The sequence below is a fragment of the Acomys russatus genome, chromosome 6 (assembly GCF_903995435.1).
Source record: "Acomys russatus chromosome 6, mAcoRus1.1, whole genome shotgun sequence".
Lineage (NCBI taxonomy): Eukaryota > Metazoa > Chordata > Mammalia > Rodentia > Muridae > Acomys > Acomys russatus.
This window is the reverse complement of record NC_067142.1, coordinates 32,294,957-32,358,223: the sequence shown is the minus strand read 5'-3', so window position 1 is coordinate 32,358,223 and position 63,267 is coordinate 32,294,957. Positions and strand designations below refer to the sequence as shown.

At 42.4% G+C, this 63,267-nt stretch overlaps 1 protein-coding gene and 1 non-coding gene across 2 annotated transcripts; one reads left to right on the top strand and one right to left on the bottom strand.

Moving 5' to 3' along the window:
• Positions 1 to 7,225: 7,225 nt before the first annotated feature.
• Mdm4 (MDM4 regulator of p53) lies at positions 7,226 to 52,318 on the top strand. The gene is made up of 11 exons (XM_051147408.1): positions 7,226 to 7,362; positions 19,657 to 19,768; positions 26,244 to 26,321; positions 28,063 to 28,196; positions 29,741 to 29,796; positions 34,588 to 34,655; positions 35,389 to 35,488; positions 37,881 to 38,041; positions 43,410 to 43,556; positions 46,413 to 46,484; positions 51,522 to 52,318. The coding sequence occupies exons 2-11, from the start codon at positions 19,691 to 19,693 to the stop codon at positions 52,089 to 52,091; spliced, it is 1,464 nt and encodes a 487-aa protein (XP_051003365.1). The 5' UTR covers positions 7,226 to 7,362; positions 19,657 to 19,690; the 3' UTR covers positions 52,092 to 52,318.
• LOC127191265 (U6 spliceosomal RNA) lies at positions 20,394 to 20,501 on the bottom strand. Its single transcript, XR_007830879.1, has one exon. It is a non-coding gene; the product is annotated as a U6 spliceosomal RNA (small nuclear RNA).
• Positions 52,319 to 63,267: the final 10,949 nt, after the last annotated feature.

The window sequence follows — 63,267 nt, the reverse complement described above, 5'->3', positions numbered from 1 at the left end:
CAGGCACTGCAGAGATGGCTTGGTGGTTAAGAGCACTGTCTGCTCTTCCAGAGGTCCTGAGCTCAGTTCCCAGAGACCACATGGTGGCTCACAACCATCTGTGCCAGGATCTGATGCCCTCTTCTGGCATGCAGGTGTACATGCAGATAGAATACTCATATACATAAAATAAATTAATGTCTTTTAAAAAAATAATAACCCAACTAAACAAAAAATTGTGAGACATTTGAAAAAATCTATTGATTTATTTTACATATGTATGAGTGCTTTACCTGTATGTACACCTTAATGTCAGAAGAGGGCGTCAGATCTAAGTATAGATAGATGGCTGAGAGCCACCATGTGCTTGCTGAGAATTGAACTCAGGACCTCTGGAAGGATGGACAGTACTGTTAACCGCTGAGCCATCTTCCCAGACCCCATTTTATTTATTTATTTATTTATTTATTTATTTTTTTGGTTTTCGAGACAGGGTTTCTCTGTGTACCCTTGGCTGTCCTGGACTCACTTTGTAGACCAGGCTGGCTTCGAACTCACAGCGATCCGCCTGCCTCTGCCTCCCGAGTGCCCAGACCCCATTTTAAAGGAATGTATATATACATAAGCCCTTAAGAGTGGTACAGTAAGCCGGGCATGGTGGCGCACACCTTTAATCCCAGCACTCGGGAGGCAGAGGCAGGCAGATCGCTGTGAGTTCGAGGCCAGCCTGGTCTACAAAGTGAGTCCAGGATGGCCAAGGCTACACAGAGAAACCCTGTCTCGAAAAACCAAAAAAAAAAAAAAAAAAAAAAAAGTGGTGCAGTAGCTTACAAAATGAAAAAAAAAAAAAAGAGTGGTGCAATAAGGCTGGACGTGGTGGCATGCATCTTTCATCTCAGCACTCGGGAGGCACCAAAATCCCCCTCTTCTCCCTATACCCTCATATCTGCCCTTTGCCCTTGCAACCTCCCACCAGTAAAATAAAACAAACAAACAAAAATTTTGTCACAGGAGCTGTAGTGTATCATGCAGTATAGCCTTTGTCCACTCTTACTAGCCAGGGGTCTGGTTTGAGGCCTACACTATCGTTACCAGATCCTCACTGGGACTGCTGTTGGATATCCTGTTGTTGCCGTGTGTCAAGGAGATTCTTATTCTGTGAATCTGCAGGTCCGGGCCCTTCATGTGTTCCAGCAGGTCATACATGGGGTAGATGTTGGGGTGAGGTCGACTCAGAGCCCTGGTTCAGAGCCCTCTCCCTTGTCCTCAGGGCAGGGCCCGCTCTCCTGCTCCCGAGTCATCAGGGCAGGTCTCCTGTCATCATGGCAGGGCTGGCTGGCTCTCCCACTCCTGTGTCCTCAGGGCAGGGCAGGTATCAACTTTTATTTTTTTTTTCCAAGACAGGGTTTCTCTGTGTAGCCTTGGCTGTCCTGGACTTGCTTTGTAGACCAGGCTGGCCTCGAACTCACAACGATCTGCCTGCCTCTGCCTCCCAAGTGCTGGGATTAAAGGCGTGTGCCACCACGCCCGGCTCCAGGTATCAACTTTTAAGCCAACTTATTTGTTGTTAAGTTTATTTGATTGGTAGATATGGGAAATAGTACAGTTATGGTACTTTTTTGTTTTGTTTTGCTTTGCTTTGAGCTGGGGTCTCTCTTGCTGTGTAGACTAGGCTAGCCTGGAAGTCACAGAGAGCCTCCTGATTCTACCTCTGGAATGCTGGGATTAAAGGCATGTACCACCTTGCCTGGCACAGTTTACTTTTTATTGTGGTAAATCAGTGAAGCCTTATGAAAAGAGACGATGGAGATTTGCTGTTAGGCGTTAAGCATTGTTAGGCACGTTCTTAGGGAACCAAGGGCAATGCATGCAGTCAAGCTAGACTTCTATCCAGATCTAGCCAACGGATAGCACATTCTCCACAGTTGTGTGGAGAGCAGGGACTGACTCTCACATCAACTCTGCTGCCCCCATTAGACCACTTCCCCTTGGTGGGGAGACCTGGTGACACTCAGAGGAAGAATAAGCAGGCTACCAGGATGAGACCTGACAGGCTGTGATCTTATAGTGGGGGACAATGTCCCCTTCTGTCACAGACCTAGGGGAGGGGAATAGGATGAAAGAGGGAGGGAGGGGAAATGGGAAGATACAAGTGAGGGGATAACAAATAAGATGTAATCTGAATAAATTACTTAAAAAAAAAAAAAAAAAGAAAAGAACAGAACCATTCCAGGGGCCCATTAAGGTGGCTCAACGGGTAAAGGCACTTGCAAATCAGTCTAAGGGCTTGAGTTCATCCCCCTGGGACCCACACAGTAGGTGAGAGCAGATTCCCTCACTTCGTCTTCTGACCTCAACATGTCAATCATTATGGGTAAGGCTCTGTTTTGTTTTTTGACAGGGCCTTGAGTGATCATCCTGCTGGTAAGGCTCTATTTTTCTTTTTCTTTCTTTCCTTTTTTTTTCCAAGACAGGGTTTCTCTGTGTAGCCTTGGCTGTCCTAGACTCGCTTTGTAGACCAGGCTGGCCTCGAACTCACAGCGATCCACCTACCTTTGCCTCCCGAGCGTCGGGATTAAAGGCGTGTGCCACCATGCTCGGCAAGGCTCTATTTTTCTAAGTCATGTTCTGTTTGATGTATTTTAAGGCTTTATTTTAAAATTTTGTTTATGGTTGGGCATAGTGACACACACATTTAATCTACTTAGGAGGCAGAGGCAGGTGGGTCTTTGTGAGTTCCATGCCAGCCTGGTCTACATAGTGTGTTCCAGGACAACCAGAGGTATATAGTTGACCTGGCCCGCGGGGTCTTCAATGGGTACCTGTGGAGGGGGCAGACAAGTGGGGAGACAGGAGACACAAAGAAATAAGGGCAGTCTGGATTCTGATCAAGCCCCACTTATTGACAAAATTTCAGAGTTTTTATTGGCATGGGGGCATGGGTATTTGTGTAAGCGAGGGTTGCTATGGATACCTAACTCTGGAATGCTCCAGGAGGTGTCTACTTTTACAGCTGATATAATCACAGAAGAGGGAGAAATTCCAGAGAGTAAGAGAAGTTGTAAAAGATGTGGTTAGTCAGGAAAAAGTTCCTGGAACTGCTGCTCGCAGGCAGCTGGCCTTTAATCTGATTTTACCAGTAGTCTTACTGGAAAAGCTAGTTTAGAGCCAGAAACGAGTAGCTCTTTCTATGGGCTCGGGGGTCTTAGAATGACCATCCCTCACAATAAACCACAACAGGTGTCTAACCACCAAACCATGACAGGGTCAGCTGGTTTCTGATAAATGACAGACTGCTGGAGAAAAAGGAGCCTCAAAGTGTAGGCTCTGACAAGATGGCTGAACATTGGCCATATGGCCTACAATCCCCAACATATAGTAAGACCCTATCTTGAAAAACAAACAAACAGCCAGGCATGGTGGCGAATGCCTATAATCCCAGTACTCTGGGAGGCAGAGGCAGGCGGATCTCTGTGAGTTTGAGGCCAGCCTGGTCTACAAAGTGAGTCCAGGACAGCCAGGGCTATTACACAGAGAAACCCTGTCTCAAGAAAACAAAAACAAAAACAAAACCCAAAACAAGGATTGGAGAGCTGGCTCAGAGGTTAAGCGTGTTGGCTGCCCTCCTGAAGGTCCTGAGTTCAATTTCCAGCAACCACATGGTGGTTCACAACCATCTATAATGAGATCTGGTGCCCTTTTCTGGCCTGCAGGTATACATGTAGGCAGAATACTGTATACATTAAAAACAAAACAAAACAAAACCACCACCACCAACAAAACCCAAACATGGCGCAGGCTTGTAATTTCAACTTTCAAGGAGGCAGAGGCAGGTGGATTTTTGTCAGTTTCAGGCCAGCCTGGTCTACAAATCGAGTCCAGGACAGCCTGAAAAGATAGAAAAGTTGTTTTTCAACCCTGGCCACTCAGTACCTTCTGAGATGGCCTCAGGGCTGTTCTATATTTTCCGAGAAAAACCACACCCTCGTACCTGTCCCGAACACCTGACAGCACGTGATGTCCCAAGCTGAGCTCTTGCCCCCTCAAGGATAAAATAACTAGTAACCAATCATGTTAAAGGCCAACTAACCAATCACGTTTGTGCTAAGTTCTGCTTCTGTAAGAGTATAAAAGACCCAAGCTTTGCTTACTCAGGGTCTCTAGCTCAACAGAGCCTGGTAGACCCCATCGTGATGGATCAATAAAGCATCCCTTGCTGTTTGCATCGGACTGGATTCTCCTGTTTTACTGGGCTGTGGGAAGTAGGACCTAACCCCCGCCCCTCAGGTCTTACAAGCCAATGCTACACAGAGAAGCACTGTATCAAAAAATAAAAACAACCAGCCTTCGAGGCCAGCCGGACTACATAATGAGTCCAGGACAGCCAGGGCTGTTACACAGGGAAACCTTATCTCAAAAAATTGAAAACCAAACCAAACCAAAAGTTAAAACAAAACAACAACAACAAACCAAAACAAACCCAACAACCAGCCAACCAACCAAACAAGCAAAATTATTTATGTTTTTTTTTCCCCCCAAGACAGGGTTTCTCTATGCTATCTTGGCAGTACGGGATTCATATTGTAGACCAGGTTGGCCTCGAACTCACAGTGATTCGCCTGCCTCTGCCTCCCAAGTGCTGGGATTAAAGGCATGTGCCATCACGCCCAGCTGCAAAATAATTTATGTGTATGAGTGTAATGTTTTGCCTGTATGTATTGTCTGTGTATCACTGTGTACAGTGCCCTTAGAGGTTGGAAGAGAGTGTTGGATTACCTGGATTTGGAGTTACAGATAGGTGTGTACCACCATGTAAGTGCCAGGAATCAAAACTGGTTCCTCTGAAAGGGCAGCCAATGCTTTTAACCATGGAAAGGTCTCTCCAGCCCTCTCGTTAGGTCTTTAGAGGAAGACAACCTGTGCTGATAAATATTTTGAAAAATTAAAAAGGAAAAGGAGTGACCTTCTGGTTTGCATCAAGGGGGACAGTAGCTTATCCGTTGTTGGGGGATGGTCTTGCCCACTGTGTATTCAGATGCTGACTTAAGGTAGGCAATGTCATTTTTGGAAGGATCTCCCGTCTAAATGTCGTGGGAAAAAATTGTTCTCTATCACCTCTGATTGGTTTATAAAGAGCTGATCAGCCTATAGTTGAGCAAGAGAGGGGAGAAGGTAGGACTTCCTACCCAGGTGAGGGGATCCCAGGTGGAGCAGGAGAGAGAAGGTAGTGAAAAGGAAAGTCACCAGGAGTCTGGAGGACAAAGATGGATTAGGGGCAGCCAGGAATGTGCAATGCATAAATCAAGGGAGACCAATGCCCTGTTTTATTTGCATAAGTATGCGTCTATTTCTGGAATCCACATCTCAACACCAACATGTTCTTTTGCGTGTGTGTGTGTGTGTGTGTGTGTGTGTGTGTGTGTGTGTGTGTGTGTGTTCTGAGACAGAGTTTCTCTGTGTAGCCTTGGCTGTCCTGGATTCACTTTGTAGACCAGGCTGGTCTCGAATTTACAGCGATTCACCTGCCTCTGCCTCCCGAGTGTTGGAATTACAGGTGTGTGCCACCACACCTGGCTATGAACATGTTCTTGTCCAGAAAATAATGACCAGGTTCACAAGGTGGCTTATTGACATGTCAAAAAAGAAATAGCAAAGCCGGGTGTGGTGGCGCACATCTGTAATCCCAGCACTCGGGAGGCAGAGGCAGGTGGATCGCTGTGAGTTCAAGGCCAGCCTGGTCTACAAAGCTAGTTCAGGACAGCCAAGGCTACACAGAGAAACCCTGTCTTGAAACAAGAAACAGCCAAAGGATTAGGAAGGCTTAGTTTATAGAGAGAAATGAGAAGATTGGGGATGGGACATGCAAACTGCCTTCAATGAGCCAGGTGGTAGAGAGGCATGCTTTTAATCCTAGCACTCATTATGAAGGCAAAGGCTGGCGAGTCTCTGTGAGTTCGATGCCAACCCGGTCTAAACAGAGTCCCAGGACAGCCAGAAATATTCAGAGAGACCGTTTCAAACAAACAAAAAAAAGCCAGAATAACGTTTACATTGGAAATAATGAATTCATACTGTTCTCCAAAATACTCAGTTATCAACGGCAATAAAAATAATACATTATTATTATTATTGTTATTATTATTGTTTTTCTGAGACAGGGTTTCTCTGTGTAGCCTTGGCTGTCCTGGACTCACTTGTAGACCAGGCTGGCCTTGGACTCATAAAGATCCACCTGCTTCTGCCTCCTGAGTGCTGGGATTAAAGGCGCGCGCGCGCCACTACGCTCGCCTCTCAACAGAAATATGCAACAAGATATATATATATATTTTTTTTTTTTTTGGTTTTTTTTTGAGACAGGGTTTCTCTGTGTAGCCTTGGCCATCCCGGACTCACTTTGTAGACCAGGCTGGCCTCGAACTCACAGCGATCCGCCTGCCTCTGCCTCCCGAGTGCTGGGATTAAAGGCGTGCGCCACCACGCCCGGCTGCAACAAGATATTTCAACTTAGAAATTCCTCTCAGGAAAATACCGAAATAAATGAGGATATTGGGGAGATGGGGAGGAGGTATAGTGTTTGGCACAAGTTGAAGGCAGTTTACTTGAGACAGTGTGCCAGCCCCTGGCGATCGTGGGGAGGCACGACCTGATTCTGTGATCCAAGTAAAGCTCAGTCTCACTATTCTTTGTCCCTCTCTTTTAGCACTTAACACTTATTTTGTGGTCATTCGTAAATAAACCAGTCGTTATGTTTCTCAGCAACAACTCACATGTTGTTTCGCTTGGCGGCCACCCCTGGGGAGGAAGAATAGATAAATTGTATTAAGAATTTTCTGAGGATTTGGAGGCTGCCTTTGATTATGCCCTTAAGCTTTCTTCCTTTTTGATCTCCGGGGACATCGCAGTACATTTTGGAAGAACCCGCGAATTATTATTCTTTCAAAACCTCTTCATTCAAGGCATGATGTAGCACGCCTTAAATCCCAGCACTCCGGAGGCCGATTTGGTGGGTCTCTGTGAGTTCGAGGCCAGCCTGGATTACATAGTGAGTTCCAGGACAGCCAGAGCTACACAAACTCCTTGTGGCAAAAGTAAAATTAAATCAAACTATCTCTCGCTGTCGTCGTCAACATCTGGAGACTCTCTTCCCGGACTAGTATATACTCGATGGTAGATTCTTCAGCCTTTCTAGCTCTCTAGTCCTCCAAGGGCCCCCTCTATGGTTTCGCCGGCCTCCCCGGAAGCTCTTGCGGACGCTGGGCTTGAGAGGCCGGAAGTCGTGTTGCGGTTGCTCGCAGTTTCAAAATGCTGCGGAGGCCTTAGGACCAACGCCTGCCACCCCTCCCCCCAGCTAGGAGGGGGTGCGACTCATGGAGCGGCTGTAAGGTGAGGCGGTGGGGTCTGTCGGGTCGGTGCGGGGGCAGTGGGCGGAGAGCCTCGTAGCGGGGGACCCCGCGGGAGGAGGCTGTTGAACGGAGGGCGGCGGGGGCCGCGGAGCCGCTGGGCCTCGGAAGACGGCGTGGGGGGAAGGGTGGAGCCACGGCCCCGCGGAGGAGAAAAATGGAGTGGGGTGAAACTGGGTTTACAGTGAACAGACGGAAACCGAAGTGAAGGTGTTGATGTTTTAATCGCGTCTCAAATTTGAGAAGTATTGAGGAACTTTGATGTGACTTAAGATTTGAATAATTCTTAGGGTTGCGGACTGTCTGCTTTAGTGTTTGAAAGGTACTCGTTTGGGGTTTACATACGGGATCTCGTTGTTGTTGTTTTTGTTTTAATATCCTTCACAAATGTATTCATGTGATTATTTTCCTTCCTCCTCTTCGTCGTCGTTTTATTAGACGTGATCTCCGCAGCCCACCAGTATTTTAATTACCACACCTTCCAATGAATTGTTGGATATCCCCAAATCTTGACAGCACTCTATTAAGCCACACGTGAATAAAACAATGCCTGACCCCCTTTGTGGGGGTCAGGAAGCTCCAACAGGCACGGGATGTGTCTGTCAAAGAGACTTGAAACCTTTACTAAGTGCCAGTTGCTGCATGTCTGTTCACGTTTAGTTTCCCCCTTCATACATTGCTGCTAGAAAAACGTATTTTAGCTTCAAAGTAATATTTATAATACTCTTCACTGTACTGTGCTGGTCAAGATCGCAACACAACTCCTGTGTGAAAAAAAAAAAATGTGGGGGCTGGAGAGATGGCTCAGCGGTTAAGAGCACTGTCTGTTCTTCTAGAGGTCCTGAGTTCAATCCCCAGCAACCACATGGTGGCTCACAACCATCTATAATGAGATCTAGTATCCTCTTCTGATGTACAGGTGTATATGGAGGCAGAACACTGTGTATGTAATAAATAAATAAATAAATAGATAAATATTTTTAAAAAAATGTGAAAGTGAAAAGTTGATGGGGCTAGTATTCCTAAGCCCCCAGGCTTCCTAATGTTATAACGACTGGGTTCTTAGCTTTCCTGACTTGCTTTCCACATACTTTCAGTTTTAAACTACAGACGGATCATTTTGCAGTCATCACTAGGCACCTTAAGCTTTTCAGATAACAGCAGCTTTCTTTCTTTTCTTTGTTCTCTTTTGGTTTTTGGAGACAGGGTTTCCCTACGTAGCTCTGGCTGTCCTGGACTTGCTTTGTAGACCAGGCTGGCTTCGAACTCACAGAGATTGCCTGCCTCTCCCTCCCCAGTACTGGGAATAAAGGCGTGCACCACCACTGCCTGGCCAACTGCAGCTTTCTATAAGATAAACTCTCTGTTAAAGTGTTTTACATTGTAGTCCATTAAAGAATTTCGTGGAAGCCAGGCATGGTGGCACATGCCTGTAATCCCAGCACTTGGGAGGCAGAGGGAGGTGAATTGCTGTGAGTTGGAGGCCAGCTTTTTCTACAAAGCAAGTTGAGGACAGCCAAGGTTACACAGAGAAACCCGTCTCTCCTCGTTGTTGTACTTTTAGGTTATTTCCTGGCTTGACAAATTGTTGCAGTCTATTTTTGCCACACACTCATCTTTAATGTGTAGCCGACTCGCTAAGAAGTACAACAAAATCTGATTTTTTTTTTTTTTTTTTTAAGATAGGGTCTTATTGTGTAGACCAGGCTAGCCTCTGCCTCCCCAGTGCTAGGATTAAAGGAATGTGTAATTGTACTGGGCTTTGATTTCTTTTTCTTTTCCTTCCATCCTTCCTTTCTTTCTTTTTTTTTTTTTTTTTTTTTTTAAGATTTATTTATTATATACACAGTTTTCTGCCTGCATGCACACTTGCATGCCAGAAAAAGGCATTAGATAACATTATAGATGGTTGTGAGCCACCATGTGGTTACTGAGAATTGAATGCAGGACCTCTGGAAGAGTGGTCAATGCTCTTCACCTCAGAGTCATCTCTCCAGCCTCTCTTTTTCTTTTTTGGTGTTCTTGAGACAGGGTTCTCTGTGTAGCCTTGACTGTCAGTGAACTTGATTTGTAGACCAGGCTGGCCTGGAACTCACAGATCTGCCTGCCTCTGCCTCCCTGAGTGCTGGGATCACAGGCTTCTTTCTCCACTGTGCCTGGCTGCTTTGTTTTCTTATTCAATTGAGTTGAACAAGGGGCAGTAGGTAAGAGTCCTTGGTGCTCTTAACCAGGAGCCAGGCAACTACAGTAGTCTATAACTGCAGCTCTGGGAGGCACCTGATGCCTCTGGCCTTTGTGGACACGCATTGTACATACACCCGGAGACATGCACAGGACACGACTTTAAATAAAGAGTTGAGGGCTGGAGAGATGGCTCAGAGGTTAAGAGCACTGACTGCTCTTCTAAAGGTCAGGAGTTCAATTCCCAGCAACCACATGATGGCTCACAGCCATCTATAATGTGACCTGATGCCCTCTTCTGGCTTGCAGGCAGAATACTGTATACATAATAAATAAATAAATCTTTAAATAAATAAATAAATAAATAAATAAAGAGTTGAATTGTTACATCAAGAACTGTTAGGAGATAAGCTGATGTATTTTGATGCTAATTACAGCTTGCTGTCTGACCCACCCTTTGCTTAATGAAAAGCCATCCCACCTGGGCAGGGCAGGAGATAGGTAGGCCTTAGAGAGGAAGGAATTCTGGGAAGAAGAGAGAGACCTGAAGTGAAGAGAGGAAGGCTGGTAGAGAAGCACATGGCCCGCAGCGTGGATGGAGAATCCAGCCCAGATGAAGAACATTAGCAAGTATTTGGGATTATGGATGGGAGGTAGCTTGATAGAAGCTATTAGAAGCAGATGGCATGGGATTGAGACAGGGATCCCATACCTGCCCCACTATGGGAGGCAATTTAGAGGATTGATATCTGCCTGCCCCAGGTTAACTAAGGCTATCTTAAAATATAACAAGTGTCTGTGTCTTGATTGATGGCTATCCGGGCCTACAGGTAATACAGGTAATTTTAAAAACAATAAAGAACCGGAGCCGGGTGTGGTGGCGCACGCCTTTAATCCCAGCACTCGGGAGGCAGAGGCAGGCGGATCGCTGTGAGTTCGAGGCCAGCCTGGTCTACAAAGTGAGTTCAGGATGGCCAAGGCTACACAGAGAAACCCTGTCTTGAAAAACCAAAAAAAAAAAAAAAAAGAACCTTACAGCTTAAAAGAGTTGATAATTATAACTCTTTAGTTTGTTTATGTTTTTTAGGAGTTTTTAATTCTAGTGTTAAAATGGGTGTTTGAAGCCGGGCGGTGGTGGCACATGCCTTTCATCCCAGCACTTGGGAGGCAGAGGCAGGCGGATTGCTGTGAGTTCGAGGCCAGCCTGGTCTACAAAGTAAGTCTAGGACAGCTGAGGCTACACAGAGAAACCCTGTCTTAAAAAACCAAAACAAACAAACAAACAAACAAATAAATAAATAAATGGATGTTTGGTATATACATTTAATCCCAGTGACATAGGCAGATAGATCTCTGAATACAAGGCCACATAGTGAGACTGTCATTTATAAAAAACAAACAGGCAGGCATTTCAAGATGACGTATAGGAGTCTCTTGGACTAAATGTAGGGTAGAAACCACTTACCATCATTGACAAAAATCAGACTTTCTACTCTATGGTTTTAGGCTAGTAGGAGCACTTTAAAAAGCAAATGTAAAGCCAGGTGTGGTAGTGCTTGCCTTTAATACCAGCACTGGGGAGGCAGAGGAAAGTGGATCACTGTGAGGCCCGCCTGGTCTAGGAAGTGAGGCTAGGACAGCCAAGACTACACAGAAAGACCCTGTCTTGATTTTGTTTTGTTTTGTTTTTTATGGTTTTTTGAGACAGGGTTTCTCTGTGTAGCCTTGACTGTCCCGGACTCACATTGTAGACCAGGCTGGCCTCGAACTCACAGCGATCCACCAGCCTCTGCCTCTCAAGCTCTGGGATTAAAGGCCTGAGCCACCACTCCTGTCTTGAAACAAAACAAAAGAAAACAAAACAAAAAAAGAACAAATGTAAGTTGTTTTTGTTTTTCGAGACAGGGCTTTTCTGTGTTAACCTTGGCTGTCCTAGCCTCACGTTGTAGACCAGGCTGGCCTTGAACTCACAGAGATCCACCTGCCTCTGCCTCCGGAGTGCTAGGATTAAAGGCGTGAGCCACCACCTCCTGGTTGCAAATGTAAGTTTTTCATATGTTGGTGATGATTGGATCTTGTGTGTGCTAAACACTTGTTCTCACAACTCTTCAAGTAAATGTTTTAATTCTGGTATCATTACTTTCCTTTTTTTGATTCAGCAAAGCCTTCTCCAAAGAAGCAACTTGACCTAATTTGAAGAATGAGTTAAGATCCCTCCCATGTATACTACATTTATTTATTTTAATCATTGTGTGTAGGGTGTGTGTGGTGGGGGGAGTCAGAGGGCAGTGTGTGGAATCTTTACCCCCTGAGCCACCTCTCCAGGCAGTGTAAGAACTTTTTTTTTTTTTAATTTTATTTTATATGCATTAGTGTGAAGGTATATCCTTTGGAACTGGAGTTAAGAGACAGTTGTAAACTGCCATGTGAGTGCTGGGAATTGAATTCAGAAGAGTAGACTGTGGGAAAGATTAAGCTTTGTCACAGGTGGAAGCAGTCTTGGTGGGCTTTACCCTTGGGGCACCCCACGAATACCTCCTGACAAACTGAGTGGAGCCATCGTTGGCCTGGAATTCAGGAAGCAGACCTAGGAACCCCACCTGGGCTATTGTCTTTCTAATTGACCCTCAACGGGAGAAGGAGACCGCCCTTCCCACGTGACTTGGGCAGATAGGGAGGCTGAAACCTGTGGCTGACATTCCCATAAATCTATGGGGAAGAGACCTCTTACAACATTGGGGTACTCAGATTACTATTCCTGCAAATACCGAGATAAACAAGGATGAAACTATGGGTGAATTGGAACGCGCTTCTGGGGAGGAGATTAATGTAAGTGATCAGGGGCGACCACAAGCTATGCCCATTGTCCAACCTCAGAACTCTTCAGGTTTATAGAGTGTCAAAATTTCTAAGAGGGGTCACTGCTGAGATACCAACCGCCATGCCCCTAAAATGGATTTCAAACAGACCTGTATTGCAGGAGCAGTGGCCCTTAACAAAAGAAAAGTTACAGGCGCTTCACGGTTTAGTGAAAGAGCAGCTGGAGGCTCAACACATCGAAGAATCTTCCAGTCCCTGGAATTCCCCTGTGTTTGTGGTAAGAAAGAAATCAGGTGGATGGAGAATGATAACAGATTTGAGGGCTATAAACAAGGTGATTCAACCCATGGGTTCGCTTCAACCTGGAATTCCTTTGCCTTCCGTGCTACCTAGGTCTTGGCATATAATTACAATTGATTTAAAAGATTGTTTTTTCACCATACCTCTAATTGAGAAGGACAGGGAAAGGTTTGCTTTCTCAGTACCTACTCTGAACAGTAATTCTCCAATGAAGAGATATCATTGGAAGGTACTTCCACAGGGAATGTTGAATAGCTCAACTTTATGCCAGTATTTTGTGCAACAACCTTTAGAAATAATTCGTAGGCAGTTTCCTCAATCTATCATATACCATTACATGGATGATATTCTGCTAGCTGATTCTGATCCTAGTGTTGTAGAAAAAATGTTTCAGGAAGCACAAAGAATTCTGCCATGCTGGGGATTTCTTTCTTCTATCTTTCTTTCTATCCCTTTTAATATTAAGGAAAAGAGGGGAAGGAAGGGAGGATACAGGTTTGTAGAATAAAAGGTAGATTATTGAATCTACTAACTTCAAAAATCCTACATTGGTATTGTCGAGTGATGAAAATTTAAGACTTTTGATTGATGGAAATTTAAGACTTCAAATTTTGCTTCATATTGATAAGAACTTAAATTGTATATTGTCATTCATTTTTGCCTTATGTATTGTATGTTATATGTTTACAAAATATATATTGTATGTTAGAAACTTAAGTTCATTTTGTTCAATTGTTTATTTAATGTATTATTCATGTACCACTAATGTCTTATGAAAAACTATTAATAATCTCTTCAGGAAGATTGGGGATAAAAGTTGGTATTTAGTTACGTAGAAATCCTACTAGATACTAACTTACTTTATAATAGAGCAGGTTTAATTTCTTGTATATGTCTTCAAAGGAATAGATTGATAACTGTAAGAATAGATAGAGTTGGTCTTCAAACTCTTCAGAGATCCACAGAATATGGCTTTCCTGACAGAGAGAGACATCCACTCCTGGCCGCATCTCCATTTGCATCATTGAAGATGGGGGCTTCAAGAGATGCGGGTGACAGAATGGTCACTGGACAGAGACACTGCTCTTATCTCTACTGCTGATGACAGGCTGACTGGCTGCAATGATCAACAGTGATGCTGGAAAGTTGACTGTCCAGCTTTGAAGAGACTAGATGGATCAGACTGTTGGATTTCCTGCTTCAAAAAGCAGTTTGTTGGATGTTTTGGGCCGATAAGGCTGAAGACTGATTGCCCCAATGAAGGAGAGACTCCAGTGACTATCCAGGCGGTCTGCTCTCTCTGTCCTATGCAACTTGGATGTTGCCCGCCAACACTTCCTTTATTAGATAGATTTTCCATCTTGAGTCTCTGATGGGATTGAAGACTAGATAGCCACAGTGTTACTAGAAGCTTTAGCTTAAGAATTAAAAACACATTTATACATTGATAATTGCAATTTCTCATGAAAGAAAAGGACTCTCTTTGGTAGGATAGTGGAATACTTTCTCTCACGTTAACAAGTATAAAAGGACTTGGTTATGTACTTGATACCTGATTATGTATATCTGTATATGTGTGTATATAGTTCTTAATCTTTTTTAAAAGAGAAGGGGGATGTGTGCGAAAGATTAAGTTTTGTCACAGGTGGAAGCAGTCTTGGCGGGCTTTACCCTTAGGGCACCCCGTGAATACCTTGTGACAAACTGAGTGGAGCCATCCTGGGCCTGGAATTCAGGAAGCAGACCTGGGAACTCCACCTGGGCTATTGTTTTTCTAATTGACTCTCAACGGGAGAAGGAGACTGCCCTTCCCACGTGACTCAGGCAGGTGGGGGAGGAGAGAACAACAAGGAGGAGAGGGCAACGTGGAGTAGAGGGCAACGTGGAGGTGAGGGCAACAAGTTCAGCCCTGGCTTGAGCGCGTGGGGAGCAGCGAACAGGCCGAACCAGCTCGTGGGCCAGAGAGACACCTAAGGACCCGTCCTGTGGAACGGATACCGGAAGGTTCACTCTTTTGTCCCTTTAACCTTTTTTCCTTCTTGTGTAAGCTAGTTGGGTTGTATAATAAAGTTTAATTATTAAGAAACAGAGCCAACAGTGGACAGTGCTTTTAACCACTGAGCCATCTCCAGCCCCCCGCAGAGTAAGAGCTTTTGAGGTGTGGGGAAAGAAGACAGTGTTGGTGTTGAGGAAGTGGCTTTCAGATTTAGAGTTCTGGCTTTAGTGGCCATGGTGACAGAATACCATGATTTGGGTCAGGCTGTCCTATCTGCTCCAGTTCTTTTTTTTGGAAATGAGGATGTATCATGACACTTTAAGGATCAAATGAGGTATGGTAATTTGTCTTGAGTGCTGACCCAAAGGTGTTGCTTATTGTATAACAAAACAGGCTCTACAGCACAAAACTTAACTTCGTTATGCACTTTTTTTTTTAATTTCCAGGCATGTTTACATGGATTGGGGGGGGTACACTTTTCATTTTGAAAACTCAGTACTGAAAACACTGAGAGGAGGAAGTGGTAAAAGTTCTAAGCAAATTTAGTAACCGAATACATTATTTGTCATTATGGGTATTAAATGAGCTTGGAGAATACCACAGTGAAATGGAAACTTGGAAGATCAGCCAGGTGTGGTGAAGTTTGGAAGATCAAAAAAAGCCGGGTGTGGTACCGCATGCCTTTAATCCCAGTACTCAGGAGGCAGAGGCAAGAGTTCGAGGCCAGCCTGGTCTACAGAGTGAGTCCAGGACAGCCAAGGCTATACAGAGAAACCTTATCTCGAAAAACCAATCAACCAAACAAAAAGCCTATATTCTCAATATCCAGGGTGGGGAATGTTTGTGGAAATGGAAGTGCCTAGTATAGGGCTGATTCCTTCTAAACTCACCCCCCACCCCACCACAACCCACTTTTTAGCCTTGGTTGGTAATGAGTCTGGTTGTATCACTGTCACTTAATAAAAGGAGAAGGGGTTTTTAAAAAAGTCATAGGTAAGAATTTAAAAAATGACCACAGGGCTCTCTATGCAGTTAACAGTTATTTTTAAGGTTTTTGCTTGTTTTTTTGAGATAGGGTTTTTCTGTGTAGCCTTGACTGTCCTGGACTCAATTTATAGACCAGCCTGGCCTTGAACTCAGAGATCTGCCTGACTGCTTTCTGATTGCTGGTATTACAGGCATGAGACACTACTGCCTGGCTATTTTTGTTTTTTGAGATAGTCTTTATATCTTCCCTGACTATTCAGGAACTCATTATGTAGACCAGACTGGCCTTGAATTTACAGGGATCCACCTCTTTCTCTTTTCCTTGTGCTGGGATTAAAAGCACATGCCACCACGCCCTGCCATTTCCTTTATTATTTAAAATCATACTTTGCAAATTGTTTGCTTGAACTAGGACTCACTTAAGGTGGTTGTATTTCCGTTAGATTTGTGAGATATTAGGTCTCAACCCCAGGACAAAGGGCCAAGGGGCCTATTTAACACATCAAAGTGGATGCTGGCCACCAGGTTTTGGCCTGCATCCCTCAGTTGCTGCTACCTGTTAGAGGGCACTGCCCCTACTCAGCTCAGGAGCTGGGCTGCTTTTCCCTGAGTTGCCTCTCTCTATATAATCCAGCCATTGTGGCTACCTGTTTTTTCCAGGCTACTCTCTTAGCCAGTCTTCTGGCCCAGGTAGCTCTTCCCCATCTTATTATATGGCTCAGGGTCCTGTTCACTCTGTAGTCTCCCAGATTTTTCTGCCTCTGGCTATGCTCTCCCATCTATATAAGCTTCCTCTTCCACTGTACCTAGGAGCAGTCGTATATTTCCTGTTTAAAAAATTTTTTTATTCATCTGGTGCTGAAACCAGGGGGCCAGTCATGGCTTTCTTTTTTTAAACTTTTTTAAATTTTTATATTTTTTTCATTGACTCCCACTCAGTTTCTCTTTTATCCCAAGATCTTACAGGTTCTTTTGGTATGCCAAAGCTATTTGTCTCCTTTTGTTTATTATTACCCTGCCCTCCATTTGTCATCCACATTATATTTGATGCTAAATACAGATTTTTGCTCTTTATTTTTGGTCAGTATTTGGTCAAAGGCTGCACTTCCTAGGTGTTGAGATTACAGGTGTGTACTACTCTCCCTGGCTGTATTTACGTTTTGGTGCTGTGAATTAAACCCAGGGCTTTACATGTGCACGATAAGGGCTTCAGCCAGTAGCTACAGCCTCAGTCTTACCAGTGACCAGACTGTGTGCGGGTAGGGAAAGAGGAGATCTGCCTCCTTCAGAGTCGCTGCTTTACCCACTTCGTAATTAATCTTTTACCTAGGTGGTTTTAATGTCTCTTAGGAAAAGGCATTATGACCAAGGCAACTTAAAAAAGAAAACATTTAACTAGGGGCTTGCTTACAGTTTTACAAGGTGAGTGAGTACACAACCATCATGGTGTGGAGCGCCAGAGCAGTGGATGAGAGCTTAATCTGACCCATAAGCTGGAGAGAAAAGCTCACCCACCTGCTCACCCCCCCTCCCCCGTGGCACACTAGAGATAAGACATTTGAGTACATGAGCCATTATCATGAAAAAACCACCACAGCATATACTAATGATTGCTACGTGGGTGGTATTTACCCTGATACTTGAAGGCTTAAGGTGAGCCAGATTTGTGCAGAAACTCACAGTGCTTCAAATGAAGGAACAGCCTGTGTAGAGGCCTGCAGCAAGAAGCAACTGTGCTGAGAAACTAAAAGGTCACTTTGCCTATAGTTGGATGAGTGAGCAAGGGGAAGAACAGTGCAGGCAAGGTAAGACTAAAAACCTTCTGAGAAAAAAAGAAAAGAAAAACGTTTCTGGTGGTGGCGCACACCTTTAATCCCAGCCCTTGGGAGGCAGAGGCAGGCGGATCACTGAGTTCGAGGCCAGCCTGGTCTACAAAGTGAGTCCAGGACAGTCAAGGCTACACAGAGAGACCCTGTCTTGAAAAACAAAAACAAAAACAAAAAAAAGGCGGGGGTGGGGGAGAAAAAAAAAGAAAGGGCATTATAAAAACCCATACTTGATAAAAAAACCTGAAAGTTAATCAGGTGCTGAATGGTTTATAATTTCCTCATTATCTCTTACTATTTAGATCTTGACAAATCCTTATAATTTATTTTCCCTGGGAATAAAGAGTAACACCCTCCCTGATCTGAGTAGTTGCACTGGTGGCACACCCCTTTAATCCTAGAATTTGGGAGGCAGAGGCAGGAGGACCTCTGAGTTCCAGGCTAGCTTGGTCTACAGAGAGAGTTCCAGGACAGCCAGGGCTGCACAGAGAAACCCTGAATGGGGGAAAAATTAGAGCAAAAATTGGGCTCAGTGAGTAAAGGTGCCTGCTACGAACCTGATCTAAAGTCAGTCCCTAGGACCAGGATGGTGGAAGGAGAGAACCAACTCCACTGAGTTGTATGCACTGTCGCACAAACATTTCTCCTCAGCCCTGTACCCATACAGAAAATACATAATAAGAATAAGAAAATGGAAGCTGGGTGAGGTGGCGTATGCCATTAATCCCAGTACTCAGGCAGAGGCAGGTGGATCATTGTCAGTTCAAGGCCAGCATGGTCTAAAAAGTGAGTCCAGGACAGCCAGGGTGATAGAGAAACCCTGTCTCGAAAAGCCAACCAACAAACAAAAATTAAAAATAAGTTAACTAAAGTAATATGAGAAAAATTCAGTAATATCATTGAAAGTTTATCTCCCAATTAGATACAGTGTTCTTTCTATCTGTTTAAAGCAACAAAGCCAATTATATACTTCTTAGGAGTCCACTTTGAAGAAAGCAAGGGAATGAAACTGTATTTGGAGTGATTGTTGCACACACAAAAGATCCCCTGGAGCTGGAGTTACAGGCCATTGTGGCCACCCCAACCTTCATGGGTGCTGGGGATCAAAACTCTCCTCCTGTGGAGGAGCAGCAGTCATTCTTAGCAGATGAGCCATCTCTAGCCCTGAATGTGGTACATTAAAAAGCTCCTGTTTTATTTTTAAAGACTGGTTTTTTTTGAGAGGGTCTTACCTTGAACCTCAGGTTAGTCTTGAATTCATGACAAGCCTCCTCAAGCGCTGAGATTTGAGATTACCAGTGTGCCCTACCATGATTACCAGGCAGGCAAATGCTGACAGTCCTTTTCCTGTGGTTCTAACCCCTACCCCCACAGGGTATTTCCCCCATACCCCCACAGGGTTCCTACCCCCACCCCCACAGGGTTTCTCCCTGTAGTTTTTCTTGGCTGTCCTGGACTCACTTTGTAGACCAGCCTGGCCTTGAACTTACAGAGATCCACCTGCCTCTGCCTCCCAGAGTGCTGGGAGTTACAGGGGTGTTCCACAGCACCCAGCTTCCTGTGGTTTTTTGGTCCGGGCATGTTGGAATACCATGGTCTTTGAAAGTTGATATTCCACCTGTGTGTGTCTCCCAGCTCTTAAGCATTCTGTCCACCACCAGACAGCCAATGGGGAGGCAATGATTCTGATTTGCCTTTGAGCTAGAACAGTTTACTCAGCATCAGCACTGGAGGTGGAACATGTCCAAACCTGTCTTTTAGGATTCACCTGAGAGAGGTATGTGTGGTTTAGTCTCTAGCCTTTGTTCTTGGTCTGACTATTGAGAATCGCAGTGTGAGGATTTTGCATTTGTTGTGCATCTCTGCATTTGCAGAGATATTTTCGTGCATATATCAAATTTTTTATCTAACCATTGCCGGTAGTTTTGCCTTTCCCCCCGCTGTTTTGGAGACAGAGTCTCTGTATAGACCTTTGGTGCCCTTGAGGTTGCTGTGTAGAGCAGGCTGGTCTTGAACTCAAAAGATCCACTTGCCTCTGCCTTTTGGGTGCTAGTATTAAAGGTGTGCCACCATGCCCAACTTTTTTTATTTGTTTGTTTCTCTTTACCTCTGAACCATTTCTCCAGCCCTACTTTACATTTTTATGCCTTTTTTTTTCTCCTTTTAGTTTGCTAACTGACTGCGAAATCTTCACTGCCAAAATGACATCGCACTCCACCTCTGCCCAGTGCTCAACAGCTGACAGTGCTTGCAGAATTGCTTCGGAACGAACCAGTCAGGTAATCAGTACTAGGCACCTCATCTTTCCTTACATATATTAAGGAATTGAATTGAAACGTACAGCTGAATTCACTGGGGAGGGTTGGCCTAAAGCAGAAATGGTTGTTTTAAAAACTTATATTACCATTTGAAAGTCATAGACAGCTTGAAATGCTCAAGAGCGAGCTGGCTTTACATTCCTTAGGCCTCTTGATTGTTGAATTCCTTTTCTGTTTTGTTTTTATTTTATTTTATTTTTTTTGAGACGGGATTTCTGTGTGTAGCCTTGACTATCCTGGAATTGCACTGTAGACCAGGCTGGCCTTGAACTCACAGAGATTGGCCTGCCTCTGCCTCCTCTAAGTGCTGGGATTAAAAGTGTGCACCACCATGCCAGGCTTGCTTAATTCTGATATTTGGTTACACTAGGCTTCCGCCGCCTCCCACCCCAAGACAGGGTTTCTCTGTGTAGCCTTGGTTGTCTTGGACTCACTTTGTAGACAGGCTGGCCTCGAACTCACAGCAATCCACCTGCCTCTGCCTCCCGAGTGCTAGGATTAAAGCTGTGCGCTACCACACCCGGCGACTTTTGTTTTTTCAAGATACATAGAAAGGCGTTTTTTGGCAGGGGAGCTGGAATTTAATAAAAATATGGAACGCTTCACAAATTTTCGCATCATCCTTTTGTAGGGGCCATGCTAATCTTCTGTGTATAGTTCCAGTTTTTAGTATATGCGCTGCCAAAGCAAACGCACAGACAGATCTTTTTGACAGTTTCTCTGTGTATCCCTGCCTGTCTTAGAATTCAGTATGTAAACAAGGCTGGCCTTGAACTCAGAAGATCTACCTGCCTCTGCCTCTGCCTCCGCCTCTGGCTCTGCCTTCCAAGTACTGGGATCAAAGGTTTGTACCTGTTAGCTCTAAAATTATTTATTTATTTATTTACTGTTTTTCAAGACAGGGTTTCTGTGTGTAGCCTTGGCTGTCCTAGACTCACTTTGTAGACCAGGCTGGCCTTGAACTCACAGTGATCCTCCTGCCTCTGCCTCCTAAGTGCTGGGATTAAAGGTATGCACTGCCAGACCCGGCAGTGTCTGTGTTAGCCTTGGCTGTCCGTATTTGCTTTGTTGACCAGGCTGGCCTTGAACTCACAGCAATCCACCCGCCTCTGCCTCCCAAGTGCTGAGATTAAAGGCGTGCGCCACCACGCCTGGCCTTATTTTTTATTTATTTATTTATTTATTTTTTTTGGTTTTTCGAGACAGGGTTTCTCTGTGTAGCCTTGGCCATCCTGGACTCACTTTGTAGACCAGGCTGGCCTCGAACTCACAGCGATCCGCCTGCCTCTGCCTCCCGAGTGCTGGGATTAAAGGCGTGCACCACCATGCCCGGCTTTATTTTTTATTTTTTCAAGATTTATTTATTATTATATGTATTGAAAGGACTAGACAAACTCCATTTTGGAACAAAACAAAAACAAAAACCATTTGTTTTTGGAATCTGGAATCTGGCTGAACCCAGATTCCAGAAAACCCACAAACTAGTCTAAACAGAAAAATATTCCCTAGCAACACAATCAGCTCACCTCGGGAAAGTCCAAACATACTCTCTATGTTATGTGCCAGCAGGTGGTCTGGCATATAGCAACACCAATTAGGAGAAGCTAGGCCAAAGTTCCTAATGTCCTGTGACTGCTTCAACCAATCTTTTCTATAGGCCAACTTGCCCCCACATCTGTTACCCAACCATGAAACTCCAAGGCTTATAACTCCCTGCTTGCAGCTTTTCTGCCCAAGTGCCATCCAGTCATATACTGTAAAACCCATTTCTTTGTCTAAAACCTATAAAAACGCCTCTCAATTAAGACTCAAGGCCGCTTCCCTACATTTGCTGTGTCAGTACATTGGAAGGTGGCCCAGGTTCAAAGCCGCATTAAAGATTTCCTTGCCATTGCATTTGGACTTGGCTCTTGGGTGGTCCGTTCTGGGAGTCTGTTGAAATTTTGGGCATCACATTATATGTATGTCTGCCTGCATGTTGTCTGTGACTACATGCATGTGGTGCCCTTGGGAGCTAGAAGGGGGCATTAGACACTCTGGAACTGGGAGTTAGAGCCGATTGTGAGCCATTGTGTGGGTGCTGAAAATCAAACCCAGATCTTTCAGAAGAGCAACAAGTGCTCTTACTTTTTTAAAAAAAATAGTTTTTTAAGACAGGGTTTTACTGTGTAACCCTGGCTGTCTTGGAACTCACTCTGTGCTCTGTAGCCCAGGCTGGCCTCAAACTAGACATCCATCTGCATCTGCCTCCCAAGTGCTGGGATTAAAGGCGTGCACTACTGTTACCTGGCTTTCTTTTGATTGTTTGGGTTTTTGTTGTTGTTTTCTTTCTTATCTTTTAAAAAAAAAAGATTTATTTATTTATTTATTTTTAAAGGTTTATTTATTGGTTATACAGCATGTGTGCCTGCAGGCCAGAAGAGGGCACCAGATCTTATAGATGGCTGTGAGCCACCATGTGGTTGCTGGGAATTGAACTCAGGACCTTTGGAAGAACAGACAGTGCTCTTAACCTGTGAGACATCTCCCCAGCCCTGTTTGTTTTTTTCAAGACAGGGTCTCTTTGTGTAGCCTGGCTGTCGTGGACTTATTTGTAGACCAGGCTGGCCTCGAACTCACAGTGATCCACCTATCTCCCTCCCAAGTGCTGGGATTAAAGGTGTGTGCCACCATGCCCAGCTAGAGACCCTGTCTTAAATCAAACAACAAACAAACAAATAACAAAATTGTATGACGTGGACCAGCTTGGAGGAATGTTTGGAAATGATGGTGTTGGATACAGTGGATTGGTATAGAAGTTAATGTAGCATGCAATAAATAGGCATTAGGAAAGCTCTAGCTCATCTGTCTTGTTGATAGAGGGGAAGGAAGGGAGACCAACTCCAGTGCCTGCACCTGTTGGCTTCCTGCAGAACAGAACTTGAGGACAGTTTTGAAGCTCTCTGAAAGTAGGCTTTCCAGTTTTTTTTTGGTTTTTCGAGACAGGGTTTCTCTGTGTAGCTTTGGCCATCATGGACTCGCTTTGTAGACCAGGCTGGCCTCGAACTCACAGCGATCCGCCTGCCTCTGCCTCCCGAGTGCTGGGATTAAAGGCATGTGCCACCACGCCCGGCTTAGGCTTTCCAGTTTTTTAATACAATAGTGTGTTATAAACTTAGGGACACTGCCATGATCTCAGACTGTGTCCCTAGAAGATGACATCTTATTTTCCTACTGCTCATTTTATCCACACAGATTTATATTTGAGACTCGTCAGCCTGCTTTGTCCTTCATCTCAGAGATAGGGCTAATTTAAGCTGGTCCCATTTCTTAAATTTTCTGTCTTTTCACCTGTTCTTCCTACAGTCAGGATTGAACTTGGGTCTCATGCATGCTAGGCAAATGCTCTACCACCCAGAAGTCTTGGTGGTAGCCACAGCTGCCTTAATTTATTGTTGCTGTAAGAATAAAACCATGTAGAAGAATCTTTACTAGTCAGAATTGTTGGTAGTTGCTGTAGAACTTTCTCACCTGGAGGTGGCTTCATTGCTGTTGTATTCAGGCTTGTGGCCAGGATATGTTCTGAGCAGTAGAATCCATGGATTGTTCTGTAGTCACAGCTGCCACCCACTGCCAGCTCAGGGTTGAAACTGCTACTTTCCTTACTTGGCTCTCTGGTCTTCTGACCAGTACAGCTGGATCAGAATAGATTCTTATACACAGGAAGAGTCCAATTAGATATCTAAATCAATAGGAAGTAGAGAATTGTTATAGAGCCCTGGGTCTTTTTCATTCTTACTACCACCCCTATAACTAAAGCATTAAGGAAGATGGGAGGTAGTATTAGCCATCAAATGTCTTTATTAAGGGGTCTGATGCTATATATAATCCCAACGCAGGAGGATCAATGTGCAAAGCCTGCTTGGGCTTCAGAGTGAATATAAGGTTAGCCTTGGCAGCTGAGTGTGTGTGTGTGTGTGTGTGTGTGTGTGTGTGTGTTCGTGTGTGTGTGTGTGTGTGTGTGGTCGTTCCCCATTTCTTAAAAAGAAAAAGAACCTGAAAAAGGTCCAGACTATTTTTACATATTATATTTATACATTATATAGTAGTATATATTAATAACATAATATATTATATATTAGTGGCATATGTGTATGCATGTGTGTGTATGTATTACTTTATTTATTCATTTATTTATTGGTTCTTTGAGACAAGGTTTCTCTGTGTAGCCTTGGCTATCCTAGACTCACATTGTAGACAAGGCTGGCCTGGAACTCACAGGGATCCACCTGCCTCTGCCTTCCGAGTGCTAGTATTAAAGGCTTGCACCACCACCGCCAAGCCAAAGTAGCATTACTCTTACTAACACAAATTATGAACCATTTGAAGTTTACGGTAGGATTCCGCAGACTTTCTATATAGGGCCAGAAAAAAAATGTTAAGCTTTTCAGGCTATAAAATTTTTGTCTTAACCTTTCAATACTATAGCTCTAAAAATAATGTAAACTCATGGACATGGCCATATTCTAGTATAACCATTTCCAGCAGGAATAGAAGATAGCCGAGTTCCAAAGCACTTGGCTTTGGATGTGTAGAGCTTCAGGGCAAGATCCACAGAGCTGCCAAATTAAAGAGAAGCAAAGAGGGGGAACCCCATCCTTTTTATAAATGCAGAACAGTGTTTGCCATTCCTTGGTTTAATAAATAATTAATAATAAGCTGACATGTAAAAATGGTACATTATGTGGTTATTAATAATTAGTAAGGGAGCTGAGAACATAGCTGAGTGGTACAATACTTTCCTCGTATGTGTGAGGTTCTAACATCAATTTTAAGCAGCATACATAAATGAGTAATGAATAGTATGAAAAAAGAACATTTTAAATAAATATACAAGATGTGAAGGTATATGAGTGGAGAGAAATAGTACAAAAACATAATATATGATAAAACAAGTCACTGTGGCTGGAATAGGATGACAGCAGTAAATAGATAACTTTGTTTTTCCTTAGTGTTTGAGTTTTCATTTGAATTTTATTTATTTTTTTATTTATTTGGTTTTTTTCGAGACAGGGTTTCTCTGTGTAGCCTTATCTGTCCTAGACTCGCTTTGTAGACCAGTCTGGCCTCGAACTCACAGAGATCCACCTGCCTCTGCCTCCCAAGTGCTGATTAAAGGCGTGTGCCACCACTGCCTGGCTCATTTGAATTTTATAATAAAAATATCTAAGCTGGACCTGCAGGCAGATCTCACGTGAGTTCAAGGCCAGCCTGGTCTACAATTTGAGAGTCATGTTTAGTTTGGGCCTATTTTTCAGATTCTTTTTTCTTTTTTAGAGAGATAGGGTTTCTATGAAGTTCTGGCTATATTGGAACTTGTTATGTAGACCAGGCTGGTAGACCAGGCTGGCCTCTGTGAGATTAAAAGTCTGTAGCCAATGCCCAGCCCCTAGCTTTCACATACTTAGGAATGGAATTGGTGTCTTATTTGGTAATTCTGCCTTTTTTTTTTAAATTAACAAACTTATGGGCTGGAGAGATGGCTCAGAGATTAAGAGTGCTGGCTGCTCTTCCAGAGGTCCTGAGTTCAGTTCCCAGTAACCACATGATGGCTCACAACCACCTATAATGAGATCTGGTGCCCTCTTCTGGCATGCAGGCAGAACACGGTATACATAATAAATAAATACATCTTTTTAAAAAATGACAAACTTATGTGTAGGAATGTTTTGCCTGCATGTATATGTGTCCCTCACAGGTGTGTCTGATGCCATCCAAGACCAGAAGAGAGTGTCAGATATTCTGGAACTGGAGTTACAGTTGTGAAGTGCCTGGAAGTGTTGGGAATTGAACTCATATTCCCTGAAAGAACAGCTAGTGCTCTTAACTACTGAGCATCTTTCCAAGAACTGCCAAGGTTTTTTTTTTCCCACAGCAGTTATAGAATTTTAAATTTCTACCAGAAATGCACAAAGATACCAATTTTCCTGTTTGCATGTCCATAGCTATTTTCCATAACAACGTATCATTATTGTCATCCTTGTAGGTATGAATATATTTCCTGTTGTAAATGTCTTATTAGAAAGGCTGCAAGTGTAGGTCTTAAGTCTTATTTATTTATTTATTTTGGTTTTTTGAGACAAGGTTTCTGTGTGTAGACTTGGCTGTCCTAGACTCTGTAGACCACCAGGCTGGCCTTGAACTCACAGCAATCTGCCTGCCTCTGCCTTGCAAGTGCTGGGATTAAAGGCATGTGCCACCACCACCCGGCAGGTTTTAAGTCTTTTAAGGAAGATTTCTTCTTCCTTGATGTTTCAGAAACCAATCTGATATGTAAGTAGCAGCTTTATGCTGGGTTTGTGCAAGAGGATTCAGAGCTCGAGGCCATGCTTTACTACGTAGTAAGTTCCAGGCCTGTCAGGTACAAGAAAATTCTCTTTATGTTTTATGTTTACAGCAGGTACGACCAAAACTGCCACTTCTGAAGATTTTGCAGGCAGCAGGTGCTCAAGGTGAAGTATTCACCATGAAAGATGTAAGTTATCAAAGACAATTCTCAATCTTAAGAGGGGTGAATAGACACTACCATATGCATAGTGCTGAAATCAGAGCCAAGAAAGGAAGTTGTACTGCTGAAGGGGCAGCTGTTGCTGTTGTAAAGACTGCCTTGTTAATTTCCTGTTTCCCCTAGAGTTCCTTTGGAGTACATATATATGTGGTTACTTGCAAGTTCATTGACCTGGGAGTTACAAAGCAAAATGTGTAGCTTAAAGTGTACAGTTCAAGATTTCCTGCCAGGCAGGAATTAGATGTAGTAACTTTGTTATTGCACATTTGTCAGACACTCTGACACTCATTTTGAATGTTTAGGAATTTAAATAACTTAGCATCTGGAAGCTTCTTCCTTTTTTAACCACCAAAGCACACTGAACTTTTTAAGTGGAAAACAGTATTAAAATGTAAATGTACTCAAACACTTTGAATTTACTATGGTAGATCCCTCACTTTCCTGAGCAGAAAACAAAATATGGAGCTCTTTTTTTTTCTTTAGAAGAGTCAAATCTATCAGTACTACTGTTGAGATAGATTACAGATGTTTTTGATTTGCTTGTGATATTTAACAAGAACTTAATTATTGAGTAAAAGGTTAGGTTTTTTTAAAAAAAGATTTATTTATTCATTTTATGTATATAAATGTTTTATCTTTATGTACACTTGCAAGCTAGAAGAGGACATCAGATCACATTATAGATGGTTTTGAGCCACCATGTGGTTGCTGGGGATTGAACTCAGGACCTCTGGAAGAGCAGACAGTGCTCCTAACTTCTGAGCCATCTCTCTAGTCCCAATTAGGTTTTTTTTTTTTTTTTTTTAACCAACTTTTTTGTTTTTTTTTTGAGACAGGGCTTCTCTGTGTAGTCTTGGCTGTCTTGGACTCACTTTGTAGACCAGGCTGGCTTGGAACTCACAGAAATCCTCCTGCCTATTCCTCCCGAGTACTGGGATTAAAGGTGTGCACCACCACGCTTTTTTAAACTTACTTTTAAAAAGCATTTCAGGATCAGGGTGGGAGGATAGAAGGAAAATAAAGATTTCAGTAGATGTACCTTCCCAATTCCTTCCCTTTCCTTCCCCTTCACTTCCTCCTGTTTTGTTTGTTACAAAATTTACCCAAGTAATTGCAAACAGTGTATCAAGGTAGACATAATAAAGATTCTATGAGCTTCTAAAAGTGCACTTTTCAAGTTTAGAATCATGAGTTTTTGAAACCTGAAAAGAAAAAGCCAGATAGACTATGCTTTTATTTGTTAAAGACCCAAATTCTGGTTTTTGTATTAGGACTACTGGTCTATTAATACCAAATTGCTACCTTTTTTCGCTGTTTGTTTTGTTTTTCAAGACAGGGCTTCTCTGTGTAATCTTGGCTGTCCTGGACTCACTTTTGTAGACCAGGCTGGCCTCGAACTCACAGCGATCCGCCTGCCTTTGCCTCCTGAGTGCTGGGATTAAAGGTGTGCGCCACCACGCCCGGCTTTTGTTTTGCGCTGTTCAATTACTTTATTTTGATATAAAAATCTCTGGTTCTGTTGATGGTTGAGTAGATGACCCTGGCAGAGAAGTTATCTGTCCTGTTTGGGGATTGTTTATATACTCTCAGGATTCAAACCCTGGCAGGCTGACACTCTTTCTCTAGCACAGTGTCTTAGGCACTCATCGATAGCTGTGGTGTGGGAGCTGTCAGGCCTGTCATCTCATGGTGTTTTATTCCCATGTAGGTAATGCATTACCTAGGCCAGTATATAATGGTGAAGCAGCTCTATGACCAGCAGCAACAACACATGGTGTATTGTGGTGGAGATCTTCTGGGAGACCTACTTGGATGTCAGAGCTTTTCTGTGAAAGATCCAAGGTAAAAGGGTGAGGCTTATGTATCTCTGAGTGCTTGTACCCGCTCACTCAGTCTGTATAGTTTAGTTTTTCTTTAATCGTTAAGTATTTTAGGGGCTGCATATATTGATTAGCCAGTGAGAACCATGCACAGTACAATAGTTTGAAGTTTGGAGAGTCTGATTGATGGCACATACTGTATAGTAATCACCTTCATACGTCATGCTAAAATAACATTACAGTAAGGAGCACAAAATGGGGAATGCCTGGCACTTAGTGTCAGAGGTTCCTCGAGGAAGCAAAATGTGAGCTGAGCTTTAACAGTTTTTAGAGGGACTAAATGGAAGGAGAACTCCTGAGTGAACATCTCCTATAAAGGTTGATTAGGAGGGAGTCATGGCACTAGGTTACAAGTTTGTGAGGTGTTAGAAAGGAGAAAGTGTGAGGTTCCTTGTAAGCCCAGTAAGAATCAAGTAAAGTTGGCCTCTGTGGTGTTCTCTGCTGATGTGGGGGTGTAGAGGGTCATTGGCTTATCCTTTCAAGCTAGTTGAGAGCTAGTGTTCTTAAATTTGTTTTTGTTTTTGTTTTTCGAGACAGGGTTTTTCTGTGTAATCCTGGCTGTTCTGGACTCACTTTGTAGACCAGGCTGACCTGGAACTCACAGCGATCTGCCTACCTCTGCCTCCTGAGTGCTGGGATTAAAGGTGTGCGCCACCACGCCTGGCCTTAAATTTTTTTTCATGTGTATTTGCCTGCATGTATATGTTTTGCTCATGAACATGTTTGGTGTCCAAAGAGGCCAGAAGATGGTGTGAGATCCCCTGGAGCTAAAGTTATAAATGGTTGTAATCCACTATGTGGGTGCTGGTAGTTGAACTCTGTTTCTCTGTAAGAACTCCTCAGCTGAGCCATCTCTCCGTCCTACCTTCACCCTGCTAGTGGTGTCTGCCCCACCTCCCCCACCATCGCTTTCTTCTGAGCTTATTTTCTCTTAACATTGAGAAAACTTCCTTTCACACTCCCATTTCTCAATCAAAAACACATCCAGAAAGAAAGTAAATTTCAAGGGAAATTTCCCCAATTGGGTTACTAATAGTTAATATAATAAAATTTGATCAAATTTTTATTGAGGACACGTTAGCAGTAGCTGGATATTTGCTTCTTTTTGCTTTTTAAAATAGGGCCTCACATTAGCTCAAAGTCAGTATGTTGCTAAGAATAACCTTGAACTTGATTTTCCAGCCTCAACTTCCCAAGTGCTGGGGTTTTAGGCATGCACTTCTGTGCCTGGCTCCTTCTTAATATTTAAATTATTTTTTAAAGATTACGAGTGCAGTGGCGCATGTCTGTAATCCCAGCACTCTGGGAGGCAGAGGCAGGAAGATCTCTGAGTTTGAGGCCAGTCTGGTCTATAAAGTGAGTCCATGACAGCTAGGGCTACATAGAGAAACCCTGTCTTGGGGGGAGAAATGGGAAAAGATTTTTGTCTGTAAATCTTAAGAGAAAGTAGGAATGTAACATGCCACAGGAATAATTAATTAATTAATAATAATATTATTTTTACAGCCCTCTCTATGATATGCTAAGAAAGAATCTTGTCACGTCAGGCTCTATTAACACAGGTATGTTACATGTTTCTTCAGTCTCTATTGAAGTTTTGCGTTTAAGGGAGCAAATGATGGGATCAAGGGTCAAATGAAAATGGGAGTGCTGTCTGACACGACTGAAGGGATATATGTATGACTGACATCCAGGAGGGTATTACTTTAAGTAAGTTGGAACTGATAAGTCTGATTTGACTGAAGCTAGAGAAGGGAGAAATGCTTATATCCTAGGTGTAGTTTGTTTTCCTTTATGCAGCATGGGAGATTGAGCCTAGGGCCTTGTATTTTTGTGCTCCACCACTGACCTGTGTTTCTAGCTTTCTATTTACTATCTTGAGACAATATCTCCCTAAGTTACCCTTGCTGGCCTTGAACTCACTCTGTAGTCCAGGCAGGCCTTGAATTTGTGATTCCTCTGCCACTGTCTTCCTAGTAGCTGGTTTCCTGGTCTGTGAAAGCAGGCCCAGCTTAAACATAGTAATTATAAGCATTACATTGTTTCATCTTTATATACTTAAAAAATTTCTAAGATATGGCTTTCCCCTTCAAACATAACCACATCATTGCTGTACTGATAAGTAATAGTAAAATAAATGTTCCCTGGGGGCTGGAGAGATGGCTCAGAGGGTAAGGGCATTGACTGCTCTTTCAGATGTCCCGAGTTCAATTCACAGCAACCACATGGTGGCTCACAGCCATCTATAATAAAATCTGGTGCCCTCTTCTGGCCTGCAGATGTACATGCAGGCAGAGCACTGTATACATAATAATAAAGAAAAAAAAAATGTTCCCGAATCCTATTGAAGAAGCTAGTTTTAGTTTGTTTTTCCTCTCAGTCATCTTAAAAATACTTTTTACTTTTGGTTTGTTCAGATGAGGATCCAAACAAAGCCCACACATTGCATTGGGTATATTTTAATAACCAAAAACCTTAACTGCCCTCTTTGTGTGTATGTGAATATGTATGTGTATATGAGAGATTTGGTTTGACATTAAATTGACACCTTTTTATTTGAATGTCACATAATGATTGTACATATTTGTGGTGTACCATGTATTTTGTTACATATAGAATCTTGTGATCATCAGGATAACTAGCATACGAACCATCTCACATTTAGCTTTCTTGTGTTTGAAACATTCAAAATCTTCACCCCCAGGTATTGACAGTCAGTAAATTATTATGGCCACTGTACTGTGGTGTAGGATACTCCTTTTGGTTTTCATTATATTTGTTGAAGATTTGGATCATTTGTTTTGTAGGATTGTCTGTGTTATAGAATTGACTGGTTATATCCTTGTGCTTGTGTTATTTTACCCTTGTTGTTTTAGGTATTGCTTGAATAAATTCAAGTTTAAATTACTTTGCTGATAGGTCTTCATTGATGGTGCTTTGGGCTTTCCCCCCTTTATGGATCTCACTTTAGTTATGTAAGCCTGCCCCTCTTTTACATATGACTCTGTGGGCTCTTGGTAGTATTGATTGCTCTCACCCATCTATTATAAAGTTTCTTTCAAGAAATTTTTACTTCAATGGTTTTAGTAATTTGTTTACACAACACATTTCTTTGCTTATTTATGAGACACAGTCACACATTATAGTTCAGGATGGCCTGGAACTTTCTGTGTATGCCAGGCTAGGCTCAAGCTTGGAAATAACTATCCTAGCCTCCTGAATGTTGGGATCCCAGGCTTGAGCCACTACAGTTGTCTCAGTAAACTCTTATCTACAAACCGATTTGACCCTTCCCAGACCCTTTAGATACCACTTTTGAGTTTATTAGTTATGAGGAGGGAATGGGCTGTTTTAGAGTCTGGTTTCCAAAAAGGTGGGGTAGAGATGCTACGGCAGTATGCATGGCATTCTCACTGTCTCCTCTTTTGATTGCCTAAGTTAGATTTGAGAAATACCATCCAAGTTATATTGTCTTGCTACTTCTTGCTCATGATCACGGAAGTAAAGAATCTTCCTGAATCTCTTTCCATGTTAGTAAAAGACATTGAGAGAGGAGGAGCTTTGCAAATAAATGAGAGGCAACTTTATTGCAATTCAACCATTTGTGAACTAAAACTTTCTTTGGAAAGTCACTGAGGGCTTGAAGTACATGAAGAATTTTATAATTTTGATGTGTATATTCAGATAAACTTTTCTGTTCCATCCTCTCTGTAGTGTATAAAGAACATTTCTTTAACAACTTAGTTCATTTTTACAGCCACCCTGTGAGGAGGTCTTAGAAGTAAAGAAGCAGAGGTTTTATTGTTATTTTATAATCCAATTGATGATTTGCCCGGTATCAGATTCATGGTCATTAGCCAGTCCTTGCACTACCACACACTGATATGTCCATAACCTTTTTTTTTGTTTTTTGTTTGTTTTTTGAGACAGGGGTCTCTCTGTGTAGCCTTGGCTGTCCTGGACTTGCTTTGTAGACCAGGCTGGCCTCGAACTCACAGCGATCCGCACCCTTAACCCTTTTTAACTCTAATAGAATTTGCTCACCCTCCTAATTTTTTGGACACATATTTTCCCTCTGAATGCAAAGTTCTTAAAACATTTATTTATTTAACTTAAGTTATTTTTTATTTCATGTGCATTGGTGTTTTGCTTGCATATATGTCTGTGAGAGTGTTGGATCTCCTGGAGCTGGAGTTACAGACAGTTGTGAGCTGCCATTTGGGTCCTGGGAATTGAACCCAGGTCCTCTGAAAGAGCATCCAGTGCTCTTAACCACTGAGCCATCTCTCCAGCCCACATTTTTATTTATTTATTTACTTAGTTTTGATTTTTTTTTTTCCCCCCTCGAGACAGGGTTTCTCTGTGTAGCCTTGGCTATCCTGGACTCACTTTTCATACCAGGCTGGCCTTGAACTCACAGAGATCCACCTGCCTCTGTCTCCCAAGTGCTGGGATTAAAGGTGTGCACCACTACCACCCAGCCCCATTTTTATTTTTATTGTCATTCTGAAGAAACTTTGTACTTAAAAGCCACAGAATCCTGATAAGATGATGAACACCTGCAATCCCATTACTTGGGAGGCAGAGATGGGAGACTAAAGTTTCAGTCTGGTGTGGCTACATAGCTACCCAGTTTCAGGGGAAAAGAATGAAGTGTTTAGTGTGTTCCTTACCTAGATGCCCTCACTAGCAGTATGTAACATAACCATAGCATAATGATGCCTTGGGAAATTGCTGCAGAAAACTTTTAAATAATTTTTAAAAAGCACATTATTATATAGGGAATTTTGCAAGGAGTTTGGATTGTCTGCTCTGACTTGCTCTTATGGTTAGGGCTTATGGTTGAATGTCTCTGTTGACCTGAAAACAATTGGATTGCATATATTTTATTTGAAAGGACAAATGAAAAATTGCTTTTCTTATAACTTTATACCATTGCAAGGGGGTTAGATCTTTATCTGTTTTGATTGTTAAATAAAATGGTCATTATTTAAATTAAAGGTGGTTCTAAATATCTACAACTTCCTCAGGTGTACTAATAAAACAGATGTAACAAGCTTTGAGATTAGTTTTAAATTTCTTTGTATATATTTATAGATAATTCTTTATAGGTAATTTATTTTTGCTTGTGCATAAGAAAAAAAAGAAAAAGAAGAGCTTCACCTGCATTTTGTTAGTTTGATCTTGCTTTGAAGATGACTTTAGTAAGAAAATGCTCTCTCTGGACTTCTCATTTAGCTATGAAAATGCTCCTAGAAATGGTATTACAATTTTGAAAAACTTGTGTTTTGTCCAAAATGACTGAATTGTCAGAGTAGTTGCAGAGTCTGGATCTGGGTTCTTATCAGTCTCATGGCTGCTGCTGTTTTTCACGAACTGCTTCTCTCTGGCTCTGCTAGTGGCTGGTGAACCCAGTCCTCAGCAGGCACACCAGGCTTGTAGTCATGGTGTAGGTCAGGCTGGTGTTTCAGTAGCTTGTTCTTTTCTGTAGTCTTGGTTGTACCTTTTTTTCACCGGAGGGGGACTTTTGTAAGCTTTGGGATGCAGTTCCCTCTTCAGCTAATGCAAACTAGGGATGTCTGCCAGGCCTGGGATATGGCTCAGTGGGTTAAAGGACTTGCTGTGCAAGCCTGACCTGAGTGTGATCCACAGAAGCCACTGGGGAAGGAGAGTACTGACTCCCACTCCACACTTCCCAATGCAAGGGGACCCGAGTGCCCATTATATACAGCAGTAGTAGGCAAGAACAAAGAATTTCTCTCTACTCCACAGCCTTTCTTTTCTCCTTCTGTTGATTGTTGGGAGAGAAACATTCTTTTTTTTTTTTTAAGTTTGTAGTCACTGAGAAGACGACTTAATGACCGTTTGTGTTCAGGAGATTGGCATTTAAGAATGCAGGTTCGTTTGAAGATGGAATTGTTTTGTGAAACAAGTCTGGCACATTCCTGGTTTTCAGGTCTAGTAATACAATACTTAAAAACACAAACAAAAATAAGCAAATAATTTTTATTGTTTTATAAGACAGGCAGTTTGCTAAAATAGGGAGGGATGAACACACCCTGTTTTCTGATCACTTTTTGCATAACAATCTGAACACGAGCCATGGAAGAGCATATTCAGCCACTCTCGCTTTCCTCCAGATTGATCTGGGGTTGTCTTTTAACGTGGCCTTGTCTCAGTTTTGTCATTTTTAGCAGTTTTGGCTTTTCCCCCGTCTTGAGCATGAGAGTCTTCCAGGTAGAAGTCCCTCTATAGAGAAAACAAGGCTGCCTCAGGTCTGTCAGCTAAGGGTTCTGTGTGGACAGAGTGGTTACTACCAGGGAAGGTTTTCCTTTTGTTTACTTGCTATCCAGATGCTGCTCAGACTCTCGCTCTCGCACAGGATCAAAGTGTGGATATTCCAAGTCAAGACCGACTGAAGGTAAAATCACCACACGGTGACTTCTTTTCTTGTACAGAGTGGCCCCTTCTCTGTACCTGTGGATCTTGGGCTCCCAAGGCCTTTTCATGAATGTGGTAAGGATTTAATAAGAAAAGTCCTTGGGAGTTCACAGACCAGGGACAGAGTGAACCTTCTCTGTTCTGCCCTAACAGAGTTCCAGTCTCTGAATGTGTCTTTGGGATGTAGCACTTCTTATTTCACTTCTTCCAGTTGCTCTCTTTCTTCCTCTCTGTCTGTGTGTGTGTGTTCACGCATGCGCGTGTTCAAGATGGTATGTATTTGGGTATTTGAGGAATTGTTGTATTACACTGTAGCAGGCTCATTGTAGTTACGTTCATGTCATACCATTTCCTAAAGTTTCTTCAAACCTGGGGAAACTTTAAGATCATCTTGGAATATGGTGAGGGTGTTACATGCTTTCTGAATTATGCTTTATAATGAAGTAGGCAATGCAGACAGTCCGATTTTCAGTAGTGTATTTTATCCTCTGTATAGAGGTTATCCCCCTTCCCAAGTCTGGGATTTTGCTAGCCCTGCTGGTGGTGTTGAGAGGTGTTGTGTTGCTTTACTTGACGACTCTTGTCAGCTGCAGAGCTCTCTTTCTTGTGCATAACCCATTGTGTTGCACACTAACTGGTGAACCAGAATGGAACTGCTACATCCCCTGGTCGCAGTCACTTCAGCTGTACTGATGGACACCCTTCCCTTTCAGCATAGTGCAACAGAGTGCTCCAATTCCAGAAAAAGAACAGAAGATGATGATAGAAATACACCGCCTACCTCACAACGTAAACGCAGAGATTCTGGAGGAGGTAAGCGTTAGATCAGACATCTCCCTTCCTCCTTCATTCGTATTGTAGGGTGACATCTATCCAGATAGTAGGTGTTCTTTGGCAGCTTGTGGACAGTGGGTAGTACAGGACCCTTCTTCCATGAGCCAGCGAGCTCAAGAGGATACTGCCTGACCGAGTGTGCTCTTGCTGTGCTCTCTGTGGTACACTCAGTATACTCAGCCTTTTGAGTTTTGGTTGTTCCTTATAGATTTCATATTTTGACTTGGCTTTTATCTTTTGAGGTGGCAGCTATTTTTAAAGATTTAAAGTTTGCAAAATGGCCAAAGTAGCGGCACAATAAATTTAATAGCACAGAGGCGAACATTAGATAGTAAGTTGAGTAGTTCTGTTGCCTTGGTGGAGAGCTTTTCATCTTTGTACACACATGGTCAGGGTGTGAGTTAACTGGTATTTTGGAAGGTTTTAAAAAATATTGTAACACCATCTTCTGAAGTTATGGAGTCTTTTTTTTTTAAGTATGAAACCATAAATTCCCCAAAGGTATTTAGTTTGTGGCATAATGTTTTCTAGTAACTGGTTCCTGGTTCATAGTTGGATCAAAGGCAGGTTAGACTTTCGATTATATCTCACAAAGTTATGTTGTTAAAGTTGTTTTATGTGTTTAAATCAACTTTGAATTAGTTTGTCATGCTGGATTGTGCTCTCTGTATTTGAATGTAAATTGAATTTTAATCTTTGCCTTTACATTGCAGTTATTTAGGCTTTTAATTGTCATTTCATTTAGCTGCAAATTCCTCTTTTCTACTCACAAAAAGCTGTTTAAAATGACAGTTGAAGATACTATGTGTGGGCTGGAGAGATGACTTAGAGAGTAACAGCACTGACTGCTCTTCCAGAGGACCTGAGTTCAATTCCCAGCAACCACATGGTGGCTCACAACCATCTATAATGTGATCTGATGCTCTCTTCTGGCCTGTAGGCACACATGCAGGCAGAACACTGCATAAACAAATAAATCTTAAAAAACGAAAAAGACACTATGTATAAGTTGTGATAGAAATTTAGGAGTGAATAGTTCTAGAGTGTCCAGGAAGATCTATAGGTAGAAAAGACAACATTTTACCTGCGGAAAGAATTAACTATTCATATTTCTCTCATAATACGTTGTAGAGCTTGAGTACATGAGGATAACTTTAATGATTCTGTCTTGGGAATTGGTTTCTGATCATTACAGTAGTGAATGTGTGAAAATGTAATTCTTGTTTTTCTGACCATAAATGTGAGTATGGTAACAACAGGGTGTAATTAGTTGGTCTCTGGCAGGGACCAATTTATGGCAGAAATCTTTGAATCATATGTGCTTGGGCATATTTATGCTTCTGTGACTGCAATTACCAGGTCCAGGGCATTGGGAAGAGGTAGAAGACAGGAAGTAGGGAAGGGCACAGCACTACAAACAGGACTAGCAAGCGGGAAAGAAAAGCTTGCTATAACAAACAGCAAGATGAATGTAGTAACTGTCAAAGTCTTCTACTTAAAATACAAGGGGCCTTGTCATCTGTGTTACTTTTAAGTACTGATCTCTCAAGGAGCCCTTGATCTAGGAAAGACACACAAGCTGGACAGTGGTGGCGCACACTTGGGGAGGCAGAGGCAGGCAGATCTCTGTGAGTTCAAGGCCAGCCTGGTCTACAAAGCAAGTCTAGGACAGCCAAGGCTAAACAGAGAATCCCTGTCTCGGACAAAAAGAAAGAAAGAAAGAAAGAAAAGAAAAGAAAAGACACAAATGCATTTTTTGGGACAGTTTAGAGTTCTCTATTCATAGTGCTTATTACCTAAGAAAACATAGGCATTATTGATAAATGTCCCAAATATGTAGAACCGTAAGATTTCTTTAACCTATGGCTCCTTGCTTTGATCTCAGGGTTGGGCTACTGTGTTACTATTATTTGCAATCCAGTGGCTAAGCCATTATCAGAACATATATTATAGTAAATTGAAACAACACTTCTTTGTTTTTTGCGGCAGGTTTTACTATATAGCCCTAGCTAGCCTGGGTCTTGGTATGCACTGGGATTAAAGGCACGTGTATACTACCAGGCCTGCTTCTAAGTCATGTTCATTATTACAGTGTTAGAAATGGTTAACAGATCAAAAAGACCATTTTGAAATCCTTTTAGAAGAGTGTATTCAGATACAGGTGTCCTGTAGTGCTGCTGCTCAGTGTCATTGATTGCTGATGAAACCTAAGTGGGAGATAGGAGCCATGCCACTCAGGTGCTTGATTTCTGCTTCTTTCTTACTTAGCATAGGAGTTTCTCTTTACTTATTTTACAAAGATTGTTAAGTACTCTGAGAAAATCTTGGTTTTTCTTTATTACCTATAGTTGTTTTCATGTGTTTTCTGTAGATGAAGACTTGATAGAACATTTAACTCAAGATGAGACATCTAGGCTGGACCTTGATTTTGAGGAGTGGGATGTTGCTGGCCTGCCATGGTGGTTTTTAGGGAACTTGAGAAACAAGTATATATCTAGAAGTAATGGCTCAACCGATTTACAGACAAATCAGGTAAAAGTCACGTCTGAGGGAAGCTGTTTTGCTTGTGTTTTGGTTTGCTTACTCTGACTATATTACACTTAGCTAAGAATTTTTACTGCTTTCTTTGTTTCATCTGTGTGTCTTATGCTTGGATCTAGTCCTGACTTTCCAAATTCCACATTGAACTCTCTGTATACATTGTGTTCACTTTTATAGAATCTGACTTTGAACATGAAATTGATGTTTTTTTTTAGCTAACACTCCTTCTCTATAATTAATAACTCTACCCAAAGAGATGCTGACTTCTTTCTCTGTCATATACACGCAGGTTGTCAGGACTTTATCCAGAACACTTCAGAAGCTAGCTTATTTATTTATTCTTACTGCTTTGACTGTCATAACTAACACAACTTAAGATTTTTTTTTTTAAATTCTCCCCTGCCCCCCCACATACACAAACACATACACAGAGTTTATCTGTATAACAGCCTTGGCTTTCTTGGAATTCACTTTGTAGACCAACCTGGCTTTGAGCTCACAGATCCACCTGCCTCTGCCTCCAGAGCACCACCACCTGGTGCCCTTACTCTTTTTTTTTTTTTTTTTTAATTTTATTTATTATATATACAGTGCTCTGCCTGCATATACACCTGCAGGCCAGAAAAGGGTACCAGATCACATTATAGATGGTTGTGAGCCACCATGTGGTTGCTGGGGAGTTGAACTCAGGACCTCTGGAAGAGCAATCAGTGCTCTTAACCTCTGAGCCATCTCTCCAGCCTGGTGTCGTTATTCTTTTTCATGTAGGTAGTTGAGCAGTTTTACCCCACAGCTACATTTCTTGATTTTAACATTTTTGGTTTTTAAAAACACTTACATGCGTGCATGTGTGCACATTTCTTCAGTCTTGGGTTCCAGGACCAGGCATGAATTCCCTCCTGTGGAATGGTCCTCATATCTATTCCGGAAGTGGTTGGTTAATCCCACACAGACCATTATTGCACCTGTAGACACATCTTGCCTGATAAGTTGCTATTATAGGGTTCTTCCCACCCTTAAAGCTAAGACCATTCCTACAGGAGTACATTTTGTTGTTTTTTGTGAGTCTTGACTGTAGCTGTCCTGGAATTTACTGTGTAGACCAGGTTAGCCTGGAACTCACAGAGATTCTCCCTCCTCTGCCTCTGGGATTAGGGGTGTACATTTTTTTAATGAGTAACTTGCATTACTGCCATCCTTCTGCTGCCATCCTTCAGCGCATCAGAAAACAAGTAGAATACGGTCTAGACTCCTTGTCTTCACCAGTCTTCTTTGTTCACTGCCTGTGCTCTAGGCACACAAGGCTTCAATCTTGTAGCTCAGAGTTCCTTCTTCCCTGAGGCAACTTAAATATGTCTTCTGCTTTATAAAATATTCCTCTTTCAGGGGCTGGAGAGGTAGCTCAGTGGTTAAGAGCACTGCCTGCTCTTCCAAAGGACCCGGGTTCAATTCCCAGCACCCACATGGCAACTCACAAATGTCTGTAACTCCAAGATGTGACACCCTCACACCAATGTACATAGATTAAAGTTAAATAACATATTAAAAAAAATATTCCTCCTTCAAATCTATATATTTCCTTCTCGTGATTTAGGACTTGACTTGAATGTAATTTATTTTTAGAGGTCATCATCACTGGTTCCAAAGTTACTATGTTGCATATTTCCAGAGGGGTCCATTTCTTTGTAGACATGCACTTCTAAGTAATACAGGGACAACCACGCTGGAGGTTGAACCCCTGGACACTATAGAAAATGTAAAGGCCAAGATCCATAATAAGGAAGGAATTCTCCTGACCAGCACAGGCAGATCTTTGCTGGTAAGCAGCTGGAAGATGGCTGCACTTTGTCTGACTATAACATTAAAAGAGTCCACTCTTCATCTTGTGTTGAGACTTTGTGGTGGTGTTGCTACTTGCCTCTTGTAAGAAGAATAAGCATAAGAGGAAGAAGGTTAAGTTAGCTGTGCTGACTATAAGGTAGATGAAAATGGCAAAATTAGTCTACTTCGTTGAATGTCCTTCTGATGAATGTGGTGCTGAGTTTTCACGACTAGCCACTTTGACAGACATTACTGTGTCAAGTGTTGTCTGACTTACTGCTTTAACAAGCCAGAAAACAAGCAGTTGTGTTTGAGTTAATAAAAAGAAGGAACCAAAAAAAAAAAAAAAAAAGAATAAAGTTAGTATATAAAGCAAGTTATATCTTTTTTTTTTTTTTTGAGACAGGATTTCTCTGTGTAACAGCCCTGCTTGTCCAGGACTTGCTTTGTAGACCAGACTGGCCTCAAACTCACAGAGATCCACCCGCCTCTACCTCCTAAGAGCTGAAATAAAAGCTTTTTTCTTTTTTCTTTTCGAGACAGGGTTTCTCTGTGTAACAGCTCTGGCTGTCTTGGAACTAACTCTCTAGTCTAGAAGTGCTGGGATTAAAGGTGTGTGCCACCACCATCTGGCAAAAACTTTTATTAATAACAAAAATGAGTAAATAAATAAGCAAGCTGGACATTTAGAATGTGAATCAACTTTCAAGACAATGGCATTAGTACTTAGCAATTTTATATCTATATATCTATATGTTGTTTATTTGGTGGGGGGAGGACTTTTTGAGACAAGGTCTCTCTGTGTAGCCTTGGCTTACAGTCACTTTGTAGATCAGGCTGGCCTCGAACTCACAATGATCCGCCTGCCTCTGCTTCCCGAGTGCTGGGATTACAGGCGTGCCCCACCACGCCCGGCTCTGTTTTGGTTTTTTGAGACAGGGTTTCTCTGTAGCCTTCGCTGTCCTGGAACTCCCTTTGTAGACCAGGCTGGCCTCTGAACTCACCAAGATCTCCTGTCTCTGCCTCTCGAGTGCTGGGATTAAAGACGTGTGCCACCATGCCCAGCTTCTCATTTTTGTTTTTGAGACAGGGTTTCTCTGTGTATCCCTAGCATTCATTCTGTTGACCAGGCTGGCCTTGAACTCAGATCTATCTGCCTCTGCTTCCTAAGTGCTAGGGTTAAAGGCCTGTAACATCACCACATGGCTTATGTATTTTTTTTTTTTACAAAATAAAATATAATAAGATAAAAACCATCACATCAAAGTTGAACAAAGCAAACCAACAAAAGAGCCCCCAAGAGAAGGTGTTAAGAATTAAGAGACCTACTTGTTCAACCAATTGGGAGACCCTTAAAAATAGTAAACTGAAAGCTTTAATATACGCAGAAGACCTGGTGCAGACCTTCGCAGGCCCTGAGTTTCATTTACTGCTTCTGTCTCTGGATTTATATGAGCGTTGCTCAGTTGATTTAGAGGGCTTGTAAATCATTCTTAATGTTCCTTCATCTCCATTTTCTTCCTGTCTTCTACCTGGTGGCCCATTTCTCCCCCCTTAGCCTCCAACTTTTGGTTTCATGTCACATGTATTTGATGTCTCTTCCAACTCCTTAATATCTCTATATTTTCCTTGATAGTTTAATGATTAAACCCCCACTACCCAACACACACAATTAAAATCTAGAACATGCATATGACAGATTGCATTCAGGTATGTCTTTCTGAGCCTGGTTTATTTCACTTAACATAATAAAATGCCATTGTTTCAGCCGGGCGTGGTGGCGCATGCCTTTTTTTTTTTTTTGGTTTTTCGAGACAGGGTTTCTCTGTGTAGCCTTGGCCATCCTGGACTCGCTTTGTAGACCAGGCTGGCCTCGAACTCACAGCGATCCGCCTGCCTCTGCCTCCCGAGTGCTGGGATTAAAGGCGTGCGCCACCACTCTGGCTCATATTTTCTTTATTCATCTTGTTGATGAACATTTAGGGTAGGTCCATTTCTTAGCTGTTGGGAGAAGTACAGCAGTAAACCTGGATGTGCAAGTATGTATGTAGTAGGACTTAGAGTGCTTTGAGTATATACTGGAGTGGAAAAGTTTTTATATGAAAATTTCATACTGATTTCCATGGTGACTACATTAGTTGTTGTTTGTTTTGGGTTTTTTCGAGACAGGGTTTCTCTGCGTAGCCTTGGCTGTCCTGGACTCACTTTTGTAGACCAGGCTGGCCTCGAACTCACAGCGATCCACCTGCCTCTGCCTCCTGAGTGCTGGGATTAAAGGCGTGCCCCACCACACCTGGCTGATGACATTAGTTTTGTTGTTGTGCATGTGATTATATTATTTTCCCACTAGGAATCTATAAGCATTCTTTTTCATTGTTTGGTGTTTGTTTTCTTGTCTTTGTCGTAATTGACATTCTCAATTGCGCTTGCTACTTTAGGTTTTATATTTGTATTTACTATTTGTTTAATCTCAAAGAAGTATAAGACCAAGGCCTTTTCACTGTTCACCCCCTGAGTGCCTGGTACATAGTATCTGTTACATAGTAGGCATTCAGTGAGTATTGATCATAATAACAGCAGCAGAGCACAAAGACCTGTGTAAACTATCCTATGGATAATGGGCTGGAGATACTGTTGAGAAGTTAAGAATGCTTACTGTTCTTGCATAGGACCTGGTCCACTTCTCAGCATCCACATGGTAACTCACAGCTGCTTATAGCTCCAGTTCCAGAGGATGCCCTTTTCTGGCCTTTGTGGGAGCTGCATGCAGCAAAACGCCTATACACATAGAATTAAAATAAATCCTTACAGGGCCTGGAGAGATGGCTCAGAGATTAAGAGCACTGACTGCTCTTCCAGAGGTCCTGAGTTCAATTCCCAGCACATGGTGGCTCACAACCAGCTATAATGTGATATGATGGCCTCTTCTGGCCTGCAGGTGTACATGCAGGCACAATACTGTATACATAATAGTAAATACATAAATCCTTAAAAAATAAATCCTTACAAACATGACTGTAGATGAACACAGAAAGTTAAGTCTGTATGTGTCAGATGTCGTTGAAAGCGTCAGAAAGTAGTTGTATGTAGTGATGCATGTGTACAGTCTGAGCACTTAGAGGTCAGGGCCAAGAGGATGTTGAGTTTGAGGCCAGTCTCGGCTAGAAACACAGATTTTCAAAAGTGTCCCATTCAAAGAATTGGATTTCTCTGGAAAGCATTTCATTGGTCACTAAATTAGGAAGGGATATGTCAGAAAGCACACATTTGTCTAGATTTTCACTTACGGAGACTGTTAAACATGTGTGTTTAGTAGAACAACTTTACTGTTTCTTGTATATTGTACTTTATTTACTGTTTTAAAAAAAATCCTTATTCTATTTTATAACCATAGAAGGTGCGGAGACCTGCTGAATGAAGACTTGTCTGTTGGGGAAAGGCATGGCGTTTGTTCTCTGGTTGACATGTGAAGACATTAAGTTGGTTCAGCATCTCTTAAGTCACTATTGCAAAACTCACTTTTGTTTTTCTCTGTTAGGATATAGGTACTGCCATTGTTTCAGACACTACGGACGATTTGTGTTTTTTAAATGAGTCAGTGTCAGAGCAATTAGATGTTGGAATAAAACTTGAAGCTGCTAATTCTGAGCAAGCAAGTGAAGTAGGGAAAGCAAGTAACAAAAAGGTATGTTTGACCATTTTCACTCTGATTGTATCAGTGTTCATAGAACTGTCTGTTCAGGTGTTCAACATTTCTCTACGCCCAGTTTTAAGATTTAGATTAAGTTAGACAAGGCTGCCTTAGAAATGAGCCAAGATTAATGGAGAAGTTCTTGTTGCATTAGGGACATGTTGCTAATCCCCTTTTGTGGTCTCATTGTGGAGTGTTTCTTCTAGAAACCTTTGCTCACAAGGCAAAGCTGTAAATGGCCCTAACAGTTTCTGTTACAAGAGAAAGATCCTTGTATTTTAATGACCTTGGTAGCTTTGTAACCACTTTATAACTAAATAGGAAAAAAGCAATTTTTTTGTGTGTTTTTTTGTTCTTTGTTCTTTGTTTTTCCAGCCAGAGTTTCCTCTGTATAGATTTGCTGTGTAGACCAGGCTGGCATCGAATGCACAGTGACCTGCCTGCCTCTGCTTCCCAAGTAGAAAAAGCTAATTTTAAAACCTATTTTAAAGTCAGTATGATTTTCTTGTATTTGAAGAAGGAAGCTGGGGCTGGAGAGATGATGGTCTAGTGCTTCAGAGCCATTCCTGCTGCTCTTCTAGAGGACTTAAATTCAGTTTCTAGCACCCATATCTGGTGACTCACTGTTTTCTCACTCCAGCTCCAGGGATCTAGTGCTCTCTTTTGGCCTCTTTGGACACTGTGTTTGCATGTACAAACGCACATGTATACACATAATTAAAAATAAAAATCATAAAACAAAAGGGGTTAGAACTAGGTGTGGTAGTACACACCATTAATCCCAGCACTGGGAGGCAGAGGCAGGTGGGTGGATCTCTTGAGTTTGAGGACATGCTGGTCTACAGAACTAGTTCCAGGACAGCCAGGGCTACACAGAAATCCTGTTTTGAAAAGGCTTAAGAAAAGAAAACAAAGCCGGGTGGTGGTGGCGCATGCCTTTAATCCCAGCAGAGGCAGGTGGATCGCTGTGAGTTCGAGGCCAGCCTGGTCTACAAAGTGAGTCCAGGACAGCCAAAGCCACACAGAGAAACCCTGTCTCAAAAAACTAAAGAAAAAAGAAAAGAAAAGAAAAGAAAACAAAATTGGAACTCTTGGTTCCATAGTGTGAGCACACACAGTTAAAACAGCTTTGGGTGTCAGGATTGGGCAACAGAGCTAGTGCTTAGCACGTAGATATTTCAGTAATTACCGTTGATTATATGTGCGAAAATACCATACAAGACCCATTATTTTGTACACTAACTGAAGGAAGATCTTTTAAAAAAGACAAAATTAAAAAAAGCCACTAAATAAATGTTGCAGTAGATAAAGACAACAACAAAAATGCTGTGTGCAGGAGAGATGGCTCAGTGGTTATAAGAGCTGGTTGCTCTTCCAGAGGACCTGAGTTCAATTCTCATCAACCACATGGTGCCTCACAACCATCTGTAATGGGATCTCATGCCCTCTTCTGGTGTGTGTGAAAACAGACCACTAATAAAAATAAATAAATAAAACCATTTTAAAAAACAAACAAACAACAACAAAACAAATGCTGGGCTGCAGAGATGACTCAGAGGTTAAGAGCACTGCTGCTCTTCCAAAGGTCCTGAGTTTAATTCCCAGCAACCACATGGTGGCTCACAACCATCTAGTGAGATCTGGTGTGCTCTTCTGGCCGCAGGCGCTCTTGTAGGCAAAACACTGTATAAATAATAAATATAAATAAATCTTGGGAAAACAAAACAAAAGGAATGCTGGGTCAAATTGGGCCATCTCACTCATACAATTTTTCATAGGAATTTGGGTTGTTTGCAACAAATATACCTTAGGTTCTCCAGACCTGTTAAAACAACACCAGAAGGAATGTTGGGGACTAAAATGAAGATTAGATAGTTTGGACATTTTCATATAAAAGAATGGGGTTTAAAATACTTGAACTGTTAAGAGAAAATCATAGTCCCACCCTGTTGTCCTGGATAGCCCAGAAGTCACAGAGCTCCCCTTGCTTTTGCCTCTTAAGTACACAGATTACAGGCCTGTGCTACCATGCCCAGCTAATTAATTCTTGAGAAAAGGGCACCCCTGTATCTCTGTTTGACCTGGAACCCAATATGCAGGCTAAGTAAGTAGGCCCTGACCTTATGGGCACTCTTGCCTCTGCCTACAAAATGTTAAGATTACCAGTCTGCACCACCACACCTGGGTTTAAATTTCTAGATAAAAAAAAATTGAGATGCCATCCACATTTTATTCTCCCTTTTGCTCCCCTCTCCTTTCTTCCCTCTCTTTGCTCCACTCTCCTTTCTCTCTTCCTCCTTTCAAGACAGGATCTCACTTTTAGACCAGGCTGGTCTTGAACTCACAGAGATCTGTCTGTTTCTGCCTCCCACCTGCTGGTAGTAACGGTGCACTAGCACACTTGCCTGTGTTCACATCCCTTGACTTTGATTCCTGGTCTGTAGGCAGGCTTGTGTAAGGTAGCTAGATTGTCACATAGCTTTATTCTTGAATGTGGAAAGTTTTAAAGTGCTCTATTTCATTCTTTACAGCCACCAAGATTCACAAGATAAAAATCTCTGTATAGTAATTGCTCTTTTTATATTCCTGGCACTTGTTTTTTTTGAAACTGTGATTTTGGATACCTCTTGTCTGAATATAGAAGATATTTGATAACGCTGTGGCTACTTTCGGTCATTTGTGCTCCTAACATGTCAGCTATATGTCTACAGAATTAAGGTTTTAGTCTCACATTTATATTGCCTCCTTTTTAAGTGGTAGTATTGTGGGACAGAGTTTTAACTTATAGCTCTTCATCACTTGCTTTCAGATAGTGTCACATTTCTAAATGAGGTCTCTTTATCTTCCCAGGTGATTGAGGTGGGAAAAAGTGATGATCTTGAATCCTTAAGTGATGATACGGATCTGGAAGTTACTCCTGAGGTAAAAACTGTTTTGCTGTGGCCACATTTTAGCTGAATCCTAGTTCCTATGCATTGAAGACTTAATTTTTTTCCTGTTTCTGTCTACTTTTCCTAGTTGGTAAGATGTGTTTGGTTCTTTATCATCTTAAGATTTTAGGGCTAGAGAGATAGCTCAGCTGTTAAAAAGCACTTGCTGCTCTTCCAGAGGTCCTGAGTTCAGTTCCCAGGAACCACTTGGTGTCTCACAACCACCTATAATGTGATCTGATGACCTCTTCTGGTATGCAGGTGTATGTGCAGAACACTTTAAATAAATCAACCAACCAACCCACCAACCAGTCAATCTTTTAAAAAAGAGTTTTAAATTGGAATTTGAGAAGATAAAGAGTAATTTGGAGCCGGGTGTGGTGGTGCACGCCTTTAATCCTAGCACGCCGGAGGCAGAGGCAGGTGGATCTCTGTGAGTTCAAGGCCAGCCTGGTCTACAAAGTGATTCCAGGACAGCCAAGGCTACATAGAGGTGCCCTGTTTTTTTTTTTTTTTTGTTTTTTTTTGTTTTGTTGTTTTTTTAAACAAAAACAAAAAAACAAAAACAAAAAAACCCAAACCCCCCAAAACCTAAATAACAACCAAAAAGGTAATTTGGTCTAATATTTTCCCTCTTTTGGAAAAGATGATCAAATACCTCTGTTCCTGCCATCAAATTTGGGACAGCACATGAGGAGATGGTTTGATGGGTAAAGCACGTTTTATGAAAGCATGTAGACCTTGTTTTGAATCCCCAGAACCCATGAAAAGCAGGCTTAGTAGTACATGTCTGTAATCCCAGTGTTCCTGTGGCAAAAAGGTAGAGACAGGAGAATTCTTGCAGGCTTACAGGTCGACTAGCCTGGCATGTGTAGTAACAAATGACAGGGACCGTATCTTTTTTGAGAAAGGATTTCTCTGTGTTATCTTGGCTGTCCTGGACTTGCTTTATAGATCAACCTGGCCTTGAACTCACAGTGATCCAACAGCCTCTGCCTCCCAAGTGCTGGGATTAAAGGCGTGCGCCACCACACTCAGCTAGGGACCTTGTCTTAAACAAGGTGGAAGCTGAAGAAGAATCCGTGAAATTACCCTCTGATTTCTCCAAGCATGGCTGTAGTCATACAAACACACACACACACACACACACACACCCATCCACACCTCCGATGAGATGGCTCAGTAGGCAAAGGTTCTTGCTCCCAAACCTAAACCTAACCACTTGAGGTCAATTGTTGGAACCTACATGGCACACGTGAACTCACACACACCCAAACTCCTATGTAATAACAATGAGAACTCTTTGGTTATCCAGCAGGAGGGATGCAGAGTTGTTCAGAGCAGTCCTCCATTACTTTTCCTCACTTGAACACCTTTCTCATCCTAAGGATAGTTCTATAAGTTAATGTAATATTCTGTGAGTTAGAAAAACATATTTGATCAGTATTTGTTAAAAAGATGCAAATGAGTCAGCCAGGGGTATTGCACTCAGGAAGCAGAGGTAGGTGTGTTTCTTGAGTTCCAGCTCAGCCTGGTCTACAGAATGAGTTCCAGGACAGCCAGGGCTACACAGAGAAACCCTGTTGAAATCCTGGGGGAAAAGATGCAAAGGAACCAGCTTAATTTCCATAGAGTTGATATTAATGGAGGGTTACAAAAGAAGAGTTGATAATTCAGCTTTTAGGTAATAGATCTTGTTACCAAGTGACAAGTAGTATCTAAACCTAAATGTATACATTGAGTTTTTTATTTCTTAAAATCAAATTTCCCTTGTAGATTACTCATTGTGGAAACAGATTAGGAGTTGAATAAAAAGGGTATTTCACATTTTGCTGCTTGGAGATAGAACTTTAATGTTGATTTAGCATAGATTCTCACCTCCTCTCCCTACTGCTATTGACTATTATGGTAATTCTTTGCAAATTATCTCCTATTGCAAAGATAAATGATAAAGCAGAACATAATTGGACTAGTACGTGTTCTTGACCATAATACAAATAGCTGAGATAAATGTTCTCATATTAATCAAACTTCTGTATCACTTGGGCACAGAAAAGCAAATAGGCAAATAAGCAAACAAACTTGGGCAAATAGATGGTATTTCATCAAGCCAAAGATGCCGTTGGACTTAATAAGCCCCGTTATGTACTATTAAAAAAAGTGATGGCAATTAAACCATAGCATATTATCAATTATGAATTCTAAATTATTATGATGGTCTTTTGAGTATTTATATGGCATTTTAGATGAGATTGAAGGGACCTAAACTGATGAGTGTTGTAGTTTAACGAATGGTCTATGCCTTGGCCTCTCATTCTAGACAGTTGAGTTATGACCTCCACACTTGTAGGGCTTGGCCTTTGCTCTTGTATATCAGTCACTTTCCTATTGCTGTGATAAAACATCACGACCAGGGCAACTTATAAAGAAAGCATTTCATTACACCTACAGTTTAGAGAGTTATAGTCCATGATAGCAGAGTGAAGGCACACTGGTAGAACTATTGATTTCTTACATATTAAGTGCTCACTGGGGAGGCATGGAGGCTTTTGAAATCTCAATCGGGCTTCCAGTTATACCTGTTCCAGTCAGGCCATGTCTTGGCTACTGTTCTATTGCTGTGAAGAGATACCATGACCAAGGCAACTCTTATAAAAGAAAGCATTTAGTTGGGGCTTGCATACAGTTGCAGAGGTTTAGTCCATTTTCATCCCAGTAGGGAGATGGATGGCATGCAGGCAAACAAGAAGTAATTTAGAGTTCTCCATCTGGATTCTCAGGTGCCAGGAAGAGACTTGACCTGCCTGTCTTGGGCTTTTGAAAATCTCAAAATCCACCTCTAGTGACATACTTCCTCCAACAAGGCATCACTTCCTAAATCTTTAAGATAGTGCCACTGCCTAGTGACCAACATTCAAATATGAGCCTATGGGGCCATTCTCAGTCAAACCACGACAGGCCCAACCCCTAATTCTTCCCTACAATCCAACCAACTAGGAACTAAGTATTCCAATGCTAGAGACTTGTAGGGGATATCCATTTAGACCACCACATCCTGAAGGAAATCATTGATTATATCAAAACCAGGTAATTCTAAATAGCTACCTTGGAATTAAGCAAGGCATTTAGAATTCATTAGGCTGTAGAGAAGTAGAAGGAAAATTACTTGGCATTCAAGGATACATTGATTTTTCCAAGGTGTAATTTGGGTATGCCATTAGCTACTATGATCCTGGTAGCAGGAGGCTGAAGAAAATAATTTTCTTTCTTTCTTTCTTTCTTTTTCTTCTTCCTCCTCCTCCTCTTCTTCATCTTCTTCTTTTTTGAGACAGGGTTTCTCTGTGTAGCCTTGGCTGTCCTGGACTCACTTTGTAGACCAGGCTGGCCTCGAACTCACAGCGATCCACCTGCCTCTGCCTCCCGAGTGCTGGGATTAAAGGCATGCGCCACCACCGGTCGGCTGAGTGCTGGCAATTTCAAGTCCCATTTTAGTTTTCCTTGTTGGTAAATTTTTTACTTTTTAATTTTTTTTTTAAGATTTATTTTTTATTAGATTTACTTATTTTATATAAGAGTGTTTTGTCTGTATGTATGTTTGCCATATGAGTGCTTGGTGCCCATGGAGGTCAGAAGAGAGGACATTGGATCCCTTGGAACTGGAGTTTATGGATGGTTATGACCTACCATGTGGGTACTAGGAATTGAATCCAGGCCTTTGCAAGAGGAACAAGTGTTCTTAACTGCTGAGTCATCTCCCCAGCCCGTTTTAAAATTTTTTATGTTTTGTGTTTGTATTTATGCTCACATGTGTTCTAGTACCCTTAAAGAGCCGAAAGAGGGCCTGAGATCCTGATCCTTTGAAGTTGAAGTTACAGGTAGTTTTCAGCTGCTCTACTTGGGTGCTGGGAACTGAACTTAGGTCTTTTGCAGTAGCAGCAAGCGCTCCTAAACACTGAGCCGTTTCTCCAGCTTCTTTAATGTTTGTTTTTGTTGGTGGTAGTGGGTTTTTGAGACAGGGTTTCTCTGTATAGCCCTGGCTGTCCTGGAACTCACAGAGATCCCCTCTGCCTTTCAAGTGCTGGGATTAAAGACATATACCACTAAGCTGGGCTCTTTTTTTTTCTTAAAGGTTTATTACTGGGCGCTGGTGGTGCATACCTTTAATCACAGCACTTGGGAAGTAGAGGCGGATCTCTGAATTAAAGGTGTTTTTCCTATGCCTATTCTATCTCCCAGATGATGAGATGGAGATGTGTTACATTTATAAATAATCTTTTTTTTTTTTTTTCTTTTTTGTTTCCCCCAAGACAGGGTCTCTCTGTGTAGCCTTGGCTGCCCTGGACTTACTTTGTAGACCAGGCTGGCCTCGAACTCAGAGAGATCCACCTGCCTCTGCCTCCCAAGTGCTGGGTATTAATGATAATCTTTAAAGCACTAAACTGGGCAAAACTCATCTCTTCTAACCCATCAATGCTATCCTGGCCCACTTACCAACCACATAGCTGCTACCTGTCCTCTATTCTCTCTCTAGTTGTTCCTGTTGTCCCTATGGTGACTCGCTCATTGCTTGTCCATCTCATGGTCAGGCCTCGTGGCTACCTCCTCATTCCCTGGTGACCTCTTCCCCCACCCCTGTCTACTCAGGCAGATCTCTGAGTTTGAGGCTGTCCTGGTGTACAAAGCGAGCCCAGGACAGCCAGTGCTCTATTACAGAAAGAAACCTTCTCTTCAAAAACCAAAATAATAATAACAACAATAAATAACTATCAATTTCTATTAGAAAAGAACAGTTGTGGCACTATTGGTGTAAAACTTGCACAGATTGTCTTCCTTCTGACTATAGAGTTTGTTCAGGTCTCAGGTTAGAGCACTGGTATGGAATGTCTTGACAAACACTTAAATGAGAATTTGGTCTGTTTTCCTTTTAAGATTATATTTTGTTGTTATTATGGGAGATAGTCAACACACACTTGTCTCAGTATCTTTTTTTTAACTGCAGTTTTAAATTGTTTCGCTTAACCTCTCGTAGGATGAGTGGCAGTGTACAGAATGCAAGAAGTTTAATTCTCCAAGCAAGAGGTACTGTTTTCGTTGCTGGGCCTTGAGGAAGGATTGGTATTCGGATTGTTCTAAATTAACTCATTCTCTCTCCACATCTAATATCACTGCCATACCTGAAAAGAAGGAGAACGAAGGAATTGATGTCCCTGATTGTCGCAGAACCATTTCAGCTCCCGTTGTTAGGCCAAAAGATGTGTATTTAAAGGAAGAAAATTCCAAGCTTGACCCTTGCAACTCAGTGGAATTTTTGGATTTGGCTCATAGTTCTGAAAGCCAAGAGACCATCTCAAGCATAAGAGAAGAAACAAGCATTTTTTCTGAGCAGAAAACGGAAACCGAAAGTATGGAAGATTGCCAGGATATCTTGAAGCTATGTAGCGTATGTGAAAAAAGGCCTCGGGATGGGAATATTATGCATGGGAAGACGGGCCATATGACGACATGTTTCCCATGTGCCAGGAGACTGAAGAAGTCTGGGGCTTCATGTCCTGTTTGTAAGAAAGAGATTCAGTTGGTTATTAAAGTTTTTGTAGCATAGCTGAGTCAGTTGCAGAGAACTATTAGGAAGACCAGGTCATTTATAAAAAATCAGTATTCTTAGAGGCAGAGGCACAATATCACCAATTTTGATGCCAGCCTGGGCCATATAGTGAGACCTTGGTTTTAAAAGAATCAGTATTAAGCATCTTTTATAAATGTGACCCATTGTATGTGTTTATTTATATAAGCATATATGGAATTTCAGAAGATCAGTTTTTGATGGTTTCATTAATTAGATAAATAAATTTCTTAGTTCCTCTAAATCTTAAATCTGAGAGGGAATAATACCAACACAAACATAATGCATTCTTTCATTCACTTGCCAAATTATTGTATGTATAATACATTAGTTGATTTAATCGCTACCCTGCTGTTATGTAATGCTCTTGAGGCATCAAAATCTAAAGTAGTTCATTAGAAAAATACTAGGGCTAACACTGGAAAAAACAAAACAAAACATATCTGATCAGTTGCTCACCGTAACCAAGTAAAGTCCTTGATCAGGGACCTTGAACTTAGGCTTCCCGTGTCTCTGCTGCCCAGGTGCTGTGCTTACAGGCTGCCCACCATGTGCAGTTAGAGCTCTTACCTTTAAAGCACAAGCATACATCTCTGCGCGGCCTCAGTTACCAGTTCTAGAAAGAGAAGGTACAGACTTTGTAGCCAACAATTTGCGTTTGTCTCTTGGAAGCTGGCTAGGTAATTTTGTACTCTGTGCCTCTGGAGTTGTTCACATTCTGAGCAGTGGCCTGTCAGAACACACGGAGAGGAGAGTGTAGCAGCTGAGAAAAGGGAGGGAAGCTGATTGATAATCTCTTTAATTCTGCTTAGTCATTTTAGACCATACTGATTTAGTATACCATTATACAAACTGAAGGTCTTCAGACTGAGTCCCTTATATCTATTTGTGTCCAGTGAACCCATGGAGGAGATCTTGGTGTTTTTCTGGGGATATGAATATATCATTTTAAAGACCAAGTGCCTAGACCTGTTGAATTTGGGGTCATCTAGCTGTCTTGACCTTTCCTATGGCTACTACTTGTAGAAAGTGGGAAGACACATAGTATCCATCCCATATTGTCCCTGCTGGACCAAGACTGCTGCGGCTTCTATAATTAGTATGCAGGGGTGGTTTGTTTGCGTTTGTTCTTGAACTGACCCCATGTTTCCCCTGTTCCCACTGCTCTTATCAGACTCAACTTCACCCAATTCCCATTGGGTTAGTTATCAGAGTTACTCTTCAATTGTGACAAAACGCCATGACCAAGGCAAAGAATAAAAGGAAGCATGTAAGTGGCCTTGCCTTTGAGGGTTAGATAGAATCCATGACAGGAACAGCTGAGAGCTCACATCATGATCTGTATGTAGGAGGCAGAGAAAGAACCCTCGGAAACCCCAGACATTCCCCTAGTGTCATATTTCCTCTAACAAGGCCACACACTTCACCAGCAGGGGGCCAAGCATTCAAACATGAACCTATGGTTAACATGCTCATGTAAACTGCCACATTCCACTCCTTAGTCACCATAGGCTCTCGGCCATATTATAATGCAAAATGCATTTAGCCCAACTTACAAATTCTTCAGTCTTTTAGTCTTAACATAATGTAAGTCAGGTCAGAGTCTCTCCTAAAACCAAAAGCAATCTCACAATTGTAACCCTCTGAGAAATCAAAAAAGCAAATTACATTACTGAATACATTACTGTTCCAAAAAGGTTATATTTCAGGACTGGTGAGGAACTACTTACTGCACCAAAACAAGACTGAAACCCAACAGGGCAAATTCCAAATCCTGTAACTCCATGTCTGTATCAAGGCTTTAGAGTCACCCTTCTGGCTTTGCTGACTGCAGCATACTTTGTCTGATTCCATTCCTTGTTTACAGCTCTCCTGGGCAGACATCACATGGCTCTGACACCTCTAACATTTACACTTTGCAGTGCAACTCAGGGTTCACTTTCACAGCCTCATGCAGGGGCCTCTCAGGGCATCTTGCCTTCTCAGGGCCTTCCTGCAGAAACTCCCCCACCATCCATTGTGTGACTTCCTCATCCGTGGAGGAAGATGCCACAACGCCTTTACTCATGTATCCTTCCTTCATGAATCTAAAGCCAGACGACATTGCCAAGCCGTGCTGCGTGCTTGGGATGGAGACTCACCTCCTTGAACCACATAGCAGCTCTGCTTGCTTGTTGCTTTTTAGGAGCAGGGAATTCCTTAGGCCTTTTCCTGTCACAAGTTGGAAGCTTAGCTGGATGGGGTTTTATCCTGAGGGCATCACCCCCCACCATCACCACATCAGGTCTCTCCTTAATCTCTGTCTCTGTGTGCAAGCCTTGGCTCCAGCATTAACTTTCCTGCTGTTCTTTTTTTCTAGCTCTCTTTTTTTTTTATTGTAATCCTGTATAAAAATAATTAATAATAACTGTGCTGCAGAGTTAGGTTTTCTGGAAGTATCCTCTGTCAAAGAAATTAGTCTATTACTTTTCACATCAGACTTAGGCAAATAATTAGGGCAGGGTAGAAGGCAGACACATTCATTGTCAAAACAGAAGCAGAATGGCTTTTAGTCCAGTAATTAATAATGGTTATCCTCTGAAACCTCCTGATCTAAGCGTCCGCAGATCATGCTCTTGGCACTGATGTTTTCCAGGCTCCTGATAGGCTCATTAAGCTCTGCTTATAGCTTTCAACCACTTTCCACAGTCCCAAAGTCTTCCACATTCTTCCCCAAGACCACATGGTCAGGTCTTTCACAGCAGTGGTCCACTTCCTGGTACTAGCTTGTGTCTTGGCTACTCTTTAATTGCTATGACAATACCCTGACCATGCAAAGTATAGAAGAAAGTATTTATTGGGTTTATGGTTTTATAGAGTTAGCCCATGGTGGCAGGAACAGTGGAGAGTTTACATCTTGATCTTCAAGTAGGAGACAGAGAACCCTGGGAATAGCATGGATTTTTGAAACCTCAAAGCCTTCACCCTCTGACACACCTCCCCCCACAAAGCCACATCTCTGAATCTTCCAACTGGGACCAAATATTCAAATTTGAGCTTGGTGGAACGTTCTCATCCAAACCACCAGTTTGCTAAGGGGCTTTTTCCTAGCCTATCTTGTCTATGCTTACTACCTGAAGCAAACTTAAGTCAGATTTACCTTTCTTCAGGTCCTTGATATTGTGAATCTTCTGCCTGAATTGAAAATCTTGTAGCTCCTGTTTGCCTTGATGCATAGCCTTTTGAGAACCTATTAATAGGCATCTGTATCCACATCTCCATGGTAGTGAGGCTAGTAAAACAGTAGAGGTGATCACGGATGCCGTCAATCCCAGTCCCTGCTTCAGTGCAGGCAACTAGGAATCCAAGCCTGGACTCCAGTCATTTCCTAGCTAGGACGTGCACCTCCTGGCTAGAATTGGGTCATTAAGAGTTTTAGTTCCAAGCACTACAGCCAAAATAGAATTCCTTGTACTAAGTTATTTTCACTCTAATGCTTCTCTTATCTCTTGGGTCCCAGTCTTGCTGTTTAGCCCTGGGTAGCCTGGACCTCACCCTGTGTCTCAGGCTGACTTCAACTCGGAAGTGATCTTCCTGCTTTTGCCTCTGAAGGCTGGAATCACAGGCATGTGCTGGCTGAAATTCTTATTTTGCTTGTCATTTATGTTATTTGTGTTCATGCTGTCTTGGACAAAAAGTGCAGGGCAGACATTACGGTCTTCAGGTCGTCACTGTTAACGCATTCCTCACAGAGTACTTCATGGTCATTGGTGTGCTTCTGTTTACTACTGTATCAGGCGAGAAATTCAGAGCAAGGCTTCACACAGCTCTTCCTGCCTCCCGAGACCATCTAGGATGTCATTCATAGGTTGAGAGCTGGAACTGGTGGATCAGAGCAACCAGGGCGGCCTCCTACCTGCCACTCAATTGTATAATAGAACATTGTATTACCAAGCATTTGTGATTGTGTGAATATGTATTCATTATTTACGTATATTTAGATGTATGTGATATTCTGCATGGCTTGAAAGAATTTATTCTGAAGGTTTGGGTCATTTGTAACATTTGTGTGTTCAGTGTAATGTTGAAAAGTCATGGTTGTGAAGTCGGGGAGTGTTCCCAGTTCCCTAATGTTAGCTGTTTGGTTCTTTTTAGAAGGGAGGGAACTTTTGGACTAGCTATTTGGCAGTGTCTTTGTTTATTTTGTTCTATTTCCATGATTGATGTTCTGTGAACTTCTGAAAAGTACATGGCTTTTGTTACTGTGACTGTTATTTTCTCTTTAGCCCAAATTGTTGACTCAGCCTATTTTTTGATGCCTCTTACATTCATGCATGTACACACTATCTAGATTGATGCTATCTTTGCTAAAAATGTCTTAAGATAAAGAGCTAGCTGTTTAGAACCTGTGCTTCAAAGATAAAAGAAACCTGGAAGCTGTTCTCTGTGCCAAAAGTAAAGTGTACAATGTTTACAGGTGGGTGAAATTTTGCACTTCTGTAGGGAATGGTGAGGTTATGTCACCAGATTTCTTAGGTTTATGAGTAGATAGTTGCAGTTAAGCTTATGAGAATAACTGTTGAGCCCTCTTAAGGCTAAACTGAAAATGAGTTTCCAAGACGGATGGTTATTTAAAATGCCTCCCTAGACCTAGCTTGGGAGCAGCGTTCCTAGTTTGTTTGGAGATGTTCTGTTGACAGCTCTTAGCCTTCTGCAGCTGCTATGTACTTCCTTAAGAGGAGCTGCCAGCCCTCCCCCTCCTATGAGAGAATGTCTTGTAGACTTTTTTTTTTTTTTTTAGATCTTTTGATGTAATAAATGTGCAATCCCAAGTAATGCCATTATTGGTGAATGTAGCATTGTTAACGAAACTCTTGCTATAAATGATTTCTGATTATCCCTTAATAGCTCCTCCCTTTTTATTTTTTTGCTCCTCCCTTTTTAAAAAAGAATCTCGATTGGTTGACCTAGAACTTGCTTCGTAGACCATGCTGTCCTCAGATTCAGAGATCTGCCTGTCTCTGCCTTCTGAGTATGAGGACTAAAGGCATCTGCCACCACGCCCATCCTCAGTGGCCTTTTGAATGGCTGATGTCACAGAATATGCTCTCAATCCATAGTGCTGCTTTCGCTGTTTATCTGCATTTGCATTGGTGCCTCCTTCGCTCCCTTCTGGGAACACAGCACAGTAACACTCGTGTTTTTTAAGCTGGAGAAGTCAGAGATAAGCTAGAAGGGCAGTAGTGCCACCAGGACAGTTCTTCAGTGGTTAGGGTTTGGCAGATGCGTTACTGAAGATCAGCATTGTGTTGTGACACTTGAGGGTCGATCTGAGCATTTAATTTGTTACTCAAAGGTGCTTTGTATTTTCTTTTTTTTTTTTTTTTTTTTTTTTTTTTGGTTTTTCGAGACAGGGTTTCTCTGTGTAGCCTTGGCCATCCTGGACTCACTTTGTAGACCAGGCTGGCTTTGAACTCACAGCGATCCGCCTGCCTCTGCCTCCCGAGTGCTGGGATTAAAGGCGTGCGCCACCACGCCCGGCTGTGCTTTGTATTTTCAAACAGCAAATGCTTAGATGTGTGTAGACATTTCCCTTTCCTTTCCCTCCCTGCTGCCTCCTTGTTCCTCTTACACTCTTCTAGTTCAGCCTTCCTGAGCAGTGTAGTGTTGTGGTTACAAAGTGGACCATGAGCTCAGTCAGAGAGGGGGCAAGCTGTGCGGTGAGAGCTGTGATCTGGCTTCATTTGTATGTGTGATGGGTTGGCGATGAGTTCACTTGTCTTAAGTTTAGCTTGTCTGACCACTGTTCATTTTTTCTCCATAGTTTTCACTTCCTTTCATTAAGAACTGCCCCCCCTTAAAACAACAATAGAAGATACAGTGCTCTTGGCTTTTTCAGCACCTGGCAGAGTAGAAGTTTCAGTCAGCATCTGAACAAGGTTCTTTGTAGCTTGCTATGAATTGATACCTCTTGGTTGAAGACTGACTGCACAGCAGCTTGTGTTCTCGTCTGCAGTTTTTCTCACCTGTAGAGCCAACACACACACGTACCCATTTTTTTCTACCTCACTTTGTTGTGGAGATTATGAGGGAGCAACTCTTTTACTGCCTTAAAGACGGAGGAAGCTAGTTGTCTTGGTTGACTGTGCTCTGAGGTTTGTGTTGAGAATGCTTTATGTGCTGAAAGCAAGTGCAGTTCTCCTTGCTGCCTGCTTAGCAGAGCATGTGTTGCTTGCCCTGAGTCCCCTTGACAGCAGGCTCTTGATTAGGAAGAGTTGTCTCCAGATGCTTTGAGAAACACATGTAAATTTGGATAGCAAGTTCTATCCTGATGGAACTTGCTGTGGTCTCACTGTATTAGCAGTTCTTTCTGCATACACTTGAGTAGGTAGCATAAGATGCTCTGCTGGTGTGCAGAAACAGGCGTTCATGACATTCCTAGTCTGGTAGTCACCAGTGTAGTAGCAAATGAGGGGTAATAAACTGAGAAGACCCCCTGCAGCTTACGTATCTCTGTGTAACTCTTAACAGTGTCACCAAGTGAATAGCCCTGTACCTGGGTGTTTGCACTATGTAATGCTTCCAATGCCTTTTTCTTGTGTTTTTGTGTGATTAAACAGTTTTCATTTCATTGTGTGTTGTCATTATTGGAAACACTGTAATTTTGTTTATGTACAGCTAACCCATTTTCTGTTATCTTTGGCATGATTTGGGGGAAGTGATTAAAGTCAATAGCAACTTTTCCACAAGTTGCCTACTAGAGTAGTTGTATCCATTTCTGCAAGAAACTAAAACATGGAATTACTATTCAAGTCAGGGTGAGTGCAAGTATTTGTCATGAAGCATGTTAACCATGCACGTTCTTAGCATCTATCTGCTAGAGTGTCCAGCAGTGGCTCTTGAACGTTTGGAAAACTGATAGAATTTATGGAAGCTCTTTATAAAGTTGGTTTTTAGGCAGGGTTTCATTATATAGCTCTGGCTGGCCTGGAACTTGATCTGCAGCTGGTCTCCAACTCTCAGAGATCTGCCTGCCTCTGCCTATGTCTCTCAAGTGCTGGGATGAAAGGTGTTTGCCACTCTGTCTGTGTAAATACTTTATATTGAATCTTCAGGTCCTTCATTTCATGGTCCTCAGATTCTGCTCTTGAGAGGGATAGTTTGAGAGGCCATATGTTATTCAAGGGGCTATACACCTAGGTCCCATTAAAATCAGCTCTCCAACCTTTGAGGATGGGCTGCCGTGTAATTGATACAAACGGTTGTGTATGGCACAGCTTTGGGTGCTGTTCACAGACTGCCAAATAAGTACTTTTCTGTCCATGTGTGAGACCCTGGGCACGGCGAGGTGTCCCACTACACCAGGGATGACACTTTAAAATGGGAGCTACGCTGGGTGTGGTGGCAGGCAGATCTCTGAGTTTGAGGCTAGCCTGGTCTACAGAACAAGTTCAGGACAACCAAGGCTACACAGAAACTGTGTCTTGAAAACCAAAAATAAGTAAATAAAGTGGGAACTAAGCCAGAGGAACAATAAAAACTGCCAATAGTTCTGATGATTTCATCTTGGCAACCTTTTCAAATTTTGTGACCGCTTAAGGATGTGTTTTGATTTTTTGTTTTGTTTTGTGGTGGAAGAAGGTCTGTTTATATAGCCTAGGCTAGCCTTGAACTTGATCTTCCTGTCTCTGCCTCAAGTCCTGGGATTACAGGTATGCACCACCATTTCCAGCTTTTTTTTTTTTTCATTTCCAGCTCTTTAAATTACTTTGTCATGTAATTCCAGCTGCTTTGCCTAACATTGTGTTTACAGAGTTTTTGCCCTTTCCTCTACCAGAACTGATGGTGGTGAAGGTTGAAGAGTTCACGTTTTGTTCTTGTTTCTCGAGACAGGGTTTCTCTGTGTAACCCTGGTTGTCCTCAACTTGTTTTGTGGACCAGGCTGGCCTCGAACACACAGAGATCTGCCTGCTTCTGCCTCTTGAGAGCTGGGATTAAAGGCGTGTGCCACTGCACCCCACTTGAAGATTTGTTTGTTTGTTTTAAAGTATTAAGTGTTTTGCCTGCATCTTCACGCCAGAAGAGGGCACCAGATCTCATTATGGATGGTTATGAGCCACCATGCAGTTGCTGGGAATTGAACTCAGGACATTTGGAAGAGCAGGCAGTGCTCATAACCTCTGAGCCATCTCTCCAGCCCAAGATGCTAGAGGGAAGGTAAGCTGAGCCTAGTACTGGGCTTGCAAAGCTTGTTAGACTCCAAGTCAGTATTTCCTCCACTGCACTCCCAGATTTGCAAAACAACATATAAATGTATAGAAAGAGGGAACTGAATGGTACCACAGTTTGAGGATGTGGGAATACTCTTAACTGTGTGGGTTCTCAACCCTGAATTCATGATTAGTCCTCTTCAAAATAGGTTTATCTAGTAAATACTAAGCATACTGAGAACACAACAGTGACTACGGAAGCTGCCTTTGAGTTAGCTGCCATTTAAGGACATACTAGGACTAGATTTCACATTGACCAAGGAGGCAGTGGTGAAAGAATTGAAGGTGAGAAACTTGTTTACGAAACCTGCGTGAGAATAGAGCAAGGGGACTGGGGTGCTGAGGGGGCAGAAGGTGATATGCCAGGCTAGGAAGTTTGAGTCTTCTACATTCTAAAGACATTGGTGATCCATGAAAGAATCTTAGATGGACATGTTTGTACTTATGAGAACATTATTGTATTTCTCTGTAAACAAGTGCTGTAGAGCAAAGATAGGGACCATGGTAAGGCTGTTGAAAGACTGGGCTGGAAACACTGTCATTCCCAAGGTGATGGCCTGCAGAGAAGAACATGGAAGGAACACTGACGTGGTGTTAAAGGTGTAAAGACATTAGATATGTGTTCAAGGCCCCAGGAATTGCAGTCAGCAAAGTGGTTGAGACTGGGGAATGTTATGGTGGAAACAGCCAACTTAGGAAGGGGTGTGGAATGGGCAGAGGAGAGCCGACTTCTGGCACAGCTGGCACTGCTCATCAGAGTTAGCAGGAGTAGAGTCAGCTGTGGTGGCACATGCCTTTAGTCTTAGCTGTGGGAAGCAGAAGTGGGCAGGGTTCTGAGTTCCAGGACAGTGAGGGTTACATAGTGAGGCTCTGCCTCAGAAATAGATTAGGTAGGTAGTAGGTAGATAGAAACTTGGGTGGTCTGAGTAAGAACCTAGGTCCACACCTGGTGTACACTTTTAATCTTATACTTGGAAAGCAGAGGTTGCAAAGACAAATGTTACCAAGCATTACATGGCTGGTGAGCATATCTGACCTCGCCTCTTTGTGGGGCTTTACCCTTCACCCTTTGAAGGGCATTAAAAAACAATGCATTTGAGTTGTAGTAGAGGCTTAGCCCTTTCCTGCTCTAATTGGGACTCGATTTAAACTCTGATAAGTGTCCTGCTCAAAACTGGATGAAGCTGCCACTTTGACAGGAGGCATGTTGGAGAGAAGTGTGTGCCAGTGTCCGCATGAATACACCTGTGGAGATGTGCACTGTACTAGTAAGTTGTCACACGCTGTTTAATAAGTGTAGGTAGATGGGAGTAAGGAGGCCGTCCCTTGTTTCCTCTAAAACTCTGTCCTGGCAGAGCTGGCCCCTAACTTGTAACAAAATAGCAAGCACCCAAGAATAGTCATTATTACGTCAGTCTGGAGAGGTGGCTTAGCTGTTAGGAGTGTTTGATGCTCTCCCAGAGGGCCTGTCTGTGTTCAGTTCCCAGGACTGGTGTCTGGTGGCCTGGTAATCTACAACTGCCTGTAATTCTTGCTCCAGAGGATCCAATATCCCTGGCTTCCTCAGGCACCTGCACTCACATCCCCATATATACCACCCCTGTTCATACAATGTGTGTGTGTATGTGTGTGGGTGTGGGTTGAGACAGGGTCTCATTATGTAGCCCTGGCTGTTTACCAGGCTGGCCTTGAGCTCACTAGATCTGCCTGCCTCTGCCACTTGAGTGCTGGGATTAATTAAAGATGTGCGCCACCATGCCTGGTCCTGGCATTATCTCTTGTTTGTTTGTTGATCGATACTGCAAGTGCTAGATTTGATCATGTCTCTTTATCTCTCTACAGCTTCTCTTTGCTACTGGCTGTTTTGGTGTGTGTGTGTGTGTGTGTGTGTGTGTGTGTGTGTGTGTGTGTTCCCTCTGCTTCTGTGTATGTCTGCAGCATTTGCATGCATTGCTCATAGGGCCAGAAGAGGGAGTTTGGTCTCTTGGAAGTGGATTTATGGACGGTTGTGAGCTACTGTGTCAGTGTTCAAAACTGAACCCCACCCTGTAGAAGAGCAGCCAGTATGCCTAACCACTGAGCCTTACTACTTTGTACTCTCCTCTTTTTTAGTTTTTGTGAGGTAAGGTCTCTTTACATAGTTCTGACCATCCTGGAATTCACTATATAGACCATGCTGGCCATAAACTCAGAGATTTACCTGTCTCTACCTCCTGAGTGCCTGGCTAAAGGCGCATGCCACTGTGCAAGGCAGTGCTTTGTACTTTGGGTTGCTGTGTGTGTACTTAATAAACTTATTCAGAATCCAAAGCATGACTGTTGCTCGCTATTCTCTGGATTGGACAAAACAGTTCAACGTGCTATCACTGTTTCTAAAAGCTTTGACGCAAATTCTGACATGCAGGTTGTTTACTGGGTGACCCGAGGCAAACCATTTAATGTTTCTAAGCTGCAGCTCCTTCCTGGTTTGTAAAGCAGACATACTGGACAAATGAGGTACCTCTGGTGAGGTGATTGGCACTGGTTTTCACCAGTGGGCATAGCCTTTGTCTCCCACTAGGGGGCACTAGTAATCTAAGAATTTGAGGAACTTCCTTCTTCAGTACAGTTCTGGCTACTCTCTTAGGTTGGGGTCTTTAAACATCTGCAGTCATGGTGTTGGAGGGATCTTTGGTAAGATTCTTCTAAAGGCCACCAGTAAAGCCTTAAGTAAAAGAGTACTTGATACTTTAACTGTACACCAGTCACAAAGAGCATTGTATCTCTCTCTCTATCTCCAACTCGGGCCTGCTTGTAACCTAGCTACAAATTGTGTAATAACTTGTTGTAGTTCCCTTGTCCCCAGCTTATTCATCACTGCACGGCTGTTTTCCTCCTTTGATGGACGTTACCCTTTGCCTTCCATC

What these genes read in the sequence shown, in the direction of transcription:
- Mdm4 (XM_051147408.1), top strand. Translation starts at nt 19,691, where the DNA reads ATGACATCGCACTCCACCTCTGCCCAGTGCTCAACAGCTGACAGTGCT. An exon ending in AAGTATTCACCATGAAAGAT is followed by an intron (nt 26,322 to 28,062) that starts GTAAGTTATCAA and finishes ATTCCCATGTAG; the next exon opens with GTAATGCATTACCTAGGCCA. An exon ending in GTCAGGCTCTATTAACACAG is followed by an intron (nt 29,797 to 34,587) that starts GTATGTTACATG and finishes CTTGCTATCCAG; the next exon opens with ATGCTGCTCAGACTCTCGCT.